This window comes from Lycium barbarum, chromosome 7, assembly GCF_019175385.1.
Source record: "Lycium barbarum isolate Lr01 chromosome 7, ASM1917538v2, whole genome shotgun sequence".
Taxonomy (NCBI): Eukaryota; Viridiplantae; Streptophyta; class Magnoliopsida; order Solanales; family Solanaceae; genus Lycium; species Lycium barbarum.
The window spans coordinates 61,283,101-61,355,189 of record NC_083343.1 but is presented as its reverse complement, the minus strand read 5'-3'; the positions used below and the strand labels follow the sequence as shown (position 1 = coordinate 61,355,189).

The 72,089-nt window shown below is 39.2% G+C and overlaps 2 protein-coding genes across 4 annotated transcripts; one reads left to right on the top strand and one right to left on the bottom strand.

The window, feature by feature from the left end:
* Positions 1 to 37,408: 37,408 nt before the first annotated feature.
* LOC132603448 (NAP1-related protein 2-like) lies at positions 37,409 to 51,693 on the top strand. 3 transcript variants are annotated; one of them, XM_060316512.1, is made up of 10 exons: positions 37,416 to 37,685; positions 41,311 to 41,433; positions 41,525 to 41,575; positions 42,038 to 42,109; positions 42,205 to 42,318; positions 42,409 to 42,470; positions 42,958 to 43,087; positions 43,266 to 43,322; positions 43,414 to 43,446; positions 51,420 to 51,693. In XM_060316512.1, the coding sequence occupies exons 1-10, from the start codon at positions 37,572 to 37,574 to the stop codon at positions 51,489 to 51,491; spliced, it is 828 nt and encodes a 275-aa protein (XP_060172495.1). In that variant the 5' UTR covers positions 37,416 to 37,571; the 3' UTR covers positions 51,492 to 51,693. The 3 variants fall into 3 exon arrangements, with proteins under 3 accessions (XP_060172496.1, XP_060172495.1, XP_060172497.1); XM_060316514.1 differs by having other exon boundaries at positions 37,428 to 37,685; positions 43,015 to 43,087; XM_060316513.1 differs by lacking the exon at positions 43,414 to 43,446 and having other exon boundaries at positions 37,409 to 37,685.
* A 718-nt stretch (positions 51,694 to 52,411) lies between these two features.
* LOC132601502 (1-aminocyclopropane-1-carboxylate oxidase 1-like) lies at positions 52,412 to 53,159 on the bottom strand. The gene is made up of 2 exons (XM_060314585.1): positions 52,959 to 53,159; positions 52,412 to 52,681 (listed from the first exon to the last, which is right to left on the bottom strand). Exons 1-2 carry the CDS (start codon positions 53,157 to 53,159, stop codon positions 52,412 to 52,414), a joined length of 471 nt encoding a protein of 156 aa, XP_060170568.1.
* Positions 53,160 to 72,089: the final 18,930 nt, after the last annotated feature.

Here is a 72,089-nt window from a genome sequence, read left to right as displayed (position 1 = left end):
ATCATTCGTAGTCTCGTAATCTACATATAAACCATTCATACTATTGTTAGGCTCATTGTCATATGCTTATCTTAAGCCTTCAAATTAAATTCTCTTAGAATCTGCCGAAATTCAGGCAACATCTCCCCTATATTATTTACTTCCTCCAAATTCCAAAACAACTCCCAAACATCATTAACAATAGCAACCATAACGTAATCAAGATACTACATGACAAACTTATATAAATCCGTCCGAAACTTCCTTCGAAAATCAATCCATAAGCCAACAATATCAGCATATCTATCTACGACCTTTATGCCATGTTTTCCCTTACTTTAAACCATTAAAATCCTCAAAATAAACTAGTTAATATCAAACTCAAGATGAAAAACATACCTTATAACTTGAATATCTTCACCTCACACCATTCACGCCAAAGCTTATCCACCACAACTTCAATTAGAAGAACGAATAAACTCCTTCTATGAACTAGTTAAGGAATTTATGGCTCGATCTTTTCTTGATTTGATTTGGAATGGTTTGGAGTGTTGGAGAGAGCTCGTAGGGTATAGAAGGTTCGGTTTTTGTGAAAATATGAGCCCCAAAGTCGTGGCCCTTCTTTGATTCATCGAGATTCGTTGTTAATTTTACAAACCTGAGCTTAATTTGATGTAGGAACTCCTAAATTTGCTATATCTTGGTGTAAGAATGTTGTGGGAGCTTCTAGAGAAGTGTGGAGATGATAAATGGTGAAAACAGAGGTGATTTAGATGACTTAAGAGGGTATATATAGTAATCCAATTCGGTTTGGGCTGATGAGCCAAAATTGGTGCGCCTTTTTAAGTGGCTTCTAGAATTTCCGCGTAGGTTCGCGGGCTTCTCGCAGTCCGTTTTAAAATGCCCACAACTCCCTGCTCTGATGTCGTATTGACGAACGGTTTTTTGCGTTTGAAATTACACTCGACGAACTTCATTTTAGGCTCTTGAAACACCTCAAAACTCCTTATATACTAGGAGATATACCTCTCTAAAGTTGACCCAAAATTCTGCCAAATTTTTTCAAATTTTCGACAAACTTATTTTGTTCGATTTGCTTGATCCCGGAATCTTCCGAAACTTTCCATACATGATATTTATCATTGATTATACTTGATAAGGGTCATGTCCTTTGGTTCCAAGGTTTTCCTTCCCGGTTACGACTTACGAGATCATAATTCATCCTTTACTTCATTGTTACATACTTCCCATGGCTTGCACCTTTCAAAACTTCACAAGACGTCTCCGATACTCCATTAATACGGTGAAATACGTGGCGTGCTTATGCTCTGAAAAGTGCAAGGTGTAACAATTTATGAATCCAAGTTTTATTTAAATTTGATTTTTATTCTTACCTTAGACCCATACTAATCCTTATCGTTTTTTTTATATGCTATGTGAACATATCCTGGGCTATTTGGGCCGCTCCTTGCATTAAACCACGTTGGGCCTGAAGCCTAACTTCATTTCTTTGACCGAGTCAGCTAAAAAATGAAAAGGGAAGCTGATATTTGTGGAAGGCCCAGCCAATGAGTGAAAATGGCACTGATGGGCTTGGGTAGGCCCATCAGTTTTTACAGATATTTTTGTACTCTATCCTTTTTTTTATTCTGATATATCTGGCATGTATATATATTGTACACACTGAATGTGCTAAATATTGGAACCCTATGAATGTAGAACTTAAGAAATAATTTAGTAATTTAGGGAAGTCGCTAAAATTGATTTCAAACTCGGGCACATAACAATTTTTCTTGCATAAACTGGGAGCTTAACAAACAATTTTGAGAAGAAAACTATTTTGGGATTTTGGTCAAGTATGAAGAAAGAAAAATGAAGGAAAATAAGGATTTGGCTCAAGTTAAATTGGTTCAAAGTTGATGTCAAGAAGAGCGTTTTTAAACACTGAGTAATAGACTTTGGGCCTCATGCCCGTGAGAATGTAACAAACTGCTATGGATTGTTTACTTGTGAACGAAAAATGATTTTTCTGAGGTGCAATGGCTCTTTAAAATGTTTATGCATTAAATGGTCGAATTCTGGACTTGGGATTGATTTGAACAGCCCTTTTAAAAATTGGAATTGGACTTAAAAGAATTCTGGGTAAGAAATTATTTAGGCTCAGAGGCCCACGATGCATTTTGGACTGAAATATCAAAGGGAAAATGATTTGGACCAAGTATGAGGATAATATGGATTTGGACTTGGAGTATTATTGACTTATGGGCTTCAACTAAAAAAAATGGAACTAATTTTAATAAACTTGTATTTTTTCGTATATATATGTATATATATATAAGTACAAAACGGAGATATACTCCATATATATATATACGTATAAAAACCCGCAAGTACTAAAACCATTTTGTTAGGACTAGAATACTAGTGACTCTACTTGGGAAAAATCCCGAGTGTGTCCTAGTCCGGCAATAAAGTAAGTTGGACACTTACGCGGATTTTCTAAACCAAAACCCCGTTTTCTTAAGGAGACTTTTTGCTGAATTTTTTTCTTGAAATTATGATATGATCAAAAATGACATTTTTGTGGAAAACTAAACACTTTTAAGCAAATAAGTACTTTAATCACACATTGAAGCTCGTAGGTCAACTGTATTCTACAGATCTTTAATACTAGGATTCGTAAAACCTACCCTAGCGGATCACCAGAACCCTTACCATGAACATTGGTCCAAAAGATTTTTTTTATTTTTTGAAAAATCTTTTTCCTAGTTTTCCATAAATAAATTAGGTGGCGACTCTAAAAACACTAAAATCCAATTAGAGGACCAACAACCTCGTAGATACTTTTATGCCTTAACCCGCGTAAAAACGACCCGTAACACATACGTTCATAAAATTAAAAAGATAGGCACAACAACACACAACCAAATATTGTCATCAACAGAAATCAGCCAACACGGGAATAAGATAAGTCCAGCCATAACCATCAACAGGAATAATACAAGTTCGATGCAATGCAATGCAACAATGATAGTATCTCAACTGTACACACACGCTACTGGCAATTTTTTGCTCAATAGTCATGACCAGTAGGGGACTCATGGTGTCCATGTACCACTCGCTACGGAACTGACCTCGGATCACGAGCCCATAACAGGGCCACATCCTCACCCCCTGTCATATATATATATGATCACAATATGAATCTCAACGTATTTCCAGTCCAATAGTCAACCTGGAACATGATCAGTCAATAATATGGATGTCAATGAATACAAGGCACCATGCCATAAGGCATAACAAGATTCAGATAAATCAACTCACAACAGCATGAATATGCAAACATCATGATCAACAAGAAGAGTATATATTAACTCATTCCTTCTCATGTCACAACAATTCCATCTTAGGTTTCGGTATATAAAACAATGACGACAAGCCCACATAATTCAGCAATCATACCAACCTAAGTAATATCCAACCAGACGTCAAGTCCCAAGACCTAATCATGTTGTCTCCTATCAACATTACTACATATACAATCAACTAACCAAAATTTAACTCAAGTAAACCGTAACCTACCACAAATGCAGAACTGGCACAATGCAAGCTATTTCTCAACAACTTTTCCCTTCCGTAATGCTTCGGAACGTTCAAAGTCTGGCAAGAAAACCCAATTACTTCTACCCTTTTCAAATGGGTGGACTATCACTTAGTGGTGAATTCATCATAATTTCAACCCTAACAGTCTAACTATTCCAATTCATGGGTTTTCTAATCAACTTAACCCTTTCACATAGATTTTAGGCTAAAGGTTCCATTTTTATGCAAACCCTAAGTCTCAATATGCAATTTCCACCATTAATAATCAAATTTTCATCCTAGAAAGTGATAATCTACATTCCTAGATAAATATACAACAATAAAATCAACAACCCATCAATTATTTAAGGGTTTATTATTTCTAGGGTTCTAATCTTTCATTCACCATTAGAGGACCTTAAACTAATCATGGGACTTAAAGGTGATAATGGAATGAACAAGAAAAGGGTTAAGTCTTACCTTCAAAGAGGAGTTTCACCCTAGCCTTAGAAAATCGCCTCTCACTTTCTTGGGAACTGTTTTGGTGTTATGTGGCTAATAACTTCGAAATTTGTGATATAAAAGTCACTTTCTGACTTCCATCGACCGCTGCAACGGTCTCGCTATAGTGGGACTTCTCCTGCTAGGACGGACCTTATTAACTCCCGACTCCCCACGGCAGCGACCATGGCTCCACTATGGCGGGCTCGCTACAGCGGTATTACACCTGCTACAGTGGTCACATCCGACCAGTGAGCTCTGGTTTTTCACCAGATTTTCATCCAAAATCCCAACATCAATCTGAGGCCCTACAGACACAAACCAGACATACACCTCAATGTAAAAACATGCTACGGACTCACCCGTGACCTCGGAATTCCCAACGAAGGTCAAATTCACTAAGTCACCCCCCAGTAGAAATGAAATAAGTTTTCAAACAATGCACAACATACACACAAGAATAAATCAAAGCCTCAATTTTTAGACTTCTAACTCTTTGAGCTTTCATTAAGCTCATTCTTAGTCTCCAAAAGGTACGGGTAGGGGTAAATTGGTCAAAATGCCCATAACGACCTAGCGGGTCGTTACACATTTGCAGCATGTGTTTGAGGTAATGATAAAACATCCGTCGTTTGCAAAACAGTCCAAATGTATGTTTGGAGTAGCAAGGGTGGAGTATCTAGGGCATTTCATCTCTCTGGAAGGAGCAGCCACAGACCCTAAAAAATTCTGGTAGTTAAGTAGTGGCTTGCACAACTAATTGGAAACAGTTAAGGGGATTTCTTGGAGTAGCTGGTTATTACAGGAAATTCATCAAAAATTAAGGCATCATCAGTAGACCATAGACCAACTTGCTGGAGAATGTTTTGTGGTTCTCTACTACTGGCAAAGCTTTTGGTGCACTTAAACAAGCTCTTATTTCTGCTCCTGTTTTGGCCCTTCCTGACTACTCTAGTTGTTTTAGTGTTGAAACAGATGCTAGTGGGACTGGTATTAGGGTAGTCTTGATGCAAAATAGAAACTCTATTGCTTATATCAACAAAGGGTTGGCTACAAGACACTCTGCATTATCTGTTTACGAAAAGGAATTGCTACCATTGGTGGTTGCAGTCACCAAGTGGTCTCATTACCTTTTAGTCCAACAGTTCATTATTACGACTGATCAGAAGGCCCTCAAATTCCTTCTTGAGCAACAATTACATACAGACTCAGATTAGTTAGTTGGCTAAATTATTACCCTTTTTATTTTGAGTTACAATACAAGAAGGGGAAGGATAACATTGTTGTTGATGCTATCTCTAGAGTGCAAGGTGCTGAACTTCTCATGCTTTTGGTGTCTTCAGTTCAGATTGATCGTTGGACTGAAATGAAAATTCTTAGACCAATGATCCTGAGGTTCAAGCTTTTATCACTACCCTTGGTTCTACATGTCAAGCCCTAAACCTAGGGAGGCGTGCCCAACAACCGGTGCCTTATTTGACCCCAAGTGTATCATCTGTAACTCTTGAACTCTGGACATGCATATACGCAATCTGGGCTGACAAGGCCTACTGTAATGGATAATAACATCTCAGGCCGACAAGGCTGAAGTCTGTAAATCTATAAGTGAATAACATCTCTCCAAAATGCCATCATCCCAACACACACACACACACACAAATTCATATGTATATATATATATATCCATTATATGTCTCTGTGTTGGCATCAGCTAGACTAATGCATATATGAGTTTTGATGATTAACAAACGGGCAAACAATGGTTGACAAAAGATCACATTGGTTGGTACCATAAAGAAGATAATCCAGGTCTAGATACATATAAGAATATACAAAAATGATTGAACAGAGCTAGACATCTGGATGAAGAAAGCAGAAGTTCCAACCACAAGTGAAATGCCTGAATAAGTAAGAATGCAGCGCACACTGAACAAGTCCAAAGACCTGATCGATCGCAATAAAAAAAAAGTTGCAAGCAATACATATGAATCAGGTTCACAAGCATGTTCTATCAAATATAGACAAGATGAAGTGACCCAGCCTACAGATATGTTCAGTGTACAATATGAATGATCGATGAACAGAGCATCTGAATAAGGACACAAAAGGGAGAGAAGATGAAGATTAGATCACTCAGTCTCAAAGCAGTTAAAAGAGGAAAATAGAACAAGTGTGAAAACATGTTCTATACTCAGGAGTCATCAATTATGGTGATTAGATGACCTAGAAGTGAGGGATCATGAGAAGGATAAGTGGAGTGACTTAGACTCAGAAGAGTGTTCAGAAGGAAGAAATTGTTCAGTTAAAGAGTTTGCAGACGAAGCGCATGAATGAGGTTAACAAGTGAACTAGATCTGCAAACATGTTCCCACACAGAGGAAGAACACAATCAGAGTCAAAGTAATGATCAGATGCAGAAGAGGAATGTTGACAGGTCATCAAGTGCAGTGGATGAATGACCCAGAAATGATCAGTGGTGGAGAAGACCAGTTTCAGACACAGATATTACAGTTATATGAAATAGGTCTGTCAACATGTTCCAACTGAGATCTCAAAAGCAGTTCAATGGCAGATGAAGAATGAAAGATATTGGTGGAACAGGTACATGAACATGTTCCAGCTCAACAGTGCAGATACTCAGAGATGGACGAACCAGGTAGATGAAACGAGTTCGTAAACATGTTCCAAACAAATAATGCAGCAGCAAGTATTTGTAAAAGTATTATGGTAAAGACTTGGTGGTCAAGTATGAAAAATTCCTTGCCATATTTGTCGAGATTAGTAAGCCTTTTACTAGGAAAAGAAGTCGACTCAACAAGGAATGAATCCAAGTACAACACAAAACCTTATGCTTGTTATTGTCCAACAAGGAGAAGGTTTTGTCAACTGACCTGCAGAGCTACAAAGTTATAAGTAATCAGGTGATATAATAATAAAAAGGAAAGACAAGAAATTAAGGATAGAATAGATTGACACAATTGAATAAGGGTAAAAGACAACCCTAACCATAAAAGAGTAAGACCTTCAATTATATTACTCGAAAACACCAAACTCTTAAGAAGACCTAAAGGGATTGATTTCCCAATCAACCACCTTCTCAACAATTCAAACAACCAAAAGCTTCAACAAGCTCTTAAACACTCAATTCTAGAGTTTTATATGTTTTCAATATCTCATCAAAATAATCTAAATCTTCTATGAAGAAGAAGAGAACTATTTATACTATGCTAGAAATAAAAGATAGTAAAATGACATAAACACCCTTAATGAGACAAGGGCCTTGTTTGGCTATTCTTCTTTCTTCAAAATCTTGAAATCTCCTTTGCAAGAATAGCCAACTCTTCATCTTTTAGCCATTGTGATGACTTTCCATTTCCTCTTCTTCTCCCCAGGCAATCTTCATCAACAAATGGACTTGGGATCCAAAATTCTCATCAAAAGTATACTCAAGAGCCTCCCGCTTCATAAATAGACCTTACAAGTGTTGTAGTTCCCAGGCTTGGCTCCTTGTGAATGGCCTTAAGGCAAATGGGCTTGCATCATTCTCCCCATCTTGAAGAGAATTTGTCCTCAAATTTAAGGGTTTACCTACACACATCCAACAAGAAGACAACATGCCTCCACTATAAAATTCATTAGTACTAGAGAGATCCGCAAGGATCATCCCACAATGACAATCATCATAAGCAAACAAGTAGTAGAGGAAAGTGCCTCTTAGCTCAAACCCAATTGTAAAATCCCCATTGGACACATATGCCTTTTGATCATCATAAGAGACTTCACATGAAAACAATTTAGCAAGAAAAGTATCTACCAAAGCAATACCATTAACATAGCTATCATCGAGATCACTCATAACATCAAAGTCTATCTTATCGATTAACATAAGGCTACTCAAGGATGATACTATACTCTTAGCATGAAGATAACTTTCCTCACTAGCGTTCTCATCGCGAAATGGATCACTTGAATAAAGCCAAGCATGAATATCATCATCATAAATGGGATAAGAATCATACAAGGACTCACTATCAATGCCAACATTATAAGAGTAATCTTTAGTTGGGTTTCGCAAATAATCGAGCAAATCAAATTCTTCCTCAACCAAAGGTTCATCTTTTTTCAAGAGAAAAAGGTCTACATCAACAAGGGAATAGTTAGCACAACCTTTATCCAAACCTATGTTCTTAATGGCATTCATGAAATAGAACAAAGAATGAATTTTTATCATGCTATCTTCCCTTTCAAGTAAACTACTCTTTCTACTCTTGCCAACACATGACATTGCACTTGCATTCTTCAAACTTAACTCAAAATTACTTGTACAACTAGAGTTCATGCCTTTATAAGAAAAGGGATCAAGACAACTACATTCACTTTGGTTAATAATGTAAGAAGATGAATTATCAAGATTACACAAAAATAAGCCACTATTCACATTCAAGGTGTCAACAATATTACCATTCTCTTCACAAGTGTCAACACTAGATGGACACAAATTAATCTTGCAAGAATTCAATTCGGTCATCAAGAGGATCAACTAGTGTATGATAATTTTCATTAATAACATAATAAACACTTGAAGTATTAGAGATAACTAACTTACCTTAATGCTCAAGACAAAGATCTTCTTCCATGGACTCACTTTCTTCACATGAGGACTCTTTTAGCAAGTATTTTCTTTGGGAACCTACAAAAATGTCTACCCAATGTGGTATGGGAAGCTCCCCTTCTTGAGGCACGGTCGCACATGTTAACACTTTTATTGCCAAGCAAAGTGGGACGGTGATATCACTATCATCTTGTTATTCATTACTCCCAAGTTCATCATTCTCATGATTACCCTCATTATTTCTTTCCTCACATCCTCCCTAATCATCACCTCAAGTGTCTCTCAAAATAAAGGTTCTTCGATTAGGGCACTCACTTGCTCTATGACCAAAGCCATGACATTTAAAACATTGGATGAGAGTCTTCGTACCTCCTTCCTTTGGGTCGAACCTTGGAGGTTGTTTATCAAATTGCTTCTCAATTTGAGCGTCCTTTTCAAAGGGGTTCTTGGTTTCTTGCATGGTGCCCTTACTTTTTTGCTAATTTGAGGAATAAGTTCCTCCTTCTTTGTTATTGTTCCATGAACTTACATAGCCCATCGACTTATTGATTTTGTCTTCCTTGAGACTATTTTCGACTTTAATAGCCACTTCAAGAGTTTCTTGAATGTTCCTATAGTTATGAAGCCTCATTTAGGAGGTGATTTCACTATTCAACCCAGCCCGAAACGGAGTCATTTCATGCACCTCTTGTTCTTGGAAATCAATCCTCATCTTGACAAGTTGGAATTCATGGAAGTATTCTTCCACACTTCTCTTGTCTTGTCTCATGGTGTACACCTTTCTGAGTTGTTCTTGTTTGTAGTGCTCGGTGGCATACTTGCTCCACATGATTTCTTTAAGATCACCCCAAGTGGGTGGCATTGGCAATTAGACAATTCTACGAGCCCTCGATTGAATTTCCCACTATGTTGAAGCATAACCCTCAAATTGAGCAATGGAGTAGGTAGCCTTTTTCACTTCAGACATCTCATTTGTTTCGAATATCCTATCACATTGCTTAACCCATTCAAGAAATGCATCAGGATCACAAGCTCCCTTGAAAGTTGGAAGGGTCATCTTAATAGAATAGAGACTCGTGTCTCGTCTTCCCCCATGGCCATAATGTTTCTCATATTCTCCATCAAAATCATAACCTTGGCGCTCTCACCCTTGATACCCTTCACGATCTTGGTACCCTCTTCGCCTACCCATGTGAGGTTGATGGCCATATCTTCCACCTCTACCGCGATATCCACCTTGTGCTTTGCCCGTTGGCCCATCTCTTAGTTCTTATACCGTTCATGCATCGCCTCTTCTATCTCATCCTCATGATTTGAACGATCATCCCAGTTGTGTTGTTGGATAAGTGGAAGGTTGTGGATTGGTAAAGGGTCATTTGGATGTGGATCATTTGGTTGGTGGTGTGGTTCATTTAGAGGTGGTTCTCGTGGTAATAGGTCATTTCGTGGACCTATCAGAATGTTATTTGGGTAGGTAACAATGGGATTATGGATGGTTACATTTTGAGGTATAGTTTGAGGAGTGGTTTGGGGAGTGGAGTTGTACATTTGGTGAAAGGTTCCGGGTGTGATCGTGTGTGAAGGACTTTAATTAACCCTACTCGAACCTCCTTGGTATACCACCCGAGGTGAATGGGACACCTCTCGACTACCACTTTCCATGGCCTCCACCCGACTTCCTAAGTTTTCCATTTGACCACCCAAATTTCCCATTGTGCCTTTTATACTTTGTAACTCTCTCATGAGATCCATGAGAGTAGGTTCCGGGTGGGAACTAGTGTTCCATTCTCCGACGACATAATACCTATGAATGACACTTAACAAAACAAACAAACGCAATTAGGTTAGTATAAAAACAACTCACAATCACTCAAGTGTACCTTGTGGATTGCCTCACGCTTCGGCTCAAGGTTGCAAGCTTGTTCAAGTAGGTTAGCCTCAAAGGATTGAAATGCTACTTTTGGTCGGAATAGATTCTTGTAGACTCAAGAAGGACGGATGACTCAATTAAAACAAACGCACTTGAATCAAGAAAGTTTCAACGATATTTAAGCGAGAAAAAGCTTGAAAGAATTGGCACAAAAAAATACGGACTCAAGAACAAGTTAGCAACTAATAAGATCGATTATTAGTTGTTAAATAGTTGTAAGAATCAAAGAAGGAAAGTTAAGAAGGAGTCAAACCGTTTCGAGCACTTAGAACAACTTTTTGAAGGTCGTGCGTTAGCTATGCATCGCACACCCGTCGCATAAATCACCCCTCTCTGAACTGACACTTAGAAAAAAATTCGGAGTTTTCAGAGTCGTGCGATGGTCATGAGTCCCATAAGGATCGCACAAAATACCCCTCTCTGAATCTGTGCAACACACGTTCTCCAGAGAATCGAAATTTTCAAAATTTTATTTTGGACCCGTGCGTCGCACGTGCAGCGCACGCCCGTGCTGTGTAAGATTTTTTTTTTCAACTCAAATTTTGGTTGGATTTTCAGATTTGGTGACGTGGCTTGGGCCCACAAAACCTAATATTTTCCTCTTTTTTTATGGCCCAACAAACACCTTTCTAGACTTGACCTAAAAATTTTTGGATCAACTAAGATTTTTGGTCATCTTCTTCCTATGAAGGTATGAATATCTTCAAGAACACCCACCAATTTCAAAAATCCAACTATACCCAAATCAACTCCGAATTAGCTCAAATTTCAGATTTAGGTTCTCTTTGACGTGGAGAACAAAACTCAATAGGATTTAACCTTCAATTTCCACCTAATCAACAAGACCCATCAACTTGTTCTTCAAGTTTTCAAAGCTCCTAATTTCAAAAATGGTAGACCGTTCAATCCTTGGCCAAATACCTCCAAATTTCGGATTTATAGTCCTTATCAACTAGAGAACAAACTCCAATCAACTTGAACCCTCAATTTTTATTCAAACCCACCAACCTTGTTCTTGAAGCTTTGAAGCTCAACAATGGTAGAACACAAACCCGAACTCCAAATTGACTTAAATTTCAGATCTGAAACCCTAAAACTCTAAGGAATTCGAATCCAACATTAGAATCAACAACAAATCAAGGATTTGACACAGATTTTGAAAATTTTGAAATTTTTGGATTTTTTTTTTTGTAGAATCAAATCCCAAGCTAGATTTGTGGAAACAAACCTAATTTAGGCTCTGATACCAATTGATATAATAATAAAAAGGAAAGACAAGAAATAGACAAGAAATTAAGGATAGAATAGATTGACACAATTGAAAAAGGCTAAAAGACAACCCTAACCATAAAAGATTAAGACCTTCAATTAGATTACTAAAAAAGACCGAACTCTTAAGGAGACCAAAAGGGATTGATTTCTCAATCAACCACCTTCTCAACAATTCAAACAACAAAAGCTTCAACAAGCTCTCAAACACTTAATTCTAGAGTTTTACAAGTTTTCAATATTTCATCAAAATAATCTAAATCTTCCATGAAGAAGAAGAGAACTATTTATTCTATGCTAGAAATAAAAGAAAGTAAAATGACATAAACACCTTTAATGAGACAAGGGCCTTGTTTGTGTCACGGCCCAGCCAGGGGCCGCGACGGGTACCCGGAGTAATTACCGAGCACCGCTTACTCTACTGCTGGTCTCGCTCATTTAATACTCTTTTATCAATTTTACATACCAAATGTAGGAAAATCATATTTAATCAAAATATAAATACTTTATATACATTTGCCCCTTGGCCATCAAAATAATACACATACATATGAAAACATTTTGTGAGACCATCTAACCCACACTGCGTATCTACGAGCCTCTACTAACATAATGAATACATGGACGGAACAAGACTCCGTCATGCCCAAAATATGCATATATGAATGTACATCAAAAGAATAGTCGTAAGCACCTCCAAACAATGGAGTGCTATCTATCAGCTGACAGCTACTGAGGACCTGGGCCAAGCTCTCCTCCTTGTCTACCTGTGGGCATGAACATAGCGTCCGAAGAAAGGACGTCAGTACGAATATTGTACCGAGTATGAGAGGCATACATAATGGAAGGAAACATCAGTAATATGGGAATAACATCAACATGAGACATATGGATCTGACTGATAATCATAAATGAAGTAATGCATGCTATCTTACTCATACTCATCATCATAACATGTATGCATCATATGCAAGCTGCCCGTCCATGTCGGAACGGTGTGATAATCAATAATATTAGCCCGCGTCCAGGCCTCCCGCGTCCGGGGTACCATCTCATGCCGCCCACTAGTGGTGTCTGCCCACGCCCGTAGGTCGTGGTGTATCCGTATCGCCGCCCGCCGAAGCGGTGTCTTCCCGGCCAACTAGGCCCGGTGTGAAATGCTCATGACATGCTCAATATAAATTCTCATAGTAATATGCTTATCATAAAATACTTCTCTTACCATAATGCGTATATAAGACTCATAATCAATTTTACTCTATCGGGGTGACGTAAGGTCGTGATCCCCCGATTACATTATGGAACTATCATGGACATTCCGCCTCACCTTGAAAGGACTAGTACATAAGGTGAGTGTAGGCAAGGAATAACATCATCATCATCATTCTAATGTCATCATATCGCATAACTCATCTCATATAGACATTCGTAGGCATAAGCTTTTAAATTCTTAGAATGTAAGAACTCATGAAAGGAATAGGGATTCAAACTAAAAGATTCATGCCATTAGAAAGAAGGACTAGCCTCACATACCTTGGTCGTTTAGCTAAGATATCGCTCACTTGTTCTCCGTCGATATCACTTCGTTACCTTCACAAGAGAATTCGTATCACCATTAGTAAACTAACTATAAGAACGCGTCGCAAATTCTAGGAGAAGTTGGACAACGCTTCCTTCGCTCATGCCACTTTTCTCACGTTCTATATCAACTCCCAATATTCATAATATTATTCGCAATATCATGATCGACAATCGTCATTTACGTACATTTGGCAAAATCCACCATTTTCCTCCAATTTTCCTTTATTTCTACTTCTAGCTCATCCTTGCGTTTTCATGCATTTAATGCTTGTTTCATGAAATTTCTTCACCTAGATGATCCTTTATTGTGTTCTTACACTTGAGTCCATGAAATTAGTGTTGTTGGTCTTGATATTCCCTTTAATTCTCTTGAATTCTTGTGGAGGAATTATTTGGAATGTTCTAGAGGTCTCTTGAGTTGTTGGGTGAATAATGAAGTAATATGAAGCCTAAGTCCCTTTTTAAAATCACAAAATCTGATCTTTAATGAATTCTCGTCGGGGTGAACATTGGTCATAAACCACCATATACGGACCGTATTTTGATTTACGGTCCGTCCACTGTGGTCGTTTTTAAGCATTCCCAAAAACAGAAAGTTTGGCTGGGGATTATGGAGATTTACGACTGAGGTTTACGGTCCGTAAACCAGTTTACTTGCTGTCCTCCAAGTCGTGTTTAACCATTTCAAAGACAGAAAGTTTGGTTGATGGACATGGTAGTTTACCACCTGGTTTACGGTCCGTAAACCAGTTTACGGGCCGTAAACTGGGTCGTATTTGACCATATTCAACATTAACAGAAAGTTGAGATTTTTGACAAGCTGGAGGACGACTGCACTATACGGTTCGTAAATCACTTTACGGGCCGTATAGTGCCATATACGACCACTGTGCTGAAAATTTTTCCGCGACTTTCTTATTTCCAAAAATTCTTAATTAGCCATTCCCGACTTAATAAAAATCATTCACTCAATTTTTCATCATTCCACTCATCATACAAGTACGGCAAAATTTCCGAGGTGAAACATTCTTCCCCCCTTTTGGAACATTCGTCCTCGAATGTTCGACACTCGGGGATTCTGGAAAAATTTTGCCAGAGTTTCCTTTGTAAGTTGGATACTACCTTTCCATTACAACACCCACAATATCTTCGCCTCACAGGGCTATATCACAACATCAACACTTTTATGGCCACACACGACCAAAAACATAAAATTAAAACATACATACCTTACACCATCGACGTCTCATCTTGAATCTCTTCTGGGGATTGGAACAAATGGGGGTACATGGATTTCATCTTCTCCTCCGCTTCCCAAGTCATTTCTTCCCGATTATTGTTCCGCCATAGAACTTTGACTGAAGCAACCTCTTTATTCCGAAGCATTCGTACTTGTCTATCCAAAATGGCAATGGGCATCTCCTCGTATGTTAGCTCCTCTGTTACTTGCACATCATCAATCGGGACTATTCTTGTTGGGTCTCCAATACACTTGCGGAGCATCGAAACATGGAATACTGGATGCACGGATTCGAGCTCTGAAGGCAAGTCCAATTTATAGGCTACTCGACTCACCTTCGAATGATGTGGTAGGGTCCGATATATCTGGGACTTAGCTTTCCCTTCTTGCCAAATCTCATCACTCCCTTCATCGGCGATACCTTCAGGAACACCCAATCGCCCACTTGAAATTCCAAGTCTCGTCGGCGATTATCTGCATAAGACTTTTGGCGACTTTGAGCTGTTAACAGTCGGTCTCGAATCACTTTAACCTTTTCAACTGCTTGCTGGATCAAGTCGGGGCCTATCAATTGTACTTCTCCGGTTTCAAACCATCCAATTGGAGATCTGCATTTTCTTCCATATAAGGCCTCGTATGGAGCCATTTGAATACTGGAATGATAGCTGTTATTATAGGCAAATTCAATAAGAGGCAAATGCTCATCCCAATTACCGCCAAAGTCCAATACACATGCCCGTAGCATATCCTCTAAAGTCTGAATAGAGCGCTCGGCTTGTCCGTCAGTCTGCGGATGGAACGCCGTGCTGAGCTTAACTTGGGTACCTAGACCTTCTTGGAAGGACTTCCAGAACTTGGCTGTGAACTGTGCCCCTCTGTCTGTGATAATGGCCAAAGGAATACCGTGAAGTCATACAATCTCCTTGAGATACAATTTAGCATAATCCTCCGCCGAATATGTGGTTCTAACGGGGAGAAAATGAGCTGCTTTCGTGAGTCTATCCACGATCACCCATATAGAATCATACTTCCCTCGCGTACGGGGTCATCCTACCACAAAATCCATGTTAATCTCTTCCCATTTCCACGTAGGAATTTCCATTTCTTGCAATAACCCTCCTGGCTTTTGATGCTCGGCCTTCACTTGCTGGCAATTCGGACACTGTGCTACAAATTCTGCTATGTCTCGCTTCATGCCATCCCACCAGTATACCAATTTGAGATCATGGTACATCTTGGTTGCACCTGGATGAATAGAATACCGGGAATAATGTGCTTCCTCTAAAATCCGTTGGCGCAAGTTTTCCACATTCGGTACACATAGCCGGCCTCGATATCTAAGAACCCCTTCTATGGAAACTTCGAATGGAGACTCTTCCTTTTCCTGAGATAGATCTCGATAGTGGCTTAACTGAGGATCTTCATTTTGCCGGTCCTTCACTTCTAGATTCAAGGATGAAACTGTGGGGTCATTGACGCTAATACCTGCATCTCCTGAATCAATGGGCCGTACACCGAGACTTGCTAACCGATGGACTTCACGAACCATTTCTCGCTTTTTCGAAGGAACTCCACATAAACTACCCATCGATCGGCGACTAAGTGCATCTGCTACTACATTCGCCTTCCGTGGATGATATAGAATGTTCACATCATAATCCTTCAGTAATTCCAACCATCTCCTTTGCCGCAGGTTCAACTCCTTCTGTTTGAAAATATATTGAAGGCTTTTGTGATCTGTATAGACATCCACGTGCACACCATATAAGTAGTGTCTCCATATTTTCAATGCATGAATGACCGCAGCTAGCTCAAGATCATGAGTGGGATAATTCTGTTCATGTTTTCGCAACTGTCTCGAAGCATAAGCAATAACTTTTTCATTCTGCATCAACACACATCCTAATCCCACACTGGAGGCGTCACAATATACTACATAGCCATCTGATCCTTCTGGGAGTGTTAGCACCGGCGCTGAGGTCAACCTGTTTTTCAACTCTTGGAAGCTACTGTCACACCCCGACCTTACTAGGGTGTGATGGGCACCCGACCCTTACTTAGGACCGAGCGAACCCTCAGACAACTGCTGCGCATAAAATCACATCCAACTTTTTAAGTCGACTAAGATAAAATACATAGTAATTTTTTTTTATCTCAGAAATATTCTTTCTCGGAGCTTCCAAGCCGAACAAATCTATAATAATACAAAATTCAGTATATAACAAAGACCGACATATCGGCTGACGGAGCCGCTTACAGACTGACAACCAATACCCACTACACTGTCTGCAAAGTCTCTAACATAAGTCCAGAAACCATAACATACAAACTCTGACTCGGCAGCACTCCAGGAGCAAATGGAGTTCGCCAACTCCGCTGGAACATCTTCTATAATAACTTCAGCTCATCTGGGAGTACCTGCGCGGCATGAAACGCAGCCCCCGAAGAACAGGGGGTCAGTACGGAAAATGTACCGAGTATGTAAAGCGAAAATGTAACAAATATAATCATAATCCGGACCAGAAGTACAGAAATATAGCGGACAGAATCGAACCCGAATCCGAAACAGAAATACAGAGTTTAGCTGGCAGAATCATCGTACGGATCAGGGGCACAGAATGCGACTGACATAATCGTAATCAGAACCAGAGGTACAAAAGTGTAACAGACTGAGTCATGTCCGAATCAGACATACAGAAGTGACGCAGACAGCATCATTTTCCGAATCAGATTACCAGAAGTGTAACAGACAGAGTCGTAATTCAGTCAGACAGACAGAAGTGTAACGGACGGGATCGTGGTCCAATCAGACAGACAGAAGTGTAACGGACAGAGTCATAATCCAATCAGATAGACAGAAATGTAGCGGACAGAGTCATAATCCAATCAGATAGATTGAAATATAGCGGACAGAGTCATAATCCAATCAGACAGATAGAATCATGCATGCAGAGTCATAAGCTTATACAGATAGCCTATACATACATATATCAGATCCCGGCCCTCTAGTGAGGGACGCGGTAACAGAAACCGGCCCTCTTAGTACGGGACGCGGTGGACAGACAGATCAGATCATATGCCATCCTGGCCGCCATCCCCATACATCACATCATCAGATCATATACAGATGTAAACAGATCCCGGCCCGCACACCGAGGGACACGGTGAACAATGCAGTGGAATGTGCACGAATAACAGAACCTGGCCCGGGCGCAGTGAAGGAAGCATTGAGACATCCACGAACAGATTAATGAGAGACCATACACATACAGATCATTATACAGACTCAATGAAACGGAAGTAAGCCAAACGGTGGGTCAAATCAAAGTAATCGGACAATGTTCACAAAATACGCATATATGTCATTTGGGATGGCACGACAGACTATATCGGAATAAAATGTCCAGAACCGCTCCAGACGTCAGAATATATTATAAGACTCTTAACTATGGTCATAACACTGGTCAAATAGCAGACAGACTAATAACCACAAGTTACCTGAGATTTTCTGACAGAAATAAGCTAATTTGAGCCGTACAGGAAATATCAGAATTTTGTGGGCCCACCTTGGGCCGAACTGAGGTGGCGTACGTAAATTATGGATCATAGGTCTTATGGAGCCACCCATGAGAGTTTTAGGTCATTCTGACTTCATTTGTGAAAGTTGCATACATATAGGCTACTTTAACGACAAATCACAAGAAACTAGTTCAATCTTACTGAAAGAAATGAGGCCAATTTCAATCTCGAATTTCGAAGTGCAGAGTCGTATCTGGGGCTACGTTCGAGCCTATCATGCTTAGAACATGCCAAAGAATAAAGGGGAAGGCTTTACATACCTTGGTTGCGCCTTACGCTCGTCCGGATTCAATTCCCGTTTCGCCCAAAATCTATAAATGGTCATATTTGCCAATTGTCAAAAGTAAGACTTTTTAGCATTCAAATCTTTAGTTCATTACTTGTCTACAAAAATTTGGGCAGCATTTCCCCTATAACTTCGCCGCCCCGAGAATATAACTCGGCTCAAAATACCAACACAACAACCCGACGAACAACCAAGCTATAACATCAATAATCAATTCAAAAATACATTCTAGCATTAAGCGCTCTTTCTACATAATCCAACAACATTCCCAATATTCCAACATACACACTTTAACTACTTACATTCCAACTAATATCAACGTTTATACACTTGATTACTAATCCAAAACCATTTAAACGATATTCAAGAACATTTTAAGCAATTTACACAATTTTCCGAACAACCGAAACAAGGCTCCACTTACCCGAATTCCTTCCCAAACCCAAGAACAACACCAAACACCTTCTTTCCTTCCAAATTCGTAACTTATATCATTAATCCGCACATTATCAATGAAATTCTCATAAATACAAAAATTACATAAGATTCACATTAACTTCCAAAACAACCCATAACCACCACAACATCACTTTGAGTCATTAAGCTTGCATTTTTTTTCCTAGAATCCACAACGACGACAACTAAAATACTAACGATGATTTATTCATTCTCAACTACACAAAGGGGGGCCATTCGGCCAACATCATACATACACACAAAGATGGTTTTCATTCTTTTCTTCACACTACAGTATTCAAAACATGCAAATTAGAATTAATTCATTGTTTTTGGCACAATACACACTCACTCGGCCAAACCCATATACACGGCCTCAACTCCAACTTGGTTTCTATCATAAATTTCTTCCTTTTTATCATGCTACAACACATATAAACCATTCATAACACATAAAACAAGATTAGAACTCACCTTTCTTCTTCAACTTCTCAACTTGCCTACAGTTGGCCACGGACAAAAACGGATAATCTAACGCTTCCAATAACACTTCCACGTTAATGAGCACCCTTCAATTAGTAGGTTTGCTTGGAGAAACAATTTTTTTGATGGCCAAATCTTGGTCTTGTTCTCTCTTGTTCTTGGCTGAAATTGGCCCTTATTTTTTGTTCTCTCAAAGCTTCTTGATCTTTCTTGATTTCTCTCAAGTGTTGGAATGAACATAAGAGGACTAAGTCATCTTTTAAATATCATGTATTAGCCATCCATGTGGCCATGGCCCACATGTCACATGCAAGGTCACATGACCATTTTTTTTCATGAAATAAAACTTCCAAAACTTCACTTTTGGCCCCCAAATTTCTCATGAAATACCTAGCTTCCCATAATACATTTTTGGTCCCATTTTTCATGAAATATTATTTTCCGTAATTCCACTTTTAACCCCAAATTTTCCTTAGTGTCTCCATCCCATAAATTCATAAGTGACTTATGCCTTAACACAAAGTTGAAAGAGTAGCCTTGCTCTTAACTCGTCACAACCAGCTCAAAAATATTCCGACGTACAAAATGCAAGATATAACAGCTACGCTCACAGGCATCACTCCACTGGAATTTAGCCGACTTCTGGGTTAACTTTGTCAATGGGGCTGAAATAGATGAGAAGCCCTCTAAAAATCTTCTATAGTATCCTGCAAACCAAAGGAAACTACGAACTTCTGTAGGCGTCGTAGGTCTTGGCCAAGTCTTCACAGCTTCTATTTTTTTAGTGTCAACTCGAACACCATCATCTGAAATAACATGACCCAAGAATGCAACAGAATTAAGCCAAAACTCGCACTTCGAAAACTTTGCATACAATTCTCGATCTCGAAGAACGCCAAGAACAATTCTTAGATGATCTGCATGTTCTGATTCTGTGCGAGAGTACACCAAAAAATCGTCAATGAACACTATCACAAAAAGGTCCAAGAACGGCCTGAACACATTATTCATTAAATTCATGAACACTGCCGGGGCATTTGTCAACCCGAACGACATTACTCGAAACTCGTAGTGACCATATCTTGTCCTGAAGGCAGTCTTGGGAATATCTGCTTCCCTAATTCTCACCTGACAATAACCCGATCTCAAATCTATCTTGGAAAACCATTTAGCACCTTGCAACTGATCGAACAAGTCGTCAATTCTAGGAAGGGGATATCTGTTCTTCATCGTCACTTTGTTCAACTGCCTGTAGTCGATGCACATTCGTAGCGATCCGTCTTTCTTCCTTACGAACAAGACTGGTGCTCCCCATGGCGAGGAACTAGGCCTTATAAACCCCTTCTCAAGTAAATCCTTTAGCTTTGCTTTTAGCTCTTTCAGTTCTGCGGGAGCCATCCGATACGGAGGAATAGAAATAGGCTCGGTGTCTGGTAGTACATCAATAGCAAAGTCGATCTCCCTTTCTGGAGGAAGGCCTGGTAACTCGTCGGGAAACACATCTGGGAATTCATTCACTACCGGGACAGACTGGAAAGTTGGCACTTCCGCTTCCGTGTCATGAACCCGAACTAGATGACAAATATAACCCTTGGCTATCATCTTCCTTGCCTTAAGGTAGGAAATAAACCTACCCTTTGGGGAAATCGTATTACCTTTCCACTCGAGTATGGGCTCTCCCGGAAATTGGAATCGAATTACCTTTGTCCGGCAACAAACATTAGCATAGCATGATGCCAACCAGTCCATACCCATAATTACGTCAAAATCTATCATCTCAAGTTCAATTAGATCAGCCTTTGTCTGACGATCACCTATAATGACTACACAGTTCCGATATACTTGCCTCGCTATTACAAGTTCACCAACCGGAGTGAATACCTCGAAAGGTTTAATTGGCTCAGGTCTCACCCCAACACAATCAGCGATATACGGAGTAATATATGAGACGGTAGAACCCGGATCAATCAGAGCATATACATCACGGGAAAATATAGTCATGGTACCTGTGACAACATCTGGGGAAGACTCAAGATCCTGTCGCCCAGCTAAAGCATACACACGGGGCTGAACAACACCTGAAGTAGATGCTCCCTCTCTACCTCTGCCTCTACCTGCTGTAGTCTGAGGAGTCTGTGTTGTCGGGCGTGCTGAAGAAGAACCTGCTGCTGAACCTGTAGGCTGAGTCCCAGCTCAATCTCTTGCTGACGGGCAATCTCTCATCATGTGACCGACTTGCCCGCAAGCATAGCAAGCATCCGAACCCTGACGACACTGTCCGGAATGCAATTTACCGCACTGGCTACACCGCGGTACTGAAGGTCTCCTCTGGCTAAAGTCTCCCCTAGGCTGCGAATCTGAAGCCTTCGAACTCTGCCCCTGGCCTGACTGAAAAGAACGATCAACCCTCCTGTCTGAGAATCTAGGGGGTGCACTAGTCACTGACTGACCTGAGTGCCTAGAATATGTCTGTCTCGGTCCCCCTCGGTACTCACTGTTCTCCCCCATAGATCTAGCCCTCTTACCTTGTCTTCTGTCACCATCACGATCACTTCTCTGCTGTCATTGTCGTTCCTCGAGGTTCTGAGCATAGGCCTGCATCCGGGAAATATCCATCCCGTCTTGCAAAGAGGCTGTCAGGCAATCTCTGAACAGGTGTGGTCCTAAACCACTCACAAATCTATAGACTCGGTCTCCCATGTCAGCCACCATAGTCGGAGCATACCGGGCCAATGAATTGAATTGCATACTATACTCTCGGGCACTCATGCTTCCCTGTTTCAAATTCAAGAACCTGTCCGCTCTAGCTCGGCGGACTTCAGGTGGCAAGTAGTGACGAATAAAGGCATCTACAAACTCTTGCCACACAGGAGGTGGTGCATTCTCCCCTCTTGTTATCACCCAATTCTTATACCACAGTACCGCCACGTCACGAAGTCTATATGAGGCCAACTCTACAGATTCAGTCTCAGAAGCATGCATAAGTGTTAATGTCACGACCCAACTCCGTGGGCCGCGACCAGTGCCCTAGCTGGGCACCTATACGTACCCGATACCCAATTTAGCATATTATCAAAATAATGTAATATAATAGCAACATTAGTGGATGCTACAGAATTTAGCAGAAAAGCAGACTTGGCACACAGAAGCCGATAAGGCTGTCATAAAACCAAAACATCCCAAACATATGTACAGAACCCACACAGATGTATCCACAGACCTCTACAGAACATATCATAATCATAAGACGGGACAGGGCCCTGTCATACCCTGAACAAAGTACACATCCAGATAGCAGTGACAGACTGTACCAAAAGATGGGCTCTGTAGAAGAGAGCGCCCCAAAATAGCAGAAATGGGATCCTAAACGTGCGGATCAGCAAACCTGTCGTCTGTACCTGCGCGGCATGAAAACGCAGCCCCCGAAGAAAGGGGGTCAGTACGAAATATGTACTGAATATGTAAAGCGGAATCACAGAAGTCAAATCATAATGATTACAGAAAATGGGTACAAAATCCAGAGTGTCAAATGCATATTTCCAAATCAGACAGAATGTGTACAGAAACATATGTCATATCATATCTGATCCCTGCCACGGGACTCGGCAGACAGAACGTGGTCACCCTCCCGACACTGGTGCCACAATACAGAGGAATCAGAAAAGGGGGCGTGGCCCCGTATCATAAAATGTCATATCAGAATGGCCATAACAGATCAGATCAGAATAGGCGGACATGGCACATCATACTCCACAGACCCATGTACGCGTATACCTGCCCCCTCACATCGGGGCGCGGCGAACAATGCAGAGAATTACGCTTGACAACATATCCTGGCCCGGGCTCAGTGTGGGAAACATTGGGACATCCACGAATGGAGTAGTGAGAGACTAATGCAATTTAAAAATATAATAAATGTTTTCAAAGACTCGATGAAGCGTATCAAAGACAAACAAATCCAATGGGGTCGGACGGAATCATAATAAATGTATTTCGGATATCATAATAAATTACAGAAGTATAACTTTCCCGAAGTCATTCCGAGTGTCAAAATAATTTATAATATTTAACAGAATATTTAAAATAATATTCGTTAAGCGATTAGTAGGGTAATTAAAACATTTCTTTCAAAAATCGCTTAAAAAGGAAGCTTTAACACATTAGGGGCAAAAACGTAAATAGTGGGCCCGCCTCAGAACAAATAAGGTGGCGGGCTCAAATTGTGCCCTCTAAACATATAATATCATCTACGAAGGTTATACAGACATTCTATGACTTTCTGAGTAACTTAGAGCACAATTGCATAATTTCAGAAAAAGCGTATCAAAATGGTTCAATTCTACTGAAGGAAAAACTGAAATTTTGTCTTGCGGATTCCGAGGGCCAAGAGGTCCTTCGAGGCCCGGATCCGACCCTAATACACTAAGGGCATGCCAAGGGAAGAATTGGGTTTGCTTTACATACCTTTCACGCTCCTTAACCCTTTCCAAACTCACTTCCCGTTTCGTCGAAAAACTGCAATTGGTCAAGTTTACCAATTGTAAGCTATGAATACCAAAGTTTCAACTTAATGCATATTTGGCTACCGAAATTTCGGCAGCACTTCCCCTATACATATAGCACCCCGAGAATTCAACTCGGCTAGAAATCATCAACAACAACACAAACGACAACATCAATATCAACAATGAACATTAAAAACATAAATATCCTTCAACTAGTCATTTTTCTCACAAGTTGACATAATCTTCAATTCAACCCAACTTTCAACTAAGATCAATAATTTCACATTCAACAACAATCATGATCATCACCATATAGTTCTAGAAACATTTCATATCGTTTTCCTCAAGATATACACTCGATATACATAATATACAACTTTCCGCCAAAGTCATAACTTATGCAAAACATCAAATCTTTGGCATACAACTTCATAACAAGTTTCCAACTTCCAAATTCATCAATGATCATCACTATTAGCAACCAAACAACTTCATTTCCTTAATGTCGGAAAATCATACTAAAACGACATAAGTTTCTACATTCCAATTCAATACAAACTTATATCATTCTAACTTCATTTACATTACAAACATCACAACAACACTTTAACACACTAAACAACTCAATTCCTTTCTATCCCAAACCATATACACCCTACGGCCATATGCCTATTTTTTCCAATATCAACTAAATTCATCCAACTTTCAATTCCCATATGCATTTCATCACAATCACAACTAGAATATAACATAAATTCAACACATTGTGGCTATACAATTGTGCATACCCACGGCTACACACCTACAACACACACCCACTTTGCAAACTTCCATTTTTCCATACAATCAACACATTTCTATATACTACAACACAATCAAAACTTCATAACACAATAAAAAGGTAGAAATTCTTACCTTTTCTTCAAGTCTTCTTCACTTGGAGATGTGATCACTTTGGTGATTCTAATGCTCCCCACTCCAATCCAACTATACCAAGTTACAAAGGAACCTTAACTTAGTAGGAAAACCACAAAAGAAAAATTTTAGGAGCAAGATTTTTGGTGGTGAATTTTTGCACCTCAAACCCGAAATGGTCTTCTTTTTTTGCTCTTGTTTTGCTCTTCTTTCTCTTCTAAGTCTCTTGAACCTTCTAAGGGATATTGATCCCTTTATAATTAATTAGCACATGGAAATACTCATTAAAGCCATGGGTTGGGCCTCACTTGGCCGGCCACCCCTTAAACATTGGGCCTAAATTTTTATTTTATTTTTTTGGGCCAACTCGGTTGGTCCCGAGTTGGGCCTAGCCCACTGACCTTTCGACATTAAAACGTTCATAACTCCTTGTACCGACGTCACCTGGGAACCCACGACCTATGGATTGAAAGCTAATTCAATTATCTACAACTTCTATTTCAAGGTATTTTCGAAATTCCAAACTTAAAATACAGTTTTTTGCCCCCCAAAGTCAGGTCACCCGAAAACGTTTTCTTAAAAATATTCGTTTGGAGGGTTTCCACTTTGATTTGGTCCAAAGGTACTTCATGAGTTGTGTTTAACTTTACATATGTGATTCATATGACTTTTCAGATGTTCCAAAAAAAAATCTCAGTGTGTGGGCCCCACCCCAGCAGATGCTCCGAGGTTCAAAAATACGGGATATAACAGTTAACGTCCTCAGCATTTCATCGATAAAACCTTGTGGGTCCTCATCCGGCTTCGACCCAAAAAATTCTGGAGGATTTAGAGTAAGGAAATCACGGGCTCTTGTACTAGCTGAACGATCACTTGGGCCCGCATTCTGTCGTTGTGCCTGAGCGGCAACCAACAGCGTCAATAAATGTATAGCGTCGGACACTTGTTGACCCGAAGCACCCGGTGGAAGAATCGGGGCTGAGGCTCCTCCCTGCTCTTCTACATTGGGCACGACCTCACTTTGCGATTCACTTTCCTCTACCCCCGCCGGAGGCTCCCGTTCTGCCCGCTTCTTCGTCGTAGCTTTGCCCTTCTGGGCAGCTGTAGCTTTTCCTTTCGGCGGCATTTTTCTGAAACCATAACGCACTTTTAGGAATGATATAATCCTAGACATGGCTCTATCGCACGATTCATGAGAAGAAGGATGGTCATTTTCCTAAATGCCCTGTAGCCTCTTGTTTATTAGCGTGGCGCGCAACACACCATAAACTAGACTCTACTAGACACGGCTCGTAGACACTTCCTAGGGCGAACTGCTCTGATACCACTTCTGTCACGACCCAGCTAGGGGCCGCGACGGGTACCCGGAGCAATTACCGAGCACCGCTTACTCTACTGCTGGTCTCGCTCATTTAATACTCTTTTATCAATTTTACATACCAATTGTAGGAAAATCATATTTAATCAAAATATAAATACTTTATATACATTTTCCCCTTGGCCATCAAAATAATACACATACATATGAAAACATTTTGTGAGACCATCTAACCCACACTGCGTATCTACGAGCCTCTACTAACATAATGAATACATGAACGGAACAAGACTCCGTCATGCCCAAAATATGCATATATGAATGTACATCAAAAGAATAGTCGTAAGCACCTCCAAACAATGGAGTGCTATCTATCAGCTGACAGCTACTGAGGACCTGGGCCAAGCTCTCCTCCCTGTCTACCTGTGGGCATGAACACAGCGTTCGAAGAAAGGACGTCAGTAAAAATATTGTACCGAGTATGAGAGGCATACATAATGGAAGGAAACATCAGTAATATGGGAATAACATCAACATGAGACATATGGATCTGACTGATAATCATAAATGAAGTAATGCATGTTATCTTACTCATACGCATCATCATAACATGTATGCATCATATGCAAGCTGCCCGTCCATGTCGGAACGGTGTGATAATCAATAATATTAGCCCGCGTCCAGGCCTCCCGCGTCCGAGGTACCATATCATGCCGCCCACTAGTGGTGTCTGCCCACGCCCCTGGGTCGTGGTGTATCCGTATCGCCGCCCGCCGAAGCGGTGTCTGCCCGGCCAACTAGGCCCGGTGTGAAATGCTCAGGACATGCTCAATATAAATGCTCATAGTAATATGCTTATCATAAAATACTTATCTTACCATAATGCGTATATAAGACTCATGATCAATTTTACTCTATCGGGGTGACGTAAGGTCGTGATCCCCCGATTACATTATGGAACCATCATGGACATTCCGCCTCACCTTGAAAGGACTAGTACATAAGGTGAGTGTAGGCAAGGAATAACATCATCATCATTCTAATGTCATCATATCGCATAACTCATCTCATATAGACATTCGTAGGCATAAGCTTTTAACTTCTTAGAATGTAAGAACTCATGAAAGGAATAGGGATTCAAACTAAAAGATTCATGCCATTAGAAAGAAGGACTAGCCTCACATACCTTGGTCGTTTAGCTAAGATATCGCTCACTTGTTCTCCGTCGATATCACTTCGTTACCTTCATAAGAGAATTCGTATCACCATTAGTAAACTAACTATAAGAACGCGTCGCAAATTCTAGGAGAAGTTGGACAACGCTTCCTTCGCTCATGCCACTTTTCTCACGTTCTATATCAACTCCCAATATTCATAATATTATTCGCAATATCATGATCGACAATCGTCATTTACGTACATTTGGCAAAATCCACCATTTTCCTCCAATTTTCCTTTATTTCTACTTCTAGCTCATCCTTGCGTTTTCATGCATTTAATGCTTGTTTCATGATAAAACATCATTTATAACGTATTAGTACTCACAACACTTCAATATTCATAGTTCGATTCCACTATCATTCATTCATGCCACTATTCACTCAATAATGACCCATTTCTATGTTCTTCTACATTTCAAGTGTCTAAGCTTTCCAATACTTCAAACTACATGGAATAATCATAAAACTTACCTTGGATGATGGTTGAACAATCCTTAAGTTGAAATACTTTACTTAGCCAAAACCCTAGTTCCACCTTCTTTGAAATTTCTTCACTTAGATGATCCTTTATTGTGTTCTTACACTTGAGTCCATGAAATTAGTGTTGTTGGTCTTGATATTCCCTTTAATTCTCTTGAATTCTTGTGGAGGAATTATTTGGAATGTTCTAGAGGTCTCTTGAGTTGTTGGGTGAATAATGAAGTAATATGAAGCCTAAGTCCCTTTTTAAAATCACAAAATCTGATCTTTAATGAATTCTCGTCGGGGTGAACAGTGGTCATAAACCACCATATACGGACCGTATTTTGATTTACGGTCCGTCCACTGTGGTCGTTTTTAAGCATTCCCAAAAACAGAAAGTTTGGCTGGGGATTATGGCGATTTACGACTAAGGTTTACAGTCCGTAAACCAGTTTACGGGTCGTCCTCCAAGTCGTGTTTAACCATTTCAAAGACAGAAAGTTTGGCTGATGGACATGGTAGTTTACGACCTGGTTTACGGTCCGTAAACCAGTTTACGGGCCGTAAACTGGGTCGTATTTGACCATATTCAACGTTTACAGAAAGTTGAGAGTTTTGACAAGCTGGAGGACGACTGCACTATACGGTCTGTAAATCACTTTACGGGCCGTATAGTGCCATATACGACCACTGTGCTGAAAAATTTTCCGCGACTTTCTTATTTCCAAAAATTCTTAATTAGCCATTCCCGACTTAATAAAACATCATTCACTCAATTTTTCATCATTCCACTCATCATACAAGTACGGCAAAATTTCCGAGGTGTAACAGTTTGGCTATTCTTCTTTCTTCAAAATCTTGAAATCTCCTTTGCAAGAATAGCCAACTCTTCATCTTTTAGCCATTGTGACGACTTTCCACTTCCTCTTCTTCTCCCCAAGCAATCTTCATCAACAAATGGACTTGGGATCCAAGATGCTCATCAAAAGTATACTCAAGAGCCTCCCACTTCATAAATAGACCTTGCAAGTGTTGTAGTTCCCGGGCTAGGCTCCTTGTGAATAGCCTTGAGGCAAATGGTCTTGCATCATCATGTCTTACCAAGAAAAAGTTTGCGCACTCACAAAGAGAGAATTCAAAATACCGAGCGAAGAAGATATATCCAAGAATATTCAAGAATCCGAGATTACGTCCCAAGTACAAGAAGACGGATTGAAGAAGTTGTTCTACTGAATAATGTTTTCCAGTTCTTAGGTCTAGAATCTTGTATTAGGTTTTTGATATCAAGCTGTATCTTTATTAGCTTAGTTAGAAGCATTAAAGTAGATAAAAGCGTTGTAACTTCAAGTTAAAGTCTAGCTTGAAAATAGCTTGCAAGTCAGAGTTTGGGTAGCAAGGTTGTTGTTAGGATTAGGTTGTAGAGCTTGTAACTTAATTTGCAGTTGGCTCAGTTGTAGTGAAGTTTGAGGTAAATCCTGCTGGTCTGTAGGTCGTGGTTTTTATCACCTTTTGAGCCGGGTGGTTTCCACATAAAAATCATGTGTCCTTTACCTTCGTGGTTGTTCACACGTTTATGGAATAGGTTAGGTAACGTGTTATGTCCATAGGAAAAGAGTAGGTACACATTGGGACAAATACTTTGGTCATGCAAAGCTAACACTCTGCAAACAGCAAAATCCAAAACAAGATATAAACAAGGGCCGACAAGGCCACCATACTGATATACTAAATATACATGAAACGTCTACAAGCCACTAAGAAAACAGACTGTATTGTGGTCGGGACAGGGCCCGACCTATCCATCATATCTATATATACTCAAAAGGACTACCAAAATCTAGACCTGGTAACTCCGGATAAAATGGAGAGCTTATTAATCAAGCTGGTACTCAGCACATTTACTGGAAAGGCCTGTCTATCTATCTATTAGAACCTGCAGCCATGAAATGCAGTGCCCCTGGCAAAAGGGACGTCAATAAAAAATAATGTACCCAGTATGTAAGGCAAATGAATAACTGAAACTAAACTGATATACATAATAGACTAAATGAAATTTGAAGAGTCAATGATAATATGGAAGATACTTACCTACTTCTGACTCATATCGTATAAGCAATACTGAAATAACCTACCCGACCTCATATACGACTCGGTGTGTATCTTCCCGACCCTACAAGTCTTGGTGTATATATGCCCGGCCACATATATAGGGGTTAGTGTATATCTGTTTGGCCACATATATAGGGCTCGGTGTATATCTCTGTGTATAATAGTAATGTATAGTATATAGGACCTCTCTACTCTATCTACTAACATGGAACAAGTATGAAACAAATATGAGTTCCCAACAAGGAATAACTATGACATGAGAAAGACGGTGACAACGGAACACGAACTCTTATGATACACGCTTTTCTTCGAACGTTCGTTCGACTCTTTCTGATTATAAGATCACGCCAATGAAAGAAAGGAGTAGCCTTTACATACCTTGCGACGACTTGATCAACAACCACAATGAGTTCGATTCACCACCCTTTAATCTACAACAATTAAAATGACATTATCATCACGCTACGAGTGATACAAAAATCGTACGTCAAATGTAAAGCTTATTCTATAACGAAAAGTGCAGCATTTCTACTGTTTCTCTTACATTCCTCAATTTCCCAATAATGACAACAATCACAGCAATTAGCAACTACATTTAACTCTTCAATCAATACAAATGATACGTTGAGCGACAAGCTTGGTTTATAACTAGTAAAGCTACACCTTTAAAATCTTCCAAAGTACAAATCAACAACAACAACAACCTGCTTAAGTTATTCTTCATGATTTCTTGCCACAAAGTAATATAGAAACACTCCCAAAATAGTTCAATATACAACAACCTCAAAACTATTGTTTCCGGCATTTACTTTACAGGTTTTCAACCATACAGGCTAGCTATGACTTATACAAGCTCAAATACAAGGAGGGGGGGGGGGGGGTAGAATCTTACCTTGAATAATAAGAATAAGTGTTATTTCAAGATTACTTCAACTTAAAAAACTTCCAATTCAATCAACAACAAGAACGAACCAAGTTCTACTAGCACCATAAGATCCCGACGCAAGACTCATGTTGTTTCCTTTTAGATCTTCACTTGAACCATGTATGAACTTGTAGAGATCAATTGGGAGTGATATGTGATCATTTTGAGGTGAAAATGAAATAAAAAGAGGGTTGCACCGATTTATACACTTAAAATATCTCTACTTCCTCAAAATACAGTCTGGATACAGACCGTAATTCATAAAACGGTCTGTACTTCCCACCATTTTTCGGGTCTGCTCTGCAACGCTTTCTTAAAACGTACATAACTTTTTGTACAAAGCTCCGGTTGCCGAATGGCTTGGTACGTTGGAAACTAGACTCGATGAACGTGAATTTGAGTGGGTAATTCACCCCGTAACCCATCATATACTTGGAGATAGACCCATGGAAAATTGGGCCAAGTCATGCCGTAACTCATGACCAAACGTAGGACTTCGACAAAACTTAATCCTTTCAATTCGTTTAACCTCTAATCTTCACGACACTTACTTAACACTTGTTAAACATGGTTTAAGAACTTGTAACCTTAAAGATAATCTCACTCTCCATGCTCACGTTGATTAACTTACGACGGACTAATCTTATGAAAACACGGCATGTAACACTACACCTCATAATCAGTTCACTTGGTTAAATGGCCAATTAAGAAGGAAGGGTAACTTGGTGATTGGGAATGATGCTGCTTTAAGGTCCAAACTGATTTCCCTATGGCACAACACCCCTACTGGTGGACACTCTGGTATTGATGCAACCACTAGAAGGTTACTATCTTATTTCTACTTGAAGAGAATCATAAATGATATTTCTACCTCCATCCACCAATGCATTGAGTGCCAAAGAAACAAACATGATCCTGCACCTTACCTATGACTACTACAACCCCTTCCCATTCCTTCTTTACCATGGACTGATATTACCATGGACTTCATTGACGGATTACCAAGTTCTAAAGGTAAGAGTGTTGTGTGGGTTATTGTCGACAGATTCACTAAGTATGGCCAGTTCCTTGCTCTTTCTCACCCTTATTCTGCCTCGACTTCACTAGAGACCCCATATTTATTTGTTGTTTTTGGAAAGAATTCTTATCTCTTCAAGGTGTTCAAATTCAAACTTCCATTGCTTACCACCCCCAGACTGATGGTCAAAGTAAATTCCTTAATAGGTGTCTAGAAACCTACTTAAGGTGCTTTTGTTTTGACACTCCACATGACTGGTCAACTTCCTGCCACTTGTAGAGTATTGGTATAATTCTACTTTCCAATTTGTAACACAAATTTCTCTTTTTGAACTGTTATATGGCTATGCTCCTCCTACTCATTTACCCTATATTCCTGGTTCCACTGACTCAGAACCAGCTGACAATCTTCTCTTAGTCAAGGAACTCAAATTCCAGCTTATTAGGTGTCATCTTCTTAGGGCTCAACAAATAATGGTGTCACTAGCTAATGCTCATAGATCAGATAGACAGTTTGCTATTGGTGATTGCGTTTTCCTCAAACTCCAACCTTATAGACAAGTCACACTAGCTTATTCTCCTTACCACAAGCTCACTGCCAAGTATTTTGGCCCCTATGCCATTGTAGAAAAAATTGGAGCTATTGCTTATAGGTTGAATCTACCTCCTGAAGTCAAGATCCACTCCACTTTCCATATCTCACAACTGAAGCTTTGTCATGCTAATACTGCTGAGATTGTCCATCCTCTTGTGCTTGATTTAACTAGCCCTCATTGTCCTCAACCTGAATTTGTTTTGGCTAGACGTGTGTCAAGAAGGGTAACAAGACTATTGCTCAATGCCTCATCAAATGGTCTAATATGCCACTTGACTGTGCTACTTGGGAAACTGCTGCTACCTTGAGGGTTCGATTTCCAAATTTCACCCTTGAGTACAAGGGTGTTCTCCAACTGGAGGGTATTGATGCACAAAATAGTGGCTAGAATCACAAATTAGGCTGCAATTGTCATTAGCCAGTTTTGGCGGGAAATTCTGGTAGAAGTTAGTTGCCAGCTTTCTTTTCCCTTTTTCCTTTATTTTGTAATTTTACATTGTTACATTTCATTTGCGTGACCTGTTGTGTATATATACATATACATATGCAACCTCATTGTAGTGCTTATGAATTGAGATTAATCAGATTTCCCTCTTCTTCTTCTTCTTCTTCTTCTTCTTCTTCTTCTTCTTCTTCTTCTCCTTCTCCTCCTCCTCTTCTACTTCTCTTCTTTCTAAATTCTTCTCTCCTTCTTTCTGTTTCTTGCGATATCAACAATTTGGTATCAACTTAATCTTTTCCCCCTCCTTTCCTTTGGCCTTGTCATCTCTCTTTCCTTTTGTCTTCTCTTTTTCTTTCTTCTCTTCATTCCTCTCTTCCTTTTTAACCTATGTTCAAGATGTAACACCTAATAACCTTGCATATCATGCACTGAAGCTTGTAATGAGTACAAGTTGTACTGTTTTAGGAGTATTTTTTTTGACTCAATGATAAAAATATTATTCGTATAGCCTCTTTGGCCGAGTTTATGGGAGACCAAAAGTGCTTATTTTTTCAAAAAATGCTTATTAAAAAAAAAGAGGTGTTTGGTCAAGTTTTTGGGAGAAAATAAGTGTTTTTGGGGAGTAACAGAAGCTATTTTTCAAAAGCTAAAAAATTGGTTTTTCCCTAAAAGTACTTTTGAGAAAAAACACTAGAAATCTATATTATATTAAAAGCATGAACTCCCTAACTTAAAAGTTAAATTACGTAAATACTCTTACTATTAATTTTTAAGACAATTTTTTTTTTAAAAAAGGGCCACAGATACACGCATCAAACACCTCTTTAAAGAGACTCTTGCCTAACTTCCTCTTGCTAACTACTTAAAGAAGAAAAAGAAACGTTACCTCGTAGGAGGGGATGTGTTAAAAACCAAATGACTAAAGACAGATTACTGTTGTGATTGTCTAAATGTAGTGTTAATCAACGTAGGATCAATTTACAGTAGTTGTGGTTTAGAACATGCACTATTTTGAAACTGCTTTCTGCACTTTTTCTTTCTTGATGTTTTAACTCAGTTTTGAACTAAATTCGGAAATTATGGGTGAAATGAAGAGCGCGAGGATGGCTATATATCAGATCGATGGAAAAAATATTCAGAGTGTTTGATCAAGAAGAGGGGATTGACATGGCATGAAACTGGGTCCAATTCCACACTTTTAGTATGGAAACAAGTCAAATTGCACAACTTTATGGACTATCAATGAATAATCAGTCGGCTTACTGAAGACATTGATCCACAAGAATGTAATTGCATTGTAATCTCCTTGAAGGGATGAAAATCGAATCACGTGAGTCCACAACGGAGTATACCATACAAACAGTTACAAAATTCTAAACAATGAAGAGCACGGTTGCCGAATAAATTCTGGTGCAAAATCTCAACACTACTTTCATTATATGCTTTATTGGAATTTTTTTTTTTTGGGGCAAACATTTTAAACAAGTCTCCCATAGTAATTCTAATTCTATTTATGTTCAATCTCATCAAAACTTTACCTCTTGGAAAGTTGAAATTTTAAAGTATGTCTTTATGCACTTCAAATTCTTTTATTGTTTTCTACTCTAAATAGAGAGTACTTACTAGTTTAGAGTACATACTATACTCTTTGTAAACAAATACAACATTATGTGATTGAAAAAAAAAGGGTAAGTCGAGAATCTGAAGAAGTTGAAGAACAAGAATAACAGAGTGTTGCAGGTAACTTGAGAGAGTAGAGAAAAAACACAAATATATTTCAATGAAAGCGCTAAAGAAAGTTTACAGCATAAATCCTTAAGGTGTCGTGTTATTTGTGTACACATGAACCTTGTGCTTTTCACAGGGATCTAAATTGCAGTAACGTCTACATTATTGATAATACGGAAAAGGCTCAAATATGCCATCGAACTATCGAAAATGGCTCATCTATGCCACTCATCAATAGTTTGGCTCATTTATGCTATCGACGTTACCAAAATAGCTCAGTCATGCCATTTTTTTTTATTAATTTGGGATTTAAAATTGGGCTGGTTTAATTAACAACGTGAACCTCTAATTGAAGTCCACGTATCATATCTGGTATCGTAAAACTGGTGTTAATGAAAAATGGCATGAATGAGCCACTTTGGTAACAACGATGGCATAGATGAGCCACTTTGATAACGGTGATGACATAAATGAGCCAAACTATTGACGAGAGGCATAAATGAGCCATTTCCAATAGTTCAATGACATATTTGAGCCTTTTCCGTTGATAATATTGGCTAGGTGTATTATTAATTATCGCTTTTGTTCCATTTGCTTGATAACAAAGTGGTACAAAATGGTTATAAATAACGAAATTCCAGTAATCAATAAATGTCCCTTCTTTTTCCTCTTTGTTGATCAAATTATATACTTCCAATATTTATTACTGTTATATTTATTTTGTTCAACCTTTATAACAGACAATGTTTGTTATATATACTTCTGAAACAATTTTTGTTATATATGCAAATTAATTGTAGGAGAGCTCACAATATTATTGTTGTTCGTAGAGCATTCATATCACAAATGTTCTTTCTTCCTTTTAGTTTATTTTTATTGTAAGACATAGACTTTGAATAGGAAAAGAAAATACTTGATTTTTGTTAGAAATGTGTGTTTTAGAAATAGTGACCCTAGATTGTCGTACAGTGAGAGTGTGTTGATGTGGTTAGATATATAAAAGGTTACTAATAGATATGTGGAGCGAGGTCTAAGGCCATGGACAAGGTTAGAGATCGTGAAGTCAAGGACTTCATTGGGAAAGTGCCTTAGCTACTTCCACTGCCCCAATTTATATGATATTTTTCACTTTTGAAGATTCAAACTATGTAAACTTTGACCAATATTTTAAAGTATACTTTTTAATCATATTGATGTGAGAAGAATTGCAACTTATAATATTTTTCAATTATAATTTTTGAATATTTAAATTTAATTTTAAAATATGGAGTTGATCAAAATCAATCTAACTTCAAAGATTAGTCAAATTGACTCCCGGAAAGCAAAAAATGCCACATAATTTGGGCCTGTCGTAGTATGAGTTATTATTAATTTTAATTTGCTCTGGAGCTTGGGTGTTGATTTGTGGTATGTTTGAATTTGTTTTGTGGATAGGAACATACACCACAAATATCATTTATAAAGAAGTATTAGGTAAGATATGATCCATTGCATGTTTTTACTCATAAAAGCAAAATAAGTGAAAAATAACAAGTACCTAATTAAGCTTTTATCGTTCATCTTTTTATGTTCATACGATATAATTATCTTGACCTTGAAAAACAAGTCGCGATATGAGGACCTGCATTATTCATTCACAAAAATGTGTACTTAATGATGTCTAAGAACAACAAGGTCACCTTCTACTGTACTGCATTTCATCCCCGACCAAAATTGATGTCCAAAAACCTTATTATGTGGAAGAGAAGGAGGAGCTATCTTATTTGTGGTCCCCAAATATACATTGCCTGAAGTATTGTATCATCATAGGTAGACCTTTCTTAAGAGACACCTTCTTGCAATGCTCCTCTGTGATTTAAATACTCTTTTTTTAAAACCGACGAACCTCAGAAAAACATGTTGTACAACTTAATGACCACCTAGACCAGGTGTGTGTTAGCTTTATTCTTTCATATACAAATATATACTCAAGATTGTATTTTGATAATATTGAGATTATTTTTATTTTGTAAAACGCCTAATATATGATTGGACATACACGTGCAATGCATGTGTCGAGAAACTAGTACTTTTTAAAAGCTTGGCTAAATACTAATTACTGCTCAAAAGTGCTTTTTAATTTGATTAGCCAAACACAAACTTTTTTTTACTAAAAATATTTTTTTATATAAGCTGATTATCTCTTATATGGTTTGCGAGCTATTACACAGGAGCTGAGTTTACTCTGTGCGCATTCGAAGGGTAGCAGCTGGGATTTCTACGTAATAAAAAGATATAGAGCCCATTTGGATTGACTTATAAGTTGCTTATAACTTGTTTTTAGCTTTTTTGAGTGTTTGGTTGGCCAGCTTAAAGTCATTTTGTGCTTAAAATAAGCTCAAAAAAATAATTAGGCCCATTTGACTTAGCTTATCTAAAGTAGCTTATAAGCTGAAAACAACTTATAAGTCAAAAAAATAAGTTAGACTATTCCAATATTTTTTTTTTTAGCTTATAAGCTGCAAACAGCTTATAGGCATAAGCCCATCCAAATAGGCTAATAAGCTCATTACAGAGGCTTGGCCAAAGCTAAGTGATTAAAGTGTTTAGTGAGCTATGTGTCCTTTCTTACTGGTTAGCACTTTTAATTTATCGCCTTACGTGAAATGTAAACCCTAACCCAATGTTATGTTATGTCCCTCACACGGACAAAGTCACACGTGCACTGTTCCACTATCACCACATATAAACTCCCCCCACACCCCCTGGCCACACACACGCACGGGGTTTAGGGTTTAAGGCAGTAAGTTACATTCAACAAACCTCTCTATTTCTCTCTCAGGGTTTTAGAGAATAAGATGGGTGCAGACAAAGGGAAGAAGCAAAAACTTGATGAAGAAAACAACAACATTGATGGTGACCTTGTTATTTCCATTGAGAAATTGCAAGAAATACAAGACGAGCTTGAGAAGGTAATTCCTTTCTTTTTTTCTCTCCAAATTTCTCTCCTTCTGTTTCTTCATATATTTTTTTTCTTTTTTTTTGAGGTAAAACACACCTTTTATTGCCCCAATTGTTTATATTGAGAATACACTGCATCTAGTATTTTATGCTAGTTTTGAATCAGTGGATTGTTACTGAATCCACTATTTCTTTGTGATAATGGGTTCAGCCTTGACTTAGTATAAATATATACGTATATATTTGAGAAAATTAATTTGGGTCAAAGGCAATGGTGTTAAAAAAGCCCATGTATACCGAGCTGCTTTTGTGAAAAAAGTACCTTTTTTTCTTTGTAGTAGGGAATTTGGTGGTAAGTAGTTTGTAAATAGTGTGTGACTTGTCCAATTATGCTTTTGTGCAAGCAGTGGCGGAGCAAGGAATTCAAGTAAGGGGGTTAAAAAAAACAAATTCTTATGCCAATGGGATTCAACAATTCATATATATGCAAAAAAAATCATTTTTGCCCTACCTACACAGTATAATTTTTCAACGAAGGGGGTTTAATTGACCCCCTTTGCACCCCTCTGACTCCGCCCCTATGTTTAAGTGGAAGGTTATCAGCCGTATGGAATTTATTTCTTTGCATGTATTTATATATTAGCACTCAGATTTCCTCCCTTGTCTGGACATTCTTAGACCTGGGATTGGGAAGATTTAATCTTTACAATATTTGCTTCCTCGTATTCGTTCAGACCTTTGTAAGTTGATGTCTGTGAATGTGAAATGCGACTTTGTGGTTTGCTCTTGTTGGGACGGGAAGTGTTATCTTTTTGTTGAACTAATGGTGAATGTTAAGCTTGAATGAACAGTGAGGGCAACCTGGTTTATGTATGTTCTCTTCGATGCAAACAACACATACTAGAGAACTATATCACCTACTTAAGGGAATAATTACGTAGTTTAGATTGGCAAGATGTAAAGATCGTCGTCAGTTACAGCTTACCGAGGACATGACCTTAGATAGGAAGGTGTGGAGGACCCACATTAGGGTAGAAGGCTAGTATATAAGTCTCGTTATCTTTCCTTATTAGTAGGCGCATTAGCGCATTATAATTTCTTGTGCTTTGATTTATGTTATTATTTGCTACTTTCTGTACTTTGATTACTCTATTTTATCTGTGCCGCTTTCGTGATTTGCATTTCCATATCGCTTTGAATTCCTTGATTATCTTGTTTTACTGTGTCGCTTGCATTATTTCATTGCAATATCGTTTTAAATCTTTTAACCTTATCTGACCCCCTTTTTATGCTTCTATTGAGCCGAGGGTCTCTCGGAAACAGCCATCCTACCTTGGTAGGAGTAAGGTCTGCGTACATTATACCCTCCCCAGACCCCAAGATGTGGGATTTCACTGGGCTGTTGTTGTTGTTGTTGTTGTCTTCATTAATTTTTGTGATTTGGGGCATGCTGTCCTTTTTCCCCCGTCATATGTTGGATATGTTATGAGGTGTCCTATGTTTTAGTTCCTATTTGAAAAGGTAATTCCTTTTTTCCAAATTTCTATCATTCTGTTTCTTCATAAACTTTCTTTTCTTTCCTTTGAGGTAAAAACACACCTTTATTGCCCCAATTGTTGATACTGCATCTAGTACTTTATAGTACTTTTGAGCAATGGATATAGTGTTACTGAATCCACTATTTCTATTGTTTCTAGTAGAGAATTGGGTGGTAAGTAGTGCTTCTAAATAGTTTGTGACTCATCCAATTATGCTTTTGTGAAGCAGATGTTGTAAGTGGAAGGTTATCAGCCATATGGAATTTACTTCTTTGCATGTATTGATATATTAGCACTCGGATTTACTCCCTTGTCTGGACATTTTAAACCCGGGAAGACTCAATCTTTACAATATTTGCTTCCTCATATTTGTTCAAAGACTTTGTGACTTGCTCTTGTTGTGGACGGGAAGTTTCATCTTTTTGTTGAACTAATGGTGAATGTTAAGCTAGAATGAAGAATGAACAGTGAGTGCAACCTTGTTTATATATATTTCTTGAAAAAGTAAACAACACATACTAGAGAACTACATAAGCTACTTAAGGGAATAACTTTGTAGTTTAGGTTGGCAAGATTATACTCGAGGTACATGTAAAGATCGTCGTCATTTAATTGTCATAAATAAAAAAAGGACTGTCTTCATTAATTTTTGTGATTTGAGGAATGTTGTCTTTTTCTTTTTCCGGTCATATTTTGGAGGTGTTATGAGGTATCCTATGTTTTAGTTCCTATTTTAGCGCCTTTCACCTGATAGTGAACCCTGGCTTTATATATGTGGTGAAAGAAACGCCAAATTTGTCTTCTTTAATAACAACTGGTTTGAAGCTGTGGGTGCCAATTCACATTTCTGTTTTCTTTTACTTTTGAGTTAAGTTTCGTTATTCTAATCCATCATTTTGTTGTTTGGCATTACAAGATCTAGGAGAACTCATTGGAGGAAATAATCTAATAACCGTTTTTCCTCCTTCAAAGTTTAATTTGCATAACAGTGTTGGAGCGTATTTCTAAAATCACAACCAGTTTAAACCAAAACTGTGAAAAGAAAACAGAGAACTGGGACAATTTCTATATTGGTAGCACTGTTAGATCTTCCTTTATAGGCAAGATGATATATGAAAAGACGTGTGTAATAGCCAAGAACCTTGGATCCTAAGCTTCCCTTTCTTTGCATGTATGTGGTAGAATCTATAGCATATAATTCGATTCCACAAGAGGTACAAGATATGAGCTATTTGGTATTTTGTTATTCTCTTTCAATTGAATGCTCTAGTCCTTTTATTTTTATATATCACCTATAAAGCTTCTTCAATTTCTTTTTTAATGAACTTCGACATTATGATCATCTTCAAATTTAAAGAATCTGGCCTTTAGAACCATAAGGGAGCTTTTCCACCAGATCCCCTTCATATCTTGACTTGTACTGCAGACACAACAGAATTGCAATCACTTCTAGACTGCAATTTGTAGATTACAAATTATACTCAAAACTAAAACATCAATATTACCTCCCAGCTCCCAATTCTCAGAACTGTGGAAGGAAAGTTCGAGGCCTTGAGTTTTTCAATAGTTCCAGAATTCCCCCTTTGCTCCTTCTTCCCATGATTTCCCACCTTGGGGTTGTTCCCCAGAGAAGCTTCATCTGGATCAAATCCAACAGTTATGGGCTCTTCCTTCGCCTCAAACGTAATAGACTGGGCTCATCCAGTGGGTTGTACTGTGAAGCTGGTACTGGGAAACCATCACCTCCTACAACCATCATATGGCTGCTCTGTATGTGCATAATGATAACAACAGTTGGTATGTGCAATTGTGAAAATGCCTAATAATTAGTTGAAGGATACATGTTCCATTTCAGTGAAAAAGGGGAAACCTTAATTGATATTCTATAGGCGTAAAGAAGCATCCCTATTCATATGGGGAGTGTTTATATTCGAGCTTTTGCTAGTGTGCTCACAGCAAAAGCTGGCCGTCAGGGTATATTCCTATTTAGGTGAAACAAAAATAAAAAATATCTAACATAGAATTGATTGCTAGATTTATTTTGCTTCATAGTTGGTCTTACATGTTAACTAATGAGCATTTTATTTTTTTATATCAGATCAATGAAGAAGCAAGTGATAAAGTATTGGAAGTGGAACAGAAGTACAATGTGATCCGCAAGCCTGTCTATGATAAGCGAAACAACATCATTAAAACTATTCCGGACTTCTGGTTGACTGCTGTTAGTGATCCTAACCTGATACTTCCTTATCTATATGTTGCTGAAAATCTGAATTGCTTCTCATTTAATTGACTTCTTTCATTACTTGCAGTTTTTGAGTCATCCTGTCCTAGGTGAACTTCTAACTGAAGAAGACCAAAAGGTTTGATTCTAATTTGTTGGTTATGAAACTATTATTCTAGATTATGACCAACTGCTATTTTTTGGTCAAGTTTTATCAATGATGAACTTGGTACTCCCTCTGTCCCAATTTATGTGATACACTTTCCTTTTTAGTCTATCCCAAAAAGAATGATTTTTTCTATATTTAGAGACAATTTAACTTAAAACTTCCTCTTTTACCCATAATGAAATGATTTACAACCACACAAATATCTATGACTTGTTTTAGACCACAAGTTTCAAAAGTCTTCCTTTCTTTCTTAAACCCGTGCCAGTCAAACTATATCACATAAATTGGGATGGAGGGAGTATTATTTTTGATAAGTCAATGCTGTATTAGCAACGAGGCTCTCCACTATAAATCTATAATAAATTTTGACTTATCCTTTAAATGCTTCTTGAGTTCTGCATCTCAAAATGTAACTGCCTTATACCATGCTAGATCTTCAAGTCTCTTAGTTCTATTGAAGTGGAAGAATCTAAAGATGTGAAGTCGGGCTACTCGATCACCTTTGTGAGTTTTTCCCCTCATGAAACTAATGTACATCGATATATGTTACTTTTTTTTTTGGAAATTCAGAATGATGATTTCCTTCCCCTTTTTAACAGAACTTCAATGCAAATCCTTATTTTGAAAATACAAAGCTCTCAAAGACCTATACCTTCCTTGAAGATGGACCCACAAAGATTTCTGCTACAACAATAAAATGGAAAGAAGGCATGGTGAGTTACCCATTTGCAGCTTGACAGATGTCACACATTCTGTACGTTCGCTATTTCTTCATATTAATGATATTGGGTAACTCTTTGAAGGGCATTCCTAATGGAGTTGCTCACGAGAAGAATGGAAACAAGCGATCTCATGCTGAGGAAAGGCGAGTTTACTTATTTCTAGGAATTTGTATATGATCTATTTTTAATCAACTTTGACTATTTATTGATTTTATTCTAACACAAAACTGAATGCTCTGATATATGGTTGGAAAGTGGAAACCGTGGTTTGGCTAATGTTTGATAGTACGTTTACTCGTCTCAGACTCTCAAACTTTGTTGATGATAACGTCAGTGTTTGTTGATGCACATTATAACATATATGGTGTATAATTGGTCCATTGCAGTGCAAACTTTTCAATAACTTACACCAATTGTTCTACAATATTGGTTGCTGGAATGTTTTTGTGTCACTACTGCTGGTTTTTGGTTAGCCGTGACACTGAGCTTTGTCGTCATAATCAGAACAGAAGCTGAGATTCTTCTAGAAAACATGAAGATAATTACTGATTAATGCAGCTATAAAATACTGTAGCAGTGGTGCTGTAACTGGCCTTATGTTCTGTAGTCTTTTCTTGATAAATATTGCAGTGTAATAGTTCTGGCCATCCTTGCTCAGTTGCTTTCTCTCTTGGGTCTTCTATGCAGCTTCTTTACATGGTTCAGTGAAGTCAACCAAAAAGATGAGGATGAGGATGAGGCTCTAGAGATTCAGGATGAGGTATATGCTTATATCTTCTGCAGATTACTTCAAGATGATTTTAAATTCCAAATTTCTATTTTCTTTGCCTTTGGGTGTGTGGGTGGGCGGAGGGGTAGATGGTGCTAATTTTGGTGCACTGAGGTATAATTTTTGCTGAAGATTTCATTTTGACACTTTAGACCTTTGGCTTTTGTAGGTTGCGGAGATAATTAAGGACGACTTGTGGCCGAACCCGCTCACTTATTTTAACAATGTTAGCCCCGCTTCTTGTTTTCTTTTATTATTTGGCCGTGAAACATGTTTGTTGCCTTTGATACCACCATCTGAGCATTGTTATACCACAGGAGCCTGATGAAGAAGATTTTGATGCTGACGAGGTAAAGATACATCAACGGGTTCATAAGTGTCATAACTATATCATGGATAAGTACATGAATACTTTGTTTACTGTGGCTGTAATGTGTGTTTCTCTTTGGGCTTACATTATTTTCAGAATATTTCTTTTCTTTATTAACCTCCAGCATCATATCTTCAAATAAGTTGCCTGGCCGTTGTAGATAATGTCGAATATTCTTCCCAAGTAATCGATCAACTTCTTAAGTTGGCACTTCCGAAGGTCAAAGATGTGATGAGAAAGGGAGGGTCATTGAGGGTGGAAGAAAACTGTGGAGTCAAGGATTTTGTTTTGGTTGCTCCCTCGAGTGAGTTAATTATTGAGTAAGCTTGCTACAATGATGGTAATAGATTGACGGCTTACTAAAGTACGAGTTTGGTCAATATTTCGTTGAAGCTAATAAAAAGAGAATTTGAAGTTGAAGTTGAAAAAAAGGATTTGAAAGTTAAATGGGTGTGTTTGGACATGAATTTTACTTGGAAAGAACGTTTAAAGTTTGTGAGAGAATCATTATTTTGCTTGAAATACTCAACCCAGTTTTTCAAAATTCAAATTTTCTATTTCAAGCGAAGTTGAAATAATGGACCAAATTTGACAACCAAACACTAATGTGCAATATTATTGCAAATATGTTAAATAATATGTATGGATAATTGGGTAGCTTAAGCGTGTTTTTGGGGAAAAACTATTTGTCAGGGATAACTTTCTGTATCCTTTCTCCCCGGACAAACTGTGTCAATTCACTAGAGGCTTTCTTTTCAAGAATTTTCCTCATTTTATTGGTCTTCAATAGAAGCCTTAATTCTAAGGATAGCGTGGTTACTCTGTGGAGGCTCTAAAATCGCAAGATCTGCGATTTGCTACATCTCTGTCGTGATGTTTCCTATTTTAGGGCTTCAAGCTACATGTTCTAGATTATCTATGAGTAGTTTTCGGCTTGGGTTGTGAGCATAACTCAGAAGATTCATTTATCATGCTTTCCACAAGACTTGACTAGTCTTATATCAAACAAAAGTAGCAAAGAGGGACCTGAAAAACATAAGACACATAAGACACCAGAAGGTGAAAGGGAAGGGGTTGATGAGGGTGTTGTTTGGTTGACAATTCAACAAACATCTTTGCCTTTCGCAGTTTTGCACAAATGAGGCTGCCAACTCGATTACAGTCTTTTGCTCGGAAATGTATATTTGCTTTTTGCAATAATGAGGCTGATATCAAGTTTAGAGGATTGAATGCAGACCTTAGAATCTTGATTAAAAAAAGAATGCTGACCTTAGAACATCATAAAGAGAAAACACTAGGTTTAAGTTTTGGACAAGAATTTTAGGTCTAATTCTCCATTGAGAAAGGCAATCTTTACATCTATTTGATGTAATTCAAGATGCAAGCTTGCAACTATAGCTAGAACAATGTTTTTGTTCATTTGTCATTAGAAGGGCATGAGAGAACCTCTTTTACATTTTAGCCCATTTTCATCTTGCAGGAGCATCATATATGGTTCACCGACTTTAATGTCAAATCGTCGGGGGGGGGGGGGGGGGAGTTTTCTTACAAGAACGTCTAGTTTGTGATTCGTAGATGTTCCCATTTAGATCAATGTTGCTCCCCCTTGTATTAAGAACATTAATCCTGCTCCTACTTGAAACAAGATTTGTGACCATGTCGCTCTCACTTGGAACAAGATACATTTGGTCACTTCCATCAAGTGTAGACGAATTACTTTCATTCGCATCTGCTGATGAAGTAGGTTGCTAATGAGAAACTAATTCATCATCTGCTAAAGTACCCCCCCCCCCCCCCTCTAATAAAGTGACTCTGCATGTCTTGATCTCTTATCTCAAACAAGGATAGGTCTTGACATACTTCCCCCTTCTTAGAAAATTCATCCTTTAAGAATGTAACATCTTGCGATTCAAACTCAGTTACACTCCCACTGTGTTGCTGACCTATAGATACACCCCTTTGAGGTTTTCGAGTACCTTATTGGCTTATAAAGATACTTTTCTTCCTCTCGGGCCCAATTTGCCATATTTGTGAGAGGAATATAGGCAACAAAACCCCAAGGTCTTATTACTCTTAGGTTGGTATATCAACAGTCCATAACTCATATGGAGTGGTTGCAACCAAGTTTGTAGGCACTCGGTTAAGTACATAAGTGGTAGTAAGCAAAATATCACCCCAAAAGGTAATTGGGAGGGCTGGTTTGTGCCATCATTGACCTAACATTTCTAGGAGCATTCTGTTTCTTCTTCCGGCAATACCAGTTTGTTGTGGAGTATTTGGGATAGTCAACTGATGAACTATTCTCTTTCATCACATAACCCGTTAAATTGTGATAAGTAGTCTCGGCCACGGTTTGTTTGAAGAGCTTTTATCTTCTAGTCTAATTGATTATCCACTAAGCTCATATAGCGTTTAAAGCAACTTATTGCTTCTGATTTGTGGGAAATTAAATAGACATAATTGAAAGGGGTAAAAACATCAGTAAATGTGATAAAATAGCTTGCTTCATGCCTTAGCCCTAGTATTCATGGGCCTATAGTTGTCTGAATGGATTACTTGCAAAGGATATTCAACTCTAGTTGTAGTTTTCTTATAGATTTTCCTGCTAGACTTTCACAAGTGGACAATTCCACATGTTCAATGCTAGCAAGCAAACCTTTTTTGCTAGCAGTTGCATTCTTTGTTGGCCAATATGACCAAGTCTTTGACGAAAAAAATATGTAATAATAACTTTGGTTTCCGTAGGAAAATAGGGTCCAACCATAAGGGGTGTTGTGACAGCCTATTAGGGCAGATGCAATAATTTTAGTAATTATTGGAACCCTAACAGTTTCCTATAAAAGTACACATATGATGTACAATAGAAATACACGAGAGATGGAACTCTCAAATATTCTACGCTCGCTTTTCCTCACAATCAAACTAGGGTTTAGGCTGTGGTATAAGAGGTTGCTTCGATATATCATAACAACCACCAACCAGTACTACTAGTCTCAATTCTTCCTGTCTTCTGCTAAGGAGACATGTAAGCTCTCGTTTATGATTTGCACGCTATCTAATTAGTTTAGATTTATGTGTAATCCTTCATTGATATTAGAGCAAACCCTGACATAGTGACTCTTTTGTCACAATTGTAGCATTTCACTTTAGCAACTTTGACACGTTTAGGACATTAATTCTTGCCTTGTTTATTCTTTGCTCTCTTGGCAGGTTGAGCTTTCTGAGGTTGAGTTGGCTTTCTTTTCTTTCCTTAGTTCCTTTTGTTTGCATAACTCTTGGCTTAGAGGTTGTCGCCACGTGCAACTCAGTTATTAGCTTTGCAGCCTCAAGTCGTTCCTCCTCAAACTCAAAGATGCCTCCAACGTCATCCAGAGTTGTGATGCGTTCATTGTGGGTCAAATGCATTTTCATATGATTCCATGAACTGGGTAAATAGCGTATGATTGCTTGGATCTGTTGTTCATCAGTCAACACATGACCAACATCTTTCAACTCCCCGATCATATATTGCCTCAAATGTGTTTTCATTGAATGTTTTGAGCGTTTCTTGTATGAATCAAATTTGATCACCAAGGATTTTAGCCTTGCATTAGAACAAGGACCAAACCTATTCTTCAAAGCACTCCAAAGATCCACAGCTCTTTGGTGATCCTTAAACTCCCTTAGGGTGTCATCATCCAAGGTGCTCAGCAACGTAATTCAAGCGGTGGAGTCCTTTTTCTTGCAAGCATCATAAGCTGCACGGTCATGCCTATGTTGAACCATGTTGCCATCCGCAGGCTCATTCATGACATTGTTGATGGCCTACAAAGCCTTTTGCTCTTCTAGCACCAGTGTTTAGGATGGCGAAAGGCGAGGCGTGGCGACAAGGGCTCGCCTCACGCCTCATGGCGAGGCGAGGCGTGGCGAGCGCCTTTTAGAAGCGAGGCGAGAATTAACACAAAAAATTAAAATATTAAATATGCATATATAAATACCCAAAAACTCAAATACTCAACAAAATACTAGCAAATATTTCAATTGAAAAAACTAAAAGTAGATAGTTGATAGTTGATACTAAAGTCTAAAAGTCTCCAACTAGATAGTTAATAAGTCATAAGGTCCCTGAGTGTTAGCATTAACCAAATTATAACGAAGCAACATCTATTCTTCTTCAAGATCTCCAAATTCTTCAACCACAAGAGTGTTAGCATTATATTGTCTCTTTATTCTGTTCTGTTTTAAAATAGTCAGCCAACTTTTAAAAAAAATAAATCAAAAGGCTATGCCTTAGTCGCCATAGCCTCGCCTTTTAGGAAATGCCACGCCTTGGCCGTCCATGGCGAGGCAGGCTCGCCTTGCCACGCCTCACGCCAAAAGGCGTAAGGCGAGCGCCTTTCACAACACTGTCTAGCACATACTGGACTTTCAAGCTTCAGGTTTCATAATTGTCGCCATTGATTTTCAACCCTTTGTTGAGCTCAACAATAATATTTTTCGAAGCGGTAGTCATTCTTTAACAAAATAAAATATGTGAAAAGAGTGTAGTTAGAGAGTTCTATCTCTTGTGTAATTGATTCAATCAATGCTTAATGTCATGATATGTATGTATGTTGAACATAGATAAAGGTAAGGTCTAGGTACATCCTACCCTCCCCAAACGCCACTTGTGGGATTATACTGGGTATGCTGCTGTTGTTGACTACTGCTTCAAAAAATATTGTTGCTGAGAGCTCAACAAAAAGTTGAAGCTCAATGGCGATAATTATGAAACCTGAAGTTTGAAAGTCAAGTATGTGTTAGAAGAGCAAGAGATTTTGGAGGCCATTAACAATTTCATGAGTGAGCCTGAGGATGGTAGCACATTTCAACATAGGCATGACCATGCAACTTATGATGCTTGGAAGAAAATGGACGTCATCGTTCGCATTACGTTGATGAGCACCTTGGATGATGACATCCTATGGGAGTTTAAGGATCACTAAAGAGCTATGGATCATTGGAGTGCTTTGAAGAATATGTTTGGTACCTGTTCTACTGCAAGGCTAAGATCCTTTGCGATCTAATTTGATTCATATAAGAAACGCCCAAAACATTCAATGAAAACACATCTGAGGCAAATGACAAATATGATCGGGGAGTTGAAAGATGCTGGTCATGTGTTGACTGACGAACAATAGATCCAAGCAGTCATACGCTCTTTACCTAGTTCATGGGATCATATGAAAATGAATTTGATCCACAATGAACGAATCACAACTCTAAATGACGTACGGAGGCATCTTGAGTTAGAGGAGGAATGATTTGATGCTGCATTCTGCAAAGCTAATGGTGAGCTTTTTTGATGAAGCCAATAGCTGAGTTGCACATGACAACCACCTCTAAAGCCAAGAGTGATTGATTCAAAGAAAAAGAACTAAGGAAAGAACAGAGGGCCAATTCAAGCTTAGCCTGGCAAGTGAGCAAAGACCGAACTAGGCGAGAATAAACGTCCTAGATGTGTCAAAATTGCTAAAGTGATATGCTACAATTGTGACAAAAAGGGTCATTATGCTAGGGATTGCTTTGATACCAATGAATGATTACACACGACACATTAATCTAAACTAATTAGATAGCGCATAATCGTAAAACGAGAACTTACATGTTCTTTGTGCAGCGAAAGCGGAAGACTTGGACAAATCGTGGCTGGTAGTACTGGCCGGTGATGGTTGTCATGATGTGTTGGAGCTACCTCTATACTACAATCTAAACCCTAGATATGATTGCGAGAGAAAGTTATTGTGTTTACCCTGGTGGGCTTTTAGAACACCGCTTATGGGTGGACCTTTATTTCAAACATTTAGATTAAAAGAGGTTCAAACAACAATTTCTAATAAGATGGTGAAATAACTAGTGAACTACTGTCCGAGATCTCCAAAATATTTTGAATGTCGAATAGTTAAGGGGAATATTATTTTTCGAGATGAAAGTTTACGGGAATATTTTGATTGTTGAAAAAATTCACTAGAATATTAAAGTGACAGTTGAATGTCTTGTTGCTTGAATTGATTTACAAAATACTGGAAATGTGGTAAAAGTGCATTGAAAGCATTAACAACGAGAAACTTCGCCGGAAAACTTAAGTGAATCCCTAAGATTTTGATTGTCGGAGTGCGTGGGGAGTTAGTCCTCATTTGTTTTTATTAAGATTAATAACACTGAATATTAAGATGTGCATTAAGATGATCATTTAATACTATATCAATATTAAGATGTGCGTTAAGATGTTCATTTACACAGGTTACCTCTCCTGTGTGGTTTGCGAGCTATTGCACAGGAGCTGGGTTTACTCTGTGCGCACCCGAAGGGTAGTGGCTATGGGTTCCCATGTCATCAAAAAAAAAAAGGAAAAAAAGATGTTCATTTAATACTATATCAATAAAGTATTTTTAAATAATTATATGCCAGTTGGTAGCGATGATGGCTAGCGAAGGTGATTGTGGTGTCGATTGGGGATTGTGTTGGATGATGGCTGTGATTGTGGGTAGTAGCTAGTGATGATGGTGGTTGACTATAGTGATTAACAGTGGTTATCGATCGCGGTACTTGGTGGTAGTAGCTAATAGTTATGTTGGGCGATCGTGATAGCTAATTATGGTGACAACGGTTGGTGATATATAATGATGGTTTATGGTGGTGATTGTCAGTAGTGTTTAGTGGTTGTAATGGTAAATGGTGGTAACGATTGCAAAATGAGGGTAACAGATAACTGCGGTGGTTGATGGCGGTGGTGGTAGTTGATAATGGTGGGCGGTGGCGGCAGTAAGCAGTGAAAGTGGATAGAGTAGCCTCACTACCATCTTTGTAGAATTCGTTGAATAGGCATCTTAATGATAGTAAGGCTGTCATATTTTGAATTATTCAGATCTATCTAAACCCATTAAGTAGTGGTAAAATTTTAAAAACAAATGCACTTAATAATTTAGATTTGAATGATCAAGATTCAGACCTAAAAAACAAATACTCATTATGACTGAGATCTGAATGATTAAGATTTAGTCCTTCATGAAGTGCAAACATACGAGACCTTAGATGGGTCAACTTGAAGTGAAGAATCGACTCCACCGGCAAAAGAATATTTTCGGAATGTCGTTGGAGGCTGCACACACGACAACACATGCTAAGATCCTTTTGGAATATTTTGAGCTTCAATTGGCATGTGGCGGCGCGTGGAGGGTTCTTTGCTTATTGCCTTTCTAGGATTTGGTCACCATAGACTTCCGATCCTAGTGGCGATGTTGGTTGATGCAAAAACACTAAGGGAATCTAATGATTAGTTGCACATTTGTCTGAAAAATGTATAATGATGAAGTTTTCTTCTTGGATGGCACTGGTAAATGTGCAACGATAAATCCTTGCACAAGTTCTGGTACCCAAGAATATTGAGAGAAATCTTAGCTTGATTATTCTCTCAAGCTTCTGGTTGTTTAATTTCAGAGGTACGGTCCTATTCTAGAATAGGAGAGAATCAAGGTTGCCAAAAAGAATCTCCCTCATTGATTCCTACTCTAAAATGTCACAATATACTTAGAATTTAGTTGAATGATTGACAAACTTATGGTGTTCTTAGATGCTGTGTATAAAGTGGAGTTGTGCTATGGTTGAATTGTTTCCCTGTCATTGGTGGAGAATGATCACTATAATGGCCTTCATTTTTTGGGCAGAGGACTAGTATCTTACTGATATATGCATTGTAAATTTTCGGGAAAGGGGCACAAACTAGTTATTAACTTTCCTATTGTCAAATGTCGGTTATATCAGGTGAAAAAGAACTGTGTACAGTGGTTCTTCAGTCTCTTTTCAAGAGCTTAATGAGTCATTATAGCATTATAGCTTTATAAGTCTTCACCACGCTATTAAGATTGAAGATAATCTTTTCTGGTCAGATTGTTGAATTGGTTGATTTGACTTGAATGCTAAATGTTAATGCAGGGTAAGGACAGTGAAGGCTCTGAAGACGATGAGGAACAAGATGAGGATGACGAAGATGGTGACGAAGAGTGAAAGCAGATAAACCATTCAACACCTATCTTATCTTAGGATCTCATCTTGAATGGTTTAATCATCGGGATTTGGTGTCTGTAAAGAGGCTCTGAATGTTGCAAACGATCAAAATTACAGTGGTGATTATACTCTTTTTTTTTTCTTCCTCTACTGTTATAAGCAAATATCTAATTCCAGAGTTCCCTGAACCTTGTTTCATTTAGGCTTGGCTTCAAATTTTCCTTGCTCCCCGTAAACTCTTCTCCCTCCCCCAAAAAGAAAGTAGACGAAAATATTGCAAAAGCACGGGTACTGATAGTGGTGACTACTTTTTTCTTCTATGGGCATGCAACAGCTAATTCTGGTTAGTCAAGAGTTTAACCTGGAAGAAACTGGACATTAGGTTGAACCGGTTTTGATGTTTTGGTTAAGGAGTCTATTCTATACTAATTGGAGTGAGAGCTTAAACTAGAAATAGGAGAAGTTCATCAGTACATGTTTTTTTCGTTCATTACATACATTATTTATCTGGGGAAAACTCGTACTGCTGATTTCTTACTCATGACTTGGAACTGATGAACATGACATTGCTTTAGAGATCCTTAATTCGTTTGCTAATTGCTAGATAAAAAGTCAAGATGCTGTAGTAGGAATATCAACATGTCATTACAGATCAAATCTTGCCAGATTTGGGAATGCAATATACCTTTGCATCTCAAACTTGCTCTCTGAGAGTTTGAACTAGAAAAAGATAAAGATGAGTCTAATGGAAGTTTTGCATAAGGATAAACTCGTCTAGCTAGTCACGAAGATATATACATAAAGATGGACACAATTTTCATAATTATTTGTACAACCAAAATAGAAATACTATTGGCAAATTGAACCCAATATACAAATAGATAATCAAAACAACATAAGTAAAGGAACTTTAATCGTCTCTAGGTTGCAGAGGCAAAGGTGATCAATGTTGTTTTGTCTTCGTGCTTGGCTGGAGGATTTAACTTCTCTTTTACTCTCATACCAAAGTAGTCTTTATATTGGAATCTCCTGTACTTTGGAAGCTCCCCGAGTTCTTTAGTAAATTGTGTCAATGGTTCTACCCATTTTTCTTCATTCAAATTGTAGAAAAATACTAAAACATAACGGCTCTTTCCCTTGGGCCTCACCATTTGGTGGAAGGGGCTGACAAATTTGTCGTTCGTTAGCACCTGCGGAGTTAGCAAAGGTGAATTAATGCTAGTACATCTTTGAAGTAAATAGACAACACGATGCACAAAGCATCCCGGCTTAGCAGGGTCCGAGGAAGGACTACATCCCAAGGAGTGTGATGTAGACAAATGCAAACATTAAAGGTTGCTTTCACAACTCGAACTCGTGGCTTATAGAACACACAGAGACAACTACTGTTGCTCCAAGGTTCCCATTCAATTACATCTTTAAAGTGAAACTCTAAAACCCTTAAAGACTTTTAAATTTGTTATTTACCTGAAGAACGTCGCATAGGTGAAAGACCAAGGCACCCTCAATTGGAGCCATAGGTATCCATCCCCCATCCTTGAGTCCTTCGAGACCCCCAGTATCATCCTGAAATATGAGAGCCAAAACAGTGGGGTCCTGGTGGGAGGTAGCACCGTTATCTTCAATTTTAGTTGCTGGGAAATAACGATAGCTCGACAAAAGATCCATCCATCTGTCGTTGTTGTAATCTTTGAGGAAGTTGGGTGGGAGACCTAGGCAATCGTTTAGAATGCCCTCCAAGAGTGATAACAATCGATTTGGGGGAAACACCAAATCAATCACAAAAACGCGGAATTAAAGATAACAAGAAATTAGGGATGAGAATTGAAGAAAGGGGATGAGAAATAGAGGATAAAAGCAAGACCCAATGAATAATGAACCTATGAGCAAGCCTAAGTATATGAAACCTAGACCCTCTCAATTTGATTCAATTCAAAGAACCTATGCTATTTGAAATCAAGGCAAGGGAAATTCAATTGAAATTCACAAATGAATGACCCTTCATGAAATCAATGGAAAAATGGTTCAAGACCAACAATGGAATCCACTATTAACTAAGCTAATCCTAAACAACTATCACTCTTTAGAGTATTCAATACATAATTCATCCAATCTAAAATCTAAGTAATGAAAAATGAAAGACAAGCTACATATACAAGCTAAGTAAAGAAGACTAATAGGCAATTACAATGCTACCCTTAATGAAGTAAGGGCCTTGTTTGGATAGTCTTCTTAGTGTAGTCTTCAATTCAAGAATTGGCCTTCAAGGGCCAAACACGCCCCTCCTTGCATAGGTGGCCCTCTAATCAACCTTGCATGCATAGCTGTTACACTTCGAAAATTTCCCTTTAACGTACAGTGAATAGACTAACGAAGGGCACGACGTATACGGTGTTTTGTTAAGTAAGAAATAACATTTGATGACTCTAAATGATGTTTCAAAGACATTCGAGGTAGGCCGCTAAGGCGGGCTGCATACGATTCCACCGTGCCTAAATGGCCGGGCATGTCACCGCTAAGGCAGGCTGCTATGTTTAGACCGAGCCTAGAGGGCCGGGCATGATCACCACTAGTGGGCGGCATATGATGGTTACCTGGATGCGGGTTAACAATGATGATTATGATGCGATGATATATGCGCTATGATGATACATGTACTATGATATATATATATATATATATATATATATATATATATAGTATATGTATGAAATGTATTCACCCATAAAACTCACGCAGGTTATATCTTCATCCTATGTCTTATGATTCTTCTATTATGTTCATTTCATTCATGTCTTACATACTCAGTACAATGTTCGTACTGACGTCCGTTTTCTTTGGAAGCTGTGTTCATGCCCACAGGTAGACAGAGAGGTGATCCAAACTCATAGAGGTTATCAACAGATTTACAAGAGCACTCAATTACTCCGGAGGTGCTATTTGGTTTATTCTTTTGTGTATATATATATATATATATATATATATATATATATATATATATGTATATGTGATACAATAATCAAAATGAAAATGAAGAAAGAAGGACAAGAAAATAAAGGATAGATAATTTGACACAACTAAAGACCCAAATTAGCAACCAAAGTTCTTAGATTAACTTGACCTCTAATTTAGGAACTAAAGAGCACCAAACTCTTAGTATGACCAATAGGGATTTGACACCCTAATAACCAATCCTCTCACAAGTTCACAATCTCAAGCTTAACAAGCTCTCAACACTCAAAAAGAGTTTTACAATCTCAAAATATGAATAATCAAAATAGTCTAAGTCTTCCATGAAGAAGAAGAGAACTATTTATACTATGCTAGAAATAAAAGATATCAAAATGACATAAACACCCTTAATGAGACAAGGACCTTGTTTGACTATTCTTCTTTCTTCAAAATCTTGAAATCTCCTTTACAAGAATAGCCAACTCTTCATCTTTTAGCCATTGTGGTAACTTCCCATTTCCTCTTCTTCTCCCCAATCAATCTTCATCAACAAATGGACTTGGGATCCAAGGTGGTCATCAAAAGTATACTCAAGAGCCTCCCGCTTCATAAATAGGCTTTGCAAGTGTTGTAGTTCCCGGGCTTGGCTCCTTGTAAATGGCCTTGAGGCAAGTGGGCTTGCATCATTCTCCCCATCTTGAAGAGAATTTGTCCTCAAATTTGATGGCTCATCACTTTCCATTACCATGGGAGATAGGTCACAAATGTTGAAGGTGTTATGAACTTGATATTCCGGAGGGAGATCAATTTTGTAGGCATTATCATTAAGCCTCTCAAGGACTTCAAAGGGACCATCCCCACGCGGCATCAACTTTGTCTTCCTCTTGTTTGGGAATCTTTCTTTTCGGAAGTGCACCCACACCCAATCTACCGGTTCAAGGACCACCCTTTTTCTCCCTTGGTTTTCCCGTTTCGCCACCTTTTGATTCTTCTTTTCAAGTTGGAGCCTTGCCTTTTCATGGATCTTCTTCATAGCTTCGGCTCTCTTGTTACCATCTAAACTCAATACCATATCTTGAGACAAAGGCGTTAGATCCAAGGGGGTTAGGGGGTTATAACCATAAAACTCCTCAAAGGGTGACATGCCAATAATGCTATGAATAACTCTATCATATGCAAATTCTACTAAAGGCAATTGGTCTTCCCAAGAGGCTAGCTCCCCTTTTACCATGGCCCGAAGCATAAAACCTAAAGTCCTATTGACAACTTCGGTTTGGCCATCGGTTTGTGGGTGGCAAGAGGTGGAAAACAACAACTTCCTTCCAAGCCTACCCCACAATTCTTTCCAAAAGTGGCTAAGGAACTTGGGATCCCTATCGCTCACAATTGTCTTGGGAATGCCATGCAATTTAACCACATTTTCAACAAACAAAGAAGCAATATGGGGAGCATCATCAACCTTATGGCAAGCAATGAAATGGGCCATTTTCGAAAAACGATCAACAACAACAAAGATGCTATTGTCACGACCCGTCTAGAGGGCCGCAACGAGCACCCGGTGCTAGCCCACCCGAGCACCCTTGGCTTATGTCACACCCTAATCTCCCTGGGGTGTGATGGGCACCCGACCCTTACTTAGAGCCGAGCTAACCCTCTGACCCTTAGTACACACATAATCTTTTTGGGCTTTTAAATCAAATAAGGATGAAATACATAGTACAGCTTTCAGAAACATTCTTTTTATCATTCTCAAATCAACAAAATCTGTAATCATATGGAATCTGTAACATAATATATAAAGACACATCGGCTGGTGAAGCCGCTTACAAGACTGACATTCTATACCCACGACTCTGTCTGCAAAGTCGCTAACATCAATCAGAAATCATAACATATAGACTCTGACTCGGCAACACTCCAGAAGGAAATGGAGCTCGCCAATCCCGCTGGAACACCTTCTAGCAAAGTCTCCTACTCATCTGGGTGTACCTGCGTGGCATGAAACTCAGCCCCCGAAGAAAGGGGGTCAGTACGGAATATGTACCGAGCATGTAAGGCAGGAATCACAGTAAAAGGATCATAACTGATATAAGGAGTACAGAAACATGTACAATGTCCAGAATACCAAAGCTCTTGCCTTTAAAACATAAATCATGCATACCATTATCACATACCGTACCCGGCCCGTTATGGGACTCGGTGGATAAAATCATGTCATCATACTATCATATCATCATGCATGCATATATATACATATATATATACCGTACCCGGCCCTCTAGTGAGGGACTCGGTGAATGAAATCATGCCGTACCGGGCCCATTAAGGGACTCGGTGGATAGAATCATGCATGTGAACATCATATATCATATACATACCGTACCCGGCCCTCTAGTGAGGGACTCGGTGAATCAAATCATCATATGCCCTCCTGGCCGCCATAACACATCATCATCTCATTATGTCATCATATACATATACCGTACCCGACCCTTTAATGAGGGACTCGGTGAACAATGCAGTGGAGTGCGCACGATAACATACCCAGCCTGGGACTCGGTGAAAGACATATTGAGGCGTGCACGAGCAGAGTAGTGAGAAACTATATGCATATAAATCAAGACTCGATAGATAGGTGCGCAAATCGACACTTGAGGATCACAAACACGTTTCGAGTCAATCCGAGTTAGTACGAAAAAGTTATGGACGTTTTAGTACAGAACCTTCTACGAACGTTTCAGAAACCATTTTTGAAAAATCAAAGAAACAATCATGTTAGGTACCTTTCGAATAGCGTTATGGGTCAAATCAAATAGAGCTTTTGGAACCATATGTACGTATCAAAATATATCAAAGACTCAATGGAATAATCAAACGTGCTATCATTTGAAAATCAAGACATTAGTCATATCAATTATCTCTCGAATGCCATTCGGAAACATATCAAACAGAACTTCGGACATCATAGATACGCATCAAAACCATATGAAACAGCTTATGGAAATCAAGAACGTTAGCCATCCTAGTGGCTCTAAGAATGGGAGTTTCTTTGGAATCATATACATATCGTCTTGTTCGTTTCACAAGGATCATGCCAAAAGAAAGAAAGGGTAAGCCTTACATACCTGTCCCACATCCTATTAGCTACGCTTATTCGTCCAAGCTTGCTAGTCTACATTCAAGAAGATTTACATAATCATTAGATTCATTGTCATACGCTTGCCTTAGCTTCTCAAATAAATTCACTTATAATCTACCGAAATTTCGGCAGCATTTCCCCTGTAAATACATTCATCCCTGAGAATCCAACTCGGCCAAATTATCAATCAACAATCCGAGAATTCAACTCTGCCAAATTATCAACAACAATACCAACAATCATATTTCCAACTTCTTCGATTAATTCAAAATGCATTCTAACGCTAGCAATCCTTTCTACACAATCCGACGACACTTCTTTTATATTCAATTCAACCACATATAATCAAGCCAACATCAATACTTACACATTTAAGTGTTAATCCGAAATCATTCTATCATGATTCAAGAACACTTCAAACAATTCACATAATGTTCAAACAACCCAACCAACATACCATTTCACCCGAAATCTTCCAAATTCAACAAGAACAATAACAACACATTTCCTTCCTTCAATTCATGAACTACACCAATAATTCACACACTAACAACATTATTCTCATAATTACAAGAAACCATATTAGAATCACATTAATTCCTCCAATAATTTCTCAACGATCACAACTTCTTTTCAATTCATCAAACCTTCATTTTCATCATGGAATCCACAACTACAACAATCAAAATACTAAATAAAATCACTTCATCACATCTACACAACACCACCTCTTATTCGGCCACAACCAAGACACACCCTTTTCATGAATTTCATCCATTTCTACATACCACAACATGCATAAATCATCCATAACACATGTAAAAAAAGATTGAATACATACCTTTTTCACTTAACTTCTTGGCTTGGCTAGGGTTGTGAACTTGCACAAATAGATGGTTTTATTGCTCCAACAACCACTCCATGTTAAAGAGGACGTTCCAATTGGTTGGAATACTAGAAGAAATAATTTTTTTGTGATCAATTTCCATGGCCCAAGATTCAACCATGGCTTGGCCGAATGCTCTCCATTTATTTTTCCCTCAAGTTTCTTGAATTTTCATGAAGACAAATATGCCTTATTTTGCCACCACTTCTCTATATATATACTTAAGCCCTACAAATAAAAATATAGACACATGGCCATGGGTGGGGCCCACATACACCACACGGCCATGGTGGCTTATTCTTGAACCTTCTTGAGTCTTTTGTGAAATTCTCTTTTTGCCCCTAGCATTCTACAATATTACCATGAACCACTTTGCGAATTTCCCTTTTTACCCTTAGCCTTTCTCAATATTTCCATACTAATAAACAACTTGTACATTAAAATAACTTTGGAAAATAGTCTTGCCCTTAACTTACCACGATTATCTTGGAATATCCGAATGTACAAAATACGGGCTATAACAACTTACACATATACTTACATCTAGGTGAGCCATACTATTAAACATACATCTCCTTTTTTATTAATCACGCTAGTCCCATTGGACGACAACATCTTTAAATCATGATTGACATCTATGCCACATCAAAGGTATATAAGCCGACGAGGCTATCAAAAGATATACAAAATATAGGCCGATAAGGCCGGACACGTCTAATCATACACACGTGACTACGAGCCTCTAAGGAGAGTATAACATATCACATGAGCGAGACAGGACCCCGCTATGCCCACAATTATGTACACAAAAGAATAAGTACCCAAAAGCTATGGCACCGAATGAAATGTAGCTCTGCTGTGAAGTCTCTGAGAAAGAAGCTATGGATCAAGCCTGTCTCCCTGTGCACCTGCGGGCATGACGTAGCGTCCACAAACAAAAGGACGTCAGTACGAAGAATGTACTGAGTATGTAAAGCATGATCAATATCAATATAGAAGCATAAATAGCAACATAAGAAATAGCATAGAATGGGAGGTGGCAATATTGTTGTCATATGCACTTGCCTTTCATAGGAACTTTCCCTTGCTAATACGTATTTGCGTACACACATCATTATCCGTATTCCGTGATAGTACCCGTACCATATTTGTGCTCGTATTCGTATACATGCCCTTATTCACATTCATATACATAGTCATATCATATTCGTACTCGTATCATATACATAGCATTTCCATAGCATACCCGACCACGTAGGATCGGTGTTTCATACATACTTGGCCAATCAAGGCTCAAGGTTACTCATACCTGGCCCTACCAAGGCTTCAGGGTTATCCGTACCCTCTGCAGAGGTGCGCGCGCGTTACGTAATCGTATACATACTTATTTACATATCATACCCGACCTCATAAGCTCGGGGTTCTATAATAGTCGTACATATACATAATAGCTCATAAACATCTTTACTTTTAATCACCGTTATAATAATCGTCATCGTTATTATCATTATAGTCATCATCAATAGCATTATCACTACTACCGTCATCCACCTCTTCTACCTTAATAGGCCTACTCGTAATACGAGAAACTTAGTACAATCGTAGCGTATCAAGAATCGTGAGCTTACAAGCTCGGAAGATCAATTCATTCGGAAGACAACATACTCGTATAGAGGATTTAGATGTTTGGCCAAAGAACCATGCCTTATGAAAGAAGGGTTAGCCTTACATACCTTTCCGTCGCACTATTCTACACTTGCGCATTCCCCTCCACGTTAGCGTTTCTACCTTCATTAAAGTCATACTATCATTAGAATCAATAATTAGCACACATGGCTAAAACTAGGGGAAAATCGGACAACATTTCCTTCACATCATGATTCAACTCCCAAATGTCAACAATACATTCACAATATCATACCAATGGCCATTAGTCATTCACATTATCCACATTCCTCAATTTACTTTCATTTGCCCATATCTATGGCTATAACACATGATTTCATCCATTCACATACAATGTCTATTTCATGGTCTTTCAACGTAATTTATAACCCATTCATGTCACAATATAACAACAATCATGATTTGATTCCAACTAATTCTCTAAATGGCACTATTCATCATTCATCACCCATTTTACCATATTCTTCTACACTCCAAGTATTTCAACTCTCCAATATCTTAAACAACATATAAACATCATGAATCTTACCTTAGATGTTGTAGGAACAAGCTTTAGTTGATAATACTCCACTTTGAGCAAAACCATAGTTTATCTCCATTTAGATTTCTTGACCTTGGCTGATCTTTGATGGTTTTCTTACTCTTGATTTACATGTTTTATGTTTTTGGTCACCAAATATCTTTGAATTCTTGTGGAATAAATGTAGAGAGATGTTTTAGAGAGAAGGGGTGTGATGTAGAAGTGAAATGAAATAAGCCTTGGTCCCCATATTTAATGACTTGAAAATCTGATTTGAAGTGCACAGTGGTCGTAAACTTGGTTTACGGTCCATATTCCAGTTTACGGACCGTCCTTCGTGGTCGTATTTAATCATAACAGAACCAGAAACTCAGGCTGAAGCATGGTGATTTACGATCACGGTTTACGGGCCGTAAACCACTTTACGGTCCGTATTTTGGGTCGTATTTAACCATTTGATCAATTGGCAGAAAGTTGAAGTTTTGGAAGCCAAAATACGACATGGCAGTTTACGGACCGTATACCACTTTACGGTCCGTATTTCACTTTACGACCAACTGGCCAGAATGCAAGCCTGCAACTTTTCACATTTCCAAAACCTATAATTAGTCATTGTGGTGCATAACCTATCTCTTATCGCAATTGCCTTTGGAATCTTATTTAGGGTCATCAAATGTCGTTTCTTACTCATGGAAACATCATACACTCGTGCTCATCACTAGGTCATTCACTTGCGTACCAACGGAAGATTTTCCGAGGTGTAACGGCTATCTTTCCCCCTTTTTTCCTAGGAAATCCCATCACAAAGTCCATGGAAATGTCAAACCAAGGTTGTTGAGGGATGGGGAGGGGAGTGTACAAGCCATAGGGTTGAAGCCTAGATTTAGCTTTTCGGCATTCAAGGCATTGGCCACAAATTCGGGCCACATCCCGCCACATGTGGGGCCAATAGAATTGCTCCTCAAGAATCCCCAATTGTCTTGTCAATCCCAAAGTGTCCCATCAATCCCCCATTGTGTGCCTCCCTCACAAATAACTCCCTCTAAGAGCTCATGGGCACACATGTCGCTTGTTCTTGAACAATAAACCATCAAACTTAGAATAGGGAGTAGAAGATCTATCCCTAAGCCACCTTTCCCTTTCCCATTCTTCGCATTCTAGAAAGATTTTTGCAAAGACGGGGTCCTCGGGATACAATGTCTTCAAGCTCGCTCTCAAAACCCATCAATTTGGAAGACAAAGTATTGATCAAAACATGTTTCCTTGATAAGGCATCCGCCACTACGTTATCCTTTCCCTTTTTGTATTGGATTACATAAGGGAAGGATTCAAGGAATTCAACCCATTTGGCATGCCTTTTGTTCAACTTACCTTGGGCCTTAAGATGCTTTAAGGACTCATGGTCGGTCCGAATCACAAACTCTTTAGGCCACAAGTAGTGTTGCCAATTTCCCAAAGCACAAATTAAGGCATACAACTCAAGATCATAGGTTGTATAATTCAAAGTTGCTCCCTTGAGTTTTTCACTAAAATAGGCTATGGGCTTTTGGTCTTGCATTAAAACGGCTCCAATACCCACTTTGCTTGCATCACATTTAATCTCAAATTGTTATATCCCGTATTTTGCATATTCGGAAAAATTTGAAATAACTGTGACTAGTAAGAGATAAGGCAATAATTTGATTCCATTTAATATATATGTTGTTCATGAAAATATTGATGCGGAAATATGGAGGAAGGCTAAGGGCAAAATTGGAATTTTGGAAATTAGTTTCATGAATTACAAAATACCAACCAAAAGTAAGTGGGCTAGAAAAAAATCAAAAAAAAAAAAAAAGAAAAGGCCCAATAGGGTGGCCGGCCATGGAGAAAAAAAAAGGGCCCCAAGCCCATGTGATAATTTAATCCATGTAATAAATAGATAAAAAAGGCGTATTATCCATTCTTATTCAAGAACTTTCAAGAAAGAAAAGTGAGAGCAAAGAGAAAGGGCCATTCGGCCAACAAGAAAAGAGTTTTTTTTTTTAAGCCCTTCATCCTTGGTCCAAAAAAATTCCTTTCTTCTTGAATTCTTACCAAATTCAAGACCCTCTTCAACGTGGTATAATTATTTAAGCAAGAAAACCACCTTGGTGGCAAGTGAAAAATTGAAGAAAAGGTAAGAATTTCTATTCTTTTACATGTTATGGAAGACTTATATATGTTGTAGTGAGTAGAATTGAATGAAAATCATGGAAATGTTATGTGTTGTGTGTGGGCCGTGTGGGTGTGTTGTGTGTGTGTGGCCGTGTGGTGTAATTGGTGAAGGGAAGATGAATAATGAATAAATTTTATTTAGCATGTTAGTTGTGTTGTTGTGGCCTTTGTGATGTAAATGAAAGACTAATGGTTCAAGTTGGCATGGAAATTGGTTGTAGGTTATTGTAGGAAATTATGTGATTTTAATATGGTTTTATGAAATTGTGGAAATGGAGTTGCTAAGGTGTGAATTGTTGTTGTTGTTGATGAATTTGGAAGAAGATAATGCGATGTTGTAGTCTTGTTGCATTTGTGGAGATTTTGGGTGGAATATGGTGTTGGTGGGATTGTTTGAATATTTTGTAGATTGTTTGAAATGCTTTTGAATGATTTTGGATTAGCAATGAATATGTGAGCGTTGATGTTGGCTTGAATGTACGTAGTCGAATTGAATATGATAAGCTACGTAGAGAAGAAAGTTACTAATGTTAGAATGCGTTTAAATTGATTCTTGATGTTGTTAGTATGGTTGTTGGTATTGTTGGTATGGTTGTTGATAAATTTGGCCGAGTTAGATTCTCGGGGATGTTGAATTTACAGGGGAGATGCTGCCGAAATTTCTGTAGACAAGTACTAGTTAGAATTGAATTCCTAAGTATTTGTAGCTAATGTTTGGTAATTGATAACGTTATTGTAGATATTGGAGAGCCCGAGACTTGAGTCGGGATTTGTTTAGCGAGCGATCGAGGTATGTAAAGCCTACCTTTCCTTCTTTTGGCATGACCTTATGAAATAAACAAATAACGTATATGTATGCTTCTAAAGAAAATCCTATTCTTAGAGCCACTTGGATGGCTAACATCTTTGACTTCCATAAGCTATTCCATATGGCTTGGTACGCATTTTATGATGTTCGAAGATTCTAGTTGTTATGTTTCCGAATGTTGTTCGAAAGAAAATCGAGATGACTAAAGTCTTTGATGAATACTTTGATACGTAAATATGGTTCTTAAGTCTCCATTTGATTTGATCCATAATGTTATTCGAAAGTCTTCTAGTATGAGTGATACTTAAATTTCCAAATATGGTTTATGAAATGTTTTTAGAAGGATTTGTACTTTCAAAGCTCGCAACTTTCTTATACTAATTCCGATTGACCCGATACTTATTTCTGAGCTTTCTGATATCGGTATATACATTTATTCACCGAGTCTTGGAATTTAATTACGTATATGCATATGGTTTTCTCACTACTCCGCTCGTGCATACTACTACTACTACATCGTTCGCCGGGTCCCGGGCCGGTTTTGTTATCGTGCGCCCTATGTTATATACGGTAGTATGAAGTGTTACGGTTCCCGAGACCTCGCCATAGGGCCGGGCACCGCTTATATATGGCGTTATGATGTGATATGGCATATGATGTGTTCTGATGTTGTGATATGTTATGATGATGCTTTACGTTCGGGGATTGTACGGAGATTTGAAACCTTCTGGAGTGTGATGTGTTGTGGCGCCAACGTCGGAGTGGCGACCACGTTCCTGAGCCTATGCATGATTTTTATTTGCATTATTTATATTTTCAGCACAGGTTTTGATATACTAATTCCCTATCCATTTTTTGTACTTCTCACTTCTGTTATGATTCGGATTACTGTATTTCATGCTTTACATACTCAGTACATATTTCGTACTGACCCCCTTTCTTCGGGGGCTGCGTTTCATGCCCGCAGGTACAGACGCTCGTTCTGGTGACCCGCCAGTGTAGGACACTTATTCTGCTATTTGGAGTACTCCCTTGATCCGGAGCTCATATTTTTGGTACATATCTTTTGTGATACATGTTTCTGTATATATGACTATTTGGGGTACGGCGGGGCCCTGTCCCGTCATATGTTTCTGTTATGGTTTGTAGAGGCCTGTAGACATATATGTGGGTCATGGGTCGTTTTTGTTCGATTATGTCTGTGATCTGTGCCTTAAGCGGTCCCGTTTGCTATTATGGCCAAAACGGCCCACATGTTTGTATATGTATGTACATTCGGGCGATGTGTATTCCACCAGCCTGCCGACTTTTGGTATGATATTTCTGTTACAGGTGACCGCTTAAGATGACGTCTGTTCTCAGTATCCGTATAAATAACGTATGTTAAATTTGAATAAGTCTTTGATATGTCGATCTAGTAAGTAAGTCTGTGTGGGTGTCCAGTTAGGGCACTAGTCACGGCCCACGGGGCTGGGTCGTGACAAAAGTGGTATCAGAGCGGTTTGTCCTCGGAATGTCTACAGGCCGTGTCTAGTAGAGTCTTGTTTATCGGTGTGTTGTGAACCATATCTATAAACAGGAGGCTACAGGACATTTAGGATGTTACCTTTCTTTGGATCTTAGATCGTGCGATAGAGCTGTGCTATTAGGATGATTTCTTTCTGACCGACTGTTATGTTTACAGTGATGCCTCTGAAGAAGGCGACGGCTGCGCAGAAGGGCAAAGCAGTGGCAGGAGAGACCAGCCAGATACAGAGTCACTCGGGCTCGTGCTCAGATTATGCCCGATATTGCACCCCAGTCGGAGGGTTCTGCTACACCCCCACCAGAGGAGCCTAGAGCGGCTCCACCATTAGCCCAGAGGCTCCAGCGCCCAAGCCTTCAGCTTCTCAGCCAGGGGCGGAGGATAGAGCGATGAGGGACGCTGTGCAGTTATTGACGACATTAGTAGCAGGACAGGCTCGCAGACGCGGGCTAGGGGGTGATGATGGTGACAGACGTGACAGTTTGAGGGTACGTGATTTCTTGACCTGTAATCCCCCAGAGTTCTACGGGTCTAAGCCCGAAGAGGACCCCAGGATTTCATTCGACAGATGCAGCGCACACTGAGACTGGTCAAGGCTTCTGAGACTGAGTCTGTCGAGCTGGCTTCACATAGATTGCGGGACGTAGCGATTAATTGGTACGAGTCTTGGGAGCTGTCCAGAGGCGAGGATGCTCCTCCAGCCGTGTGGGATGAGTTTACAATAGCTTTTCTCAGCCACTTTTTGCCCCCAGAGTTGCGGCGGGCGAGAGTTGACAAATTTTTACAGCTGAGGCAGAGAGGCAGGAGTGTCCGAGAGTACAACTTAGAGTTTGATTCTCTGGCCAGATAGGCACCTACTATTGTGACGGATATGGCTGACAGGATGCATCGGTACGTGATAGGGCTGGATCATTTCTTGGTGGATAGCTGTATGACGATGGCGTCGCAGACTGGGATGGACATTGGCCGGTTACAGGCCTACGCGCAGGGTATGGAGGACCGGCACAAAGGGCGCCAGCCTGATAGAGACCGTGACAGGAGGCAGCCCAAGAGGGCTAGATCAGCCAGTTATTTAGGGGAGTCTCGAGGCGGGCAGCCTCAGCAGCAGTATAGCAGATATCCCCCTCAGTCAGGCCGGAGTACACGTCCACAGTCTACAGGCAGACGATATGACGGTGCAGGGCACTCAGGAGCGGGCCAGAGCTCCAGGGCTTCAGGTTCGCAGGTGAGCCGAGGTTCCAGCCAGACGAGGCCACCTATGCCTCGATGTTCCTATTGTGGGAGGTCTCACCCAGGAGAGTGCTATCGAGCTACAGGTGCCTGTTTTTCTTGTGGCCGCCAGGGCCACATTATGAGAGATTGTCCGTTGGCGGGCAGCTCTGGTGGTGTAGCTCAGCCGACGGGATCAGCTGCTGGTTCGTCTTCCACTCCTTCAGCTATGCGCCCTGGGGGGCGGGGTATGCCAGCACCAGCGGGCCACGGTAGAGGCCGTGGCGGGGTTTCTGATTCTAGCGGTCCCTCGAACCGCATATATGCATTGGCTAGCCGACAGGATCAGGAGGCGTCGCCAAATGTAGTCACAGGTACACTATTGGTTTTCTCTCGAGCTGTATATGCATAGAATTTACGATAGATGTGCTGCCAGATACTCAGCCTATATCTATTCCTCCTTACAGAATGGCACCTACAGAATTGAAGGAATTGAAAGAATAGCTAAGAGACTTATTAGAAAAAGGTTTCATCAGACCCAGTACGTCCCCCTGGGGAGCACCGGTATTGTTTGTAAGAAAGAAAGACGGGTCGCTGCGGATGTGCATTGATTACAGACAGCTGAATAAAGTGACTATAAAGAATAAATATCCCCTCCCTCTGATTGATGATTTATTTGACCAGTTGCAGGGTGCTAAATATTTTTCGAAGATAGACTTGCGCTCGGGTTATCATCAGGTGCGGGTACGAGAGGCAGATATTCCGAAGACTGATTTCAGGACCCGATACGGGCATTATGAGTTCAGGATGATGTCGTTTGGGCTAACTAATGCACCAGCAGTGTTTATGGATTTGATGAATCGGGAATTCAGGCCGTTTTTAGACATGTTTGTGATCGTATTCATTGATGATATTCTGGTTTATTCCCGATCAGCAGAGGAGCATTCAGATCATCTGAGGACCGTACTTGGCACACTTCGGCAACAAAAATTATATGCTAAGTTCTCCAAGTGTGAATTCTGGTTAACCTCAGTGGCATTCTTGGGGCATATCGTCGGAGCAGATGGTATTCGGGTCGATACACAGAAGATTAAGGCTGTACAGAATTGGCTTAGGCCTAAACCACCAACAGAGGTACACAGTTTTCTGGGATTAGCAGGGTATTACAAGAGGTTTGTGGAGAATTTTGCTTCGATTGCAGCAACATTAACAAAGCTAACTCAGAAGGCAGCAAAATTTCAGTGGACCGATGCTTGTGAACGCAGCTTCCAGTTGCTGAAGGAAAAATTGATTACAACTCCAGTTCTAACTCTTCTAGAGGGGTCAGATGGGTATGTTATCTATTGTGATGCTTCCGGTATTGGGATAGGTTGTGTACTAATGCAACATGGTCGAGTTATAGCCTATGCTTCCCGGCAGCTTAGACCGCATGAGAGAAATTATCCTACTCATGATCTGGAACTAGCCGCGGTAATTCATGCTTTGAAGATATGGCGGCATTACCTATATGGGGTTCATGTTGATATCTACACGAATCACAAAAGCCTTCAGTACATCTTTAAACAAAAGGAGTTGAATTTGCGGCAAAGAAGATGGCTCGAATTATTGAAAGATTATGACGTTGACATCTTGTATCATCCTGGAAAAGCCAATGTTGTAGCATATGCACTTAGCTGCAAGTCTATGGGCAGTTTGATCGACGTGCAGCCAGAAAGGAAAGAATTAGTTCGTGAGATTCATCAGCTAGCCAGTCTTGGGGTCCGTTTGGCCGACTCTGGAAATATTGGGGTTTCTGTCCGAGAAGTTGCTGAATCATCTATTATGGAAGAAGTAAAATGACGTCACTTCGAGGATCCTATTATGGTACAGTACAGAGACACAGCCCTTGATAAGGAAAAGACCCAGTTCGAAATTTCACCTGACGGGGTATTACTATATGGAGGTAGGTTATGTGTGCCTGACGTTGCAGGGCTGCGGCGACAGATTATGGGAGAGGCACATTATGCTCGGTATTCTGTTCATCCTGGATCCACTAAAATGTACCATGATCTCAGATGTTTATATTGGTGGGATGGTATTAAAAGGGATATCGCAGAGTTCGTTGCTCAGTGCCCTAATTGTCAACAGGTTAAGATTGAGCATCAGAAGCCCGGTGGATTGTTACAGGAAATGGAAATTCCAGCTTGGAAATGGGAAATAATTAATATGGATTTCATTACAGGTTTGCCGCGCACTTCTCAGAAGTATGATTCTATATGGGTTATTGTTGATAGGCTGACAAAATCAACCCATTTTCTTCCGGTCAGGACCACCTATTCGGCTGAGGATTATGCCCAGTTGTATATTAGAGAGATAGTAAGACTTCACGGAGTTCCTATATCTATTATTTCCGACAGAGGTGCACAGTTTACAGCTAACTTCTGGAGGTCGTTTCAGGACGGATTAGGGACCCAGGTGAGTCTTAGTACAACATTCCATCCTCAGTCTGACGGGCAGGCCGAGCGTACTATTCAGATGCTGGAAGATATGTTACGGGCCTGTGTTATCGATTTCAGAGGTAGCTGGGATGATCATTTTCCACTTATTGAATTCTCTTATAATAATAGTTATCATTCCAGCATTCAGATGGCGCCGTATGAAGCCCTATATGGTAGAAAATGCAGATCTCCGATTGGTTGGTTCGATGTGGGTGAAACTAAATTGATTAGGCCAGATATGATTCAGCAAGCAGTCGATAAGGTGAAACTCATTCGGGAGCGGTTATTAGCAAGCCAGAGTCAACAAAAATCATATGCAGAGAAACGACGTCGACCTTTAGAGTTCCAGATTGGTGATTGGGTATTTCTGAAAGTGTCGCCTATGAAGGGTGTGATGAGATTCGGCAGAAAAGGAAAGCTCAATCCGAGATATATTGGGCCTTATCAGATTGTTCGAAAGATAGGCAAGGTCTCTTACGAGTTAGACTTACCATCTGATCTGGAAGCAGTATATCCGGTATTTCATGTATCAATGCTCCGTAAGTATATTGGCGATCCTTCCAGAATATTTTCCACAAAAGATATCCAGATAACAGAGGAACTGTCCTATGAAGAACAACCTGTAGCTATTTTGGATCGTCAGGTGAGGAGACTGCGCACCAAAGATGTGCCTTCTGTTAAAGTCTTGTGGCGGAACAATAACCGAGAAGAAATGACCTGGGAAGCGGAGGACGAGATGAAGAAGAAGTATCCTCACTTGTTTCCTATGCCTACAGGTAATCTAAATTTCTTAATTGGTTATATTGATTGGTGAATGAATTATATGTGCTGTCCATAAAAAGAAACTCCCCCGAAATGCTTGGAAGATCCTATAAGGCTAGTTTAACATTTGAGGACGAATGTTCTAAAGGGGGGGAGGATGTTATATCCCGTATTTTGCATATTCGGAAAAATTTGAAATAACTGTGACTAGTAAGAGATAAGGAAATATTTTGATTCCATTTAATATATATGTTGTTCATGAAAATATTGATGCGGAAATATGGAGGAAGGCTAAGGGAAAAATTAGAATTTTGGAACTTAGTTTCATGAATTACAAAATACCAACCAAAAGTAAGTGGACTAGAAAAAATCAAAAAAAAAAAGGCCCAATAGGGTGGCTGGCCATGGAGAAAAAAAAGGGGGGCCCTAGTGTCACGACCCATCCCCGTGGGCCGCGACTGGTGCCCTACTTGGACACCTAAACCGACATACAAACCAAATCATCATATTATAGCTTGACTCAGATTTCATATTCGTGATTTTAAATAGAGTTAAAAACAAATATTATCTTGCGCGATTGCGCGTACAAAACATCACATCAGAACCAAAAGAAGGGGCGGAATATGTATCGCCGAATATATGCACATATACAAATATACAGGCCATTCTGGCCGTATCCAAATCTGATAGGTTGGCGGAATATACATCGCCAGATACATATACGTATACAGACAAATGGGCCGTTTTGGCCATAATAGCAAACGGAACTGCGCTAAGACGCAGATCATACACAAACAAACACACACATGACCCATGACCCACATATATGACTACAGGCCTCTACGAATCATAACGAAATCATATGACGGGACAGGGCCCCGCCGTACCCCAAACAGTCAAATATACGGAGACATATACACCATAAAAGATATGTACCAACATATGGGCTCCGAATCAAAATGAGCACTCTGTGATAGCAGAATGTGTGGCCTACACTGGCGGATCTCGAACCACTGTACCTGCGGGCATGAAACGCAGCCTCCCGAAGAAAGGGGGTTAGTACGAAAGATGTACTGAGTATGTAAAGCATAAAGTACAGAAATCCAAACCATAACTGAAGTGAAGGGTACAGAGAGAAAATACCGGATCAATATATCAAAACCTGTACTGAAGACATATGTACATAATGCAAACAAAAATCATGCATAAGGCTCAGGAACGTGGTCACCACTCCGACGCTGGTGCCACAACACAACATAACTCCAGAAGGTTTTAAATCTCCGTACAACCCATACATAACACATCATCACAACATATCATAAGCCATATCACAGCATAACTCCATAAACGGAACCCGGCCCTATGGCGAGGTCTCGGGAACCGTAACACAGCATACTGCCGAATATATCATAGTGCGCACGATCACAAAACCGACCTGGGAACCGGCCAACGATGTCATAATAGCAGGCACTAGCGGAGTAGTGCGGAAATCATATGCATATACATAATTAAATTCCCAGACTCGACAAATAAGTACGTATACATATATTTTGAGATCAGAAAGTCCAAAGTAAGTATCGAGTCTGTCAGAAGTAGTATACAAAAGATATAAGCCTTTAAAATTACAAACTTTCGAAAATATACTTCATAAGCCTTTTTCTGAAAATTTGGTATCATTCACATTGGGGAGCTTTCAAATAACTTATGGAGCACATCAAACGAAGCCACTAAAATACCATTCTTTGATAGCCAGAATCATAAACAAAAGTTCATTCCTAACATTATACCAAAGTAAGTCGGATAGGACAAACGAAGGAAATCTCTGAGCCAGTGGGCCCACCTCGGGTCAAGTCGAGGTGGCAGACATGAATCACGAACATTAGACTCTATGGAGTCATCCATGAAAGTTTCAAAGCGATCAGATTACATTTGTGAAAGTTACGGATGCTTGATCATTTTTTCCAACAAAACGTACCATTTATAGTTCAATGGCATCGAAGGAATAGTACCAAAAATCAAACTCGGATTTCTATGAACAGAATTGTCCCCGAGGCTCAAATCTCAACCTAGTAAATCTAGGACATGCCAAAAGAAGGAAAGGAATAACTTTACATACCTTACTTGCGTCTTACGCTCGTCCAAACTCAACTCCCGTTTCGTCCAAAATCTACAATTGGTCATAGTTGCCAAATATGAGTTTCAAGCTTTTAGAATTTCAAGTCTTAAATCCATATTTGTCTACCGAAATTTCGGCAGCATTTCCCTTATAAATTCCACATCCCCGAGAATCATCTCGGCCCAAAATATCAACAACAACAACACAACAATACCAACAACCACAACCAAACACATTCTAACACAACTAGTCTTCTTTTCTACATAATGCAACCCTTCCATTCCAACTCCACAATTCCAAACTAATATCAACATTTCCATAT

What these genes read in the sequence shown, in the direction of transcription:
- LOC132603448 (XM_060316512.1), top strand. Translation starts at nt 37,572, where the DNA reads ATGGGTGCAGACAAAGGGAAGAAGCAAAAACTTGATGAAGAAAACAAC. An exon ending in TACAAGACGAGCTTGAGAAG is followed by an intron (nt 37,686 to 41,310) that starts GTAATTCCTTTC and finishes TTTTTATATCAG; the next exon opens with ATCAATGAAGAAGCAAGTGA. An exon ending in AAGATTTTGATGCTGACGAG is followed by an intron (nt 43,447 to 51,419) that starts GTAAAGATACAT and finishes ATGTTAATGCAG; the next exon opens with GGTAAGGACAGTGAAGGCTC.
- LOC132601502 (XM_060314585.1), bottom strand. Translation starts at nt 53,159, where the DNA reads ATGGATCTTTTGTCGAGCTATCGTTATTTCCCAGCAACTAAAATTGAA. An exon ending in ACCTATGCGACGTTCTTCAG is followed by an intron (nt 52,682 to 52,958) that starts GTAAATAACAAA and finishes CTAACTCCGCAG; the next exon opens with GTGCTAACGAACGACAAATT.